This window comes from Chenopodium album, chromosome 21 (genome assembly GCF_948465745.1).
Source record: "Chenopodium album chromosome 21, dcCheAlbu1.1, whole genome shotgun sequence".
Taxonomy (NCBI): Eukaryota; Viridiplantae; Streptophyta; class Magnoliopsida; order Caryophyllales; family Amaranthaceae; genus Chenopodium; species Chenopodium album.
In genome coordinates, this window is record NC_137854.1 from 22,072,105 (window position 1) to 22,144,193 (window position 72,089).

At 35.1% G+C, this 72,089-nt stretch overlaps 1 protein-coding gene across 3 annotated transcripts; it reads left to right on the top strand.

Moving 5' to 3' along the window:
• Positions 1 to 8,998: 8,998 nt before the first annotated feature.
• LOC145600077 (DExH-box ATP-dependent RNA helicase DExH7, chloroplastic-like) lies at positions 8,999 to 49,639 on the top strand. 3 transcript variants are annotated; one of them, XM_081655927.1, is made up of 36 exons: positions 8,999 to 9,292; positions 11,751 to 11,850; positions 11,992 to 12,182; positions 16,031 to 16,084; positions 16,738 to 16,882; positions 16,966 to 17,312; positions 17,812 to 18,030; positions 21,683 to 21,794; positions 21,867 to 22,043; positions 22,518 to 22,597; positions 22,733 to 22,855; positions 23,011 to 23,097; positions 23,937 to 24,037; positions 26,429 to 26,486; positions 27,618 to 27,683; positions 29,376 to 29,458; positions 29,548 to 29,728; positions 31,997 to 32,149; positions 32,240 to 32,341; positions 32,503 to 32,655; positions 33,444 to 33,548; positions 33,662 to 33,802; positions 33,905 to 33,994; positions 34,177 to 34,233; positions 35,382 to 35,465; positions 36,539 to 36,637; positions 36,732 to 36,872; positions 37,301 to 37,371; positions 39,909 to 39,978; positions 40,677 to 40,763; positions 42,500 to 42,577; positions 45,088 to 45,300; positions 45,844 to 45,936; positions 47,105 to 47,227; positions 48,585 to 48,678; positions 49,168 to 49,639. In XM_081655927.1, exons 1-35 carry the CDS (start codon positions 8,999 to 9,001, stop codon positions 48,657 to 48,659), a joined length of 4,353 nt encoding a protein of 1,450 aa, XP_081512053.1. In that variant the 3' UTR covers positions 48,660 to 48,678; positions 49,168 to 49,639. The 3 variants fall into 3 exon arrangements, with proteins under 3 accessions (XP_081512053.1, XP_081512054.1, XP_081512055.1); XM_081655929.1 differs by lacking the exon at positions 8,999 to 9,292 and adding an exon at positions 11,201 to 11,593; XM_081655928.1 differs by lacking the exon at positions 42,500 to 42,577.
• Positions 49,640 to 72,089: the final 22,450 nt, after the last annotated feature.

The window sequence follows — 72,089 nt, forward strand, 5'->3', positions numbered from 1 at the left end:
TTTCTCTCTTTTCTTGTTTCTGATTTATTTTGCAGGTTGGTAAAAGGGTACTCGGTTACGTGTGAGGAGACGTTAGAATAATCACGTAGCTAAGACAACTTAGTTTATTTCCGAATTTAATTATTTCCTCTCAATTATTGGTTTCAAATTAATTGCATTCTTGATGTAATGACTATTTTATTTTGCTACAACTTAGACCACTTAGTTTATTTAAATATTATTTCATTTTGCTTTGCATTTATTTTCTACGGAAAATAAGTGTAGCAGTAACACTCCCAGGGTTCGATGGTTCTGTTTGAAAGTTAAAGGTTACTCTTATTGTTTTTAAAAAGGTTCGAATTTTGGGGGTGTTACACATTGACCCTGGTTAACTTGCCCTTGAGCTTGGTCTTGAACCTGGAACACCATACGTTATGCACTCATCTTCCTTATGGCCAAGCCTACCGCACTTAAAGCACACCAACCTCAATCCCTCATACTGAACCTTCCATACTGTACCATTGAGACGAAACTTAGGTAGCAGGGGCTTTGTCAAATCCACCTCAACACATAGACGCACATATTGGCCTCGTCTTTGGACTCAGTGTTCCTATCAATCTTGATGACCTTGCCAATCTGTGCTCCAATCTTGAACAACAATTGATTATCAAAGTACTCAACTGATAATTGAGGTATGCGAACCCACGCCGAGAGTTTCCGAATTGGTTCCTCATCTAAGACAAAGTTTGGCACCCATTTTCAGATCGTCAAATAACTATCCCCAATCATCCAAAGGACCATTCGTCAACACATAGACATAATCCTTCATGGAATTGAAATGTACTACATAGTACGCGTGTCCAACGTCCATCAGAGCTATATCCCCTTTCAAACTCCATTTCGCCTTTAACCTCTTAACGAGGACCTCGTAACTAAGTCGTTTGTCAAACCACTTAATTATCAACGCAGTTTGCCAAGGTCTTCGAATTCTCAACTTCTCTTCCTTGGTAAGCAAAATGGTTGGACAATTCTCATCATCCGAGTCACAGTCTAGAGCAACATCATCATCAGAAACCTCTTCATCAGTCCTGTAACCCTCCTCAAACAGGGGATTCACGCTATTTCCAAAACCCTTGGTCGCCTGGATATAAGAAACCTTTCCTTGTGGTAGAGCTTGATTCTTTAAAGTGTCCTCCACAGAGGTTCCCATTTCCAGATCTTGATCTCCATCGAGGCCTTGATTCTCTGATTGAGAATCTCTTAATATTGAATCAGAGTTGTGCTTGAATTTTTTATTCGAGCGTTGCAGGATATCACTTTCTTTGCTAGAGAGGGTTTTCTCTCGCTCGTTCATCTCGCTCGCTTTCTTTGATTTTTTCCTGTTTATTAAAGTTTTTTGGTTTAGTATTTTGGTCAAAACTTTTTTGTAAATTTTTTGGTATTTTGATTGTAGGTAAAAAATTTTGGCAACTAAAAACATTATTTTTTTTTTTTTTTTGTTCAAGACAACCAAAGGTCACTTTTCGGCATTGACTTGGTCTTTTCCAACGTTGACCCCCTCATGTGCAGGTAAAAATTTACAACCGACAAGGACCCAAACTTAGTAACGTAACTCTCCAGCAAAACACCTAGATTACCCGTAACAACAGGTTTATTAGTGGAAAAAAAAATTTAAGAATGTATCGATGGAAAAGTCAATACCACAATGATACCAATAAATAAAATTGGTTTATTTAAAATTGTGTGTATAGCGTATAAGTCAAACGGAGATATAATAGAACAACATTAATAATCTAAAAACACACCAATAAAATTCTCTCTCCTCTCTCTCCTCCTTTCTCTCTCCAAAACCCTAGCCTCCATTGTTAAATTTTGAAGGGGCTTCCATCGATTTTAATCGGTGGAAACCCCCAATCCTTGTTTCTCTATTGTTTTTTTAGGTTTATAATAATGCTTCCTCCTTTAGGGAGGAACTTTTCTCCCTCGAAAGAAAGGGTTTCCGATCTCCTTCGAAAGACAAGGGTTTTTCGACCTCCTTCGAAAGACAAGGTTTATCTCCTCTTTTCGAGGGATAAATTTCTTAGGTTTGAATCCGTGGTAGCAGATCTAATGGATTGTCGTGAAATTATTTCGTTGGTGAAAAAGTTATCAAGTTTTCAAATACGGACAGATGAATCAGAAGGAAAACATCCTCACGGCTACAAAGGATCGTTAGATTGTCTCTCCAACAAGGCTGTAATTTTCAGCGATATAAGCGGGAGATGCTCCGCAATGCAAGATCTACTCGAGGATCGTAGTTTTTAGGAAAATTTGTAAATTACCACCCAAAAATAGGTGCATTTTCTAAATAACCACCCACTAAAAATTTTATTTTAAAATACCACCCATTAAATTAATTATTTACTCAGATTACCACCCTTTTTAAATTTCCGGTGGAAAAAAGGGAAGTGGGGCCCACCTAACGGCTATTAACGGCTAGTTGATGGTTCTAAAAAGAAAACCCCCTCGATTTTGTCTTATAAAACATAATCCCAAACCATTTGTTGCGATTTTTGGTCCAAAATCTCCCCAAATTTGACGAATTTCACTGATTGCAGAAGCTTGGCAAGAAATTTCAAAGGATAATTCGCATCAGGTAATGTATTTAAATCTGTAAATATATGGTTTAATTAGGGTTCTTATTGCAATTAAATTGGGGAAAACTGATTGAACTGTTCATTAGGGGTTTAATAATTCGCAAATTAGGGTTATTTTTGTATTTGAATTGGGGGAAATTGGGTCTGTATTTAATTAGGGTTCATGAACTACACTCAATTGTGCTTTTCTGTTTGAATTGGGGGTTCTAATTGTGGCAGAAATGGGGGTTATTTGTTTGTGACATAATGTCATTGACTTGGTGCTAATTTTGTATGTAGTATGTTTGCAATTTGTCATGCTAGTGTTGATTAAAGCATGTGTTAAGCCTTTATGTTTATTTGTTGTTGTAATTATTGTGGCAGAAATGGAAGAGAATAAGAAGGTTCTCAGATTTAAGTATATGAGTATTGTAATTGACCTTGAGTATGAGATTGGGAAAAATAATTTACAAGATACGGCAGTAGCATTCGAAGATCAACTTCGTGTTATGGATGACCCTATAGAAGGATCAATTGAGTATGTGTACCCCATATTCCAATACATATATAAAGGAAAGTATAGGACTTTAGAAGATGATGGAGATTTGTTCAAGATGTTTAGGAGGTTGCCTAATGAGGAATTTTACACCATACATGTTGGAAGCACAAATGACCCTGGCTTCTTGGCTGACTGTATGATTGAGTACAGGATGAAGCAAAATGGCACTTGGCCACCACCTGGTTATCCTGACTATGGTGGTCAACCACCACAATGAATAGGTGTGACTAAGTAGTTGATGTGTACTTGGTTGTTTGTTGTTGTTGTTGTTGTTTTATCTGACTTTTTGCTCATTTCAGGTGTAATCATGTCTTGGAATGACATATCTCCCACAAACCAGAAGAAATGCAACTGTGGCTTGCCTTTTGCAAAGTTGACATCTTGGACTACTAGTAACCCTGGCAGGAAATTCAAGGCTTGCAAGTTCTATGACCCTAACACTGAAACAAGGGGCTGTAAGTGTTTTGAATGGGTGGACAGTGAGGGGACTGATTGGCAGAAAGATGTGATTAACCAATTTTTGCTTGACAAAAAACTGATGAAGGGTGAAGTGAACACTCTCAAAGTTCAGGTTGATGATTTAACTGCCTAGAGAAGATGCTTGCTTAATGAGGTTGATACTCTGAGGATGAAATGCAAGGCTCTGAATGGTGACAGGAAGAAGATGATCAACAGTAATGGTGGTTCTGACAGCAGGCTCCTGGTTGTTGTAGTTGTTATGTGTCTAGTCTTTTTAGTTCTAGGTTGTGTTGTAATTAATAAGCTGGTTTAGTGGGAGATGTAGTGGTTTCCTCTGACATTTGTAGTGGATATTTTATGTAGTAATGAATGAAACTTGTTATTTTGGTTTGCAACTTATTTTGGTTTCAATATTATACTTGCCATGAGTTGTGCTTGGATCATGACTTATATGATATATACAACAAAAAATCATGACTTATTTGAGACATAAAATACTTATTATCTTGCCAATGCATTCCACAAGTATTCATTGAGTATTGCAAAACATTGAAACAAAGGCATTCATCATTGTTGGAGTTCAAAAAAAAAAAAAAAAACTTAACATTGTTCAACTACTTAAAAGAAGTCTTCACATTTTTCAACTAGGTTTCTGTTCAAACATATCTAATCTCTAGTCATCCTAATAACATGCAACTTGCTTCTTGGTGGCTCAAATTCCCTTGAATAGGCTGTGGCAGCAGTTGTAGTTGAAGCCTGGGTCTGCTGAGTTTGCTGCTGACTCTGCTGCTGAGGCTGCTGCTGACTGTGCTGACTGAGCTGCTCACTCTGTTGACTCTGCTGTTGATTCTTCCTTTGCTCTTCCTGGGGAAATTTTTTGCTCCCTATACTATGTGGTCCAGGTGTGCCTCCAAGAGCAGTCTGCAAGACAGGAACAGAAATTAGGGATAGGGTTTGACTCAATGAAAACAAAGCAAAAATTTCAGAAATTTGTGTACTTTACCTTCCTTAAGGCCCTTTCTGCTTTCTTCTTTCTTTGGTCATTGACCCAGTCAGTGTTCAAATTAGGCCTGCCACCTTCTTTCTTGGGGGATGAAACAACAACTGGTGTAACACTTGGGTTCTTGCAAGTCTTGGCATAGTGTCCTAATTGGCCACAATTCTTACATGTTGCCCTTCTCTTCAATGGTTTTTCTTGTTGCTGGCTCTGCCCCACCACTTCTCCCTGTTCTAACTTCCTTTTTTTGCTCTTAGGCCTCCCAGGTTGCACTTTGATGGCTGGTGGTAGTGGCTCCCTTAGCTTGACTTTATCCCAGTGTTTTGGACCAGGCATAGGGGCAACCTCATACCTATATGCTAACATGTATGTGGACACAAAGTAAGCACTGTCCACATACTCTTCTGGGTCTGCCCTTTTGTCCATGATGCATGCATATGCATGGACACAAGGGATGCCTGTTAGCTCCCAATGGTAGCAAGTGCATGTTCCTTGACTGAGGTCCACTTTCACTATGTCAGAATTCAACTCAACTTCATATGTGTCACCTCTCGAAACTTGTACAATGCAATGCCTAGCTGCTGGTTCAATTCTTTTGAATGCCTTTTTCACATATGGAACTACTTTTCCCTCCATTTTCAGATAACTCTCCCATTTGTCATTGTTTCTTTTCATCATATATCTCCTAAGCCATTCCATCTGAGTCAAAATTGGCTTATCTCTGGCTTCTTTGATGACAGCATTAAAAGTCTCACAAACATTGTTGAGCAACATGTTTGACTTTGGGAAAGAACTAAAAGCATGTCTACACCAATGCTCAACAGGGATATCAGTTAAGTATTCAAATGCATCCTCAGACAAGAACCTTATTGACTCCATTGCCACTTCAAAATCAAACTACAAAAAAAAAAGACAGGAACAGGGACAGACAGATTCAGCATCATATTTGAGCAGCAGAGAACAGTGACATGTTCACAGTCACACACACTCACTCACAGCTACATACAGTGACACACACTCACTGATATCAACTCAGACTCAGTCAATGAAAATAAACTCACACACACTGACATACAGTCAGACACAGGCACTTAAATACACTCACACACACTGACATACAGTCACACAAACCCGCTCACATACACTAGCACATACAGTCACACAGTCACAGACTGTCACATACAGTCTTATACATAACAACAGAGTCCCAAATTCAGAATCTGAAACTTATTCACAAAGGAAAAAAAAAATCATTTGTGAGAAAGGAAAGACAAACAAATTCAGCATACCTGTGTTGTAGCTCTTGCTGCTGCCCAGAACAGCTCTTTGAATGTTGCTCCAGAAAATTGCAGCTTGAAGTTGGCCCAAATGTGTATGACACAGTATCTTGTGTCAGCATTTGGGACAACTTGCTTGAAAGCTTCTAACAAACCCTGTTACCAAAGCAAAGTTAATTCATTTGTGAGAAACAAAGAAAAAATAAAATTACTTAGCAAATCTGTCAAGGAAAAAGGAAATGAAAATGAAAATGCAAATGAGAATAATGCTTCACCTTCTGCCTATCTGACATAAAGGTAAGTCCAAGGCCTTCATTTTCATCTTTCAAAGACTTCATCAAGCTATCTAGGAACCACACCCATGTCTCAGTGTTCTCTACTTCACAGGTTGCCCATGCAATTGGAAAAATGTTGTTGTTGCCATCCTTCCCCACTGCAACAAGAATCTGCCCAGGATATGGACCCTTAAGATGGCAACCATCTACCCCTATTAATGGTCTACAGCCAGACAAGAACCCCTTTGCCATAGGAGCTAGGCATACAAACATCCTAAGGAACAGTGGGGGCTCAGGTTGCTCAATCCCATCCACTACAACATTGCATTGTGTCCCAGGATTGTACTTCATGAGAGCCTTGCCATAGTCCCAAACTCTGGCATATTGTTGTGATGCTGAGCCATAAATCAGTAGCTTAGCTCTTGCCCTAGCCATCCAAGCCTTGCTGTAAGTGATCTCTATGCCAAGATCAACTAACACCCTCCTAATGAAACCCTTAAGCTTCCAACCTGGGTCAGTTCTCCAATCCTCAAGATACTTGTCTGCTAGGAACTCAGCAGTTAGGTTGAGGTTGCTTCTAACCCTAACACACCTATGTTTCAGATTTACACTCTTAATTTGCCAGTAATCTTGGTTGACAGATCTCCTTGCAACCACCTTAAAATGACATCTCCTCCCACCAACACAAGTACACTGTGGAAGCCTACACTTCTTAGCATTCCATTTGCACTGACATCTTCTCTTACACTGGATGGTTATCTTTTTGCTGTCATTGTGCAAATACCAATACTCATATCTGTTCTCCACTGCATGGATCCTCAATGCTCTCCTAAGCAGTTTACTGTTGATAAACTTCTGTCCTTTCAGCAAGTGAATAGGTTTCTTGAAGTCTGTTGAGGCATGAAACCATGGATGCTTGTCTTCTTCATCATCAGAACACTTAGGGCTGTCCAACTCCTCAGAATCAGAACTGAACTCCCTCTGCAAATTCACTTCTTTGGTCATCAATTCACTCTCAATGATGTGCTCATTGTTCTGCCCATCATCCTCTCTCTGATCTTGAACTCCCTCCAAATCAGCATTTACTTCATTAATTATGTTCTGGACAGTGTTGTCCAGATCTTCTGCAAGGTCAGCATCCTCATCTAACCCCTTTTCTTCCCCTATATCCCAATCAGGATCAGTGTCATAGCTATCAGAGCTGGATGCTCCAGATCCAACTTCTTCTTCCAACTCAACCTCCCTCCCTGTCTTCTTCTTTCTACCACCCTTTTCTGCACACTTTCCCTTTCCCTTGATTGTGTTTACCCCAGAAATACCTTCCTCTTCCCCTTGCTTTTTCTTCCCTTTGTCACTCTCAGAGAACAATCTCTTCCTTGTTGATTTTTTCCCTTTCACACTCACACTCTGAGATGCACCTCCCTCTTCAGTCTGCCCTACAGCATTATCTGCATTTTCCACATTCAACTTAAACCTAGGGCTTCTTCTGAGTTCAGTGGGCTTATCAGGTTTGGTTTTTCTATTTTGGGTGGGTTGAACACTGCTGGGTACTTGGGCAGTACAGTAAAGTACAACAAACCCACTCCTTGTTTTTGTCTCCAAAAAGCCCTTTACATCATCTACACCAACAATTTCTTTTTTGCCATTTGACCAAGTCTTGCCCTTTTCTTTGTACCAAATTTTCCATGAGTTTGGCACATGCAGATCTAGCTTCACAAACCCCCATACACAAGATTCCCTAAGCAAATCAACTGACATGTCCTTCACTTTGCACTTATACCTCCAATATTCCCAGCCACCCTCATAGCCACACAAACTCTTCCCCCTTATTTTTTTATTCACAAACTGTCCCCCTAACCTAACCTTAACATCAACTAATTGAGCAGCAATCTGTGCATGTAATACCATATTTAAGACAGCTAATCAAAAATGAATTCTTTACAGCAACCAATACACACAGCAGCAATAAACACATTCCCTAATTCACATCTATTCTTAAACAATTACCCAACAATTAAAGAATAATTGATTTCAATTAAAGAATTCAACAAAAAATACAGAACAATTCAACCCTAAATTTCAACAAAATTGCAATTCTACCATCACCAACCAACAACATACAACATTTATGAAAAGGATCTAAATTGCTTACCTCTAATGTCGCCATTGACAGCTACCAATGTCAGGTGATGAACTCAGCACGTGGTCCCCAACAACACGCCCTAAAGATGGCGAATTTCGCAAACAAGCTCCTCGCAAAACCCCAATAAAAATGGTGGGTTTCAAATGAACTAAACTAGATTTAGGGTTTAATCTCTATTTCTCAATCCTAATCTCAATGGTGGGTGAGAATTTATGGAGCTGGGTGATTTTGCAGAAGAAAATTGAATGAGAGAATTGAAAGAGGGAAGTAGCTACTGTAGCATACAATAGTGAAGTCGAGGAAAAAGAAAAAAAATAAGGAGGGAAGTAACGACTGTGGGCCCCACTTCCCTTTTTTCCACCGGAAATTTAAAAAGGGTGGTAATCTGAGTAAATAATTAATTTAATGGGTGGTATTTTAAAATAAAATTTTTAGTGGGTGGTTATTTAGAAAATGCACCTATTTTTGGGTGGTAATTTACAAATTTTCCTAGTTTTTATGAAGGAAAATTATATTTGATTCAATATCTTATGTATTTGTTAACGTCGAATCTCTATTATAGATGTCGTATGACTTTTAATTAATGAAATATTTTTGCTATTCAAAAAAAAAAAAAAAAACGGAGATATAATACTCCGTATATACTAGTAGTATATTATATAGGGAAATGACTAACATAATTGCGAAGGTGAAAATGGCTCCAAAGAAGAAACAACAACAGCAGCAGAAGCAGCAGCAAAAGAATAATCCTTCTTCATCAGCAGGAGGCCCAAAGCTGCAGTTATCGGCAGAGAATGAGCAGAGGTTGCGCCGCTTATTGCTCAACAATAGCAGCGACGCTACCACCGTCTGCCCGACATTCGAAAAATCACAATCATCTTCTCTCTCCAAAGCACAGAAAACCAAGAAGCTCAAATCAATTTATGAGAATCTCTCTTGCGAAGGATTCTCCAATGATCAGATTGAACGTGCTCTCTCTTCGCTGAAGGTACTTTATTAATTTACCTGATTTTTAATCACTATTATTTTAGTTGATCAATTTGATTTAGCATGTCGATTTTTGTTTAGAACTTGAATTAGTGTGATAATTTGGTTTTTATTAATTTTGTATCTATGATTCTATGATGAATTGGATTTTGATGTTAATTGTATTTGATTGTTTGATCATGAGAGGCTGAGATGGAGTACATTCTACATTGTTATTGATTGGTTATTTATACAATGAGAATTTCACTAAAGAATTTGTCAAGCATGCTCTAATTGAAGGGTTTTTTTTTTTTTAAATAATATAATTTCATGGAAGATTGCTTATTATTATTACAAGCAAATGGGTACTAACCAAAACAGCTTTATGAGCGAGGAGAGGAACTGGGTTGGAGTGAAACTCATCAGAGGCGACCAAAACAACGTCAGAGAAGCCAATGGAGGAAGATCGTTTGTGGGAGTCGAGAGGAGAAGAGCCTAAGCGAAGGAAAGCAATTTTAGCCTTGAGATCTTCAATCTCACTTTTGAGCTCTTCTTCCGTTTCGCTGGCTTCTTCGTAGCATTCTTTGCAGGTGCCTGCGTCTGTTGAGCAGTACTCTTCTCTGCACGACAGACAACGCAATGAGAGCTGCTTCCTTGACCCGGGTGCCCTGTTCATTCTCTCGTCCTCCATAGTACAGTCTGTGTGCCGTCTCTCTACAAAGTGTCCTACTATCCCATGATCCTCTTTGTCCGTGTGGAGGACTCGTGAGTTGAGTATGATTGAATAAGGGTATTTTGGAGAAAAAACCCCGTGTGAGCGGACCCTTGAATCCACTTGTGTCGGAGTGTTAGGTTAGATGTTATGGTTAGGTGCTTAGGTCTTCAAGTTATGTCTACAATAAATGGGTCGTGTCTGAAACATTAGGATGACATGACACATTGAGTATTGATGGACTATGGTGATTGCAAGATTTGCAACTATGAAACCTTGGTTGTCATGGCTCATGGCGATGCCGAAGTATATTGGAACTTGGAAGGGGCCAATGTAACAATGTTGGTCCAAGTTTTGGTTGAAATGTCCAACATCTTTATCTTTATCTTTATCCCACACAAGCTACGAGACACACGCTACGTGTGTACAACATAGGAAATTTATTATTTTACTCATATAATTGTTATTGTAGATTTTTTTCGAAAATCAATACTACATAGAACTTTCAATTAAAGGTTTGAATGAAAAATATTAACAAAAAAAAGGTAAATGTGGTTTGTACATGGGTAAAAAAAAGAAAAATGAAAAGTAGATCATTTCAGTTTCTTTTTTTTGGTGACAATAATTTTGGTTCATGGGTAGTTAGTTGGTTTTTTTTTTTTTTTTTTTTTTTTTTGTTTTTTTTTTTTTGAATATATATGAAGAAATAGATAATTTAAACTCTTTTTTTTTTTTTTTTTTTTTTGGTGTGAGTAGTTACAAACTTTTTTTTACAAAAAAAAAAAAAAATTGAATAAGTAATTTTACAAATTGAGAAGGGCATTTTGGGGAAAGGCAAAATTCTCACCCAAAAGGCCCTTTCTCTTTATATAGTACTATAGATTATTATTATTATTATTATTATTATTATTATTATTATTATTATTATTATTATTATTATTATCATTATCATTATCATTATCATTGTTATTGTTATTGTTATTGTTATTGTTATTGTTATTGTTATTGTTATTGTTATTGTTATTGTTATTGTTATTATTATTATTATTACTACTACTACTACTACCACTATTACTAGTATTATTATTATTTTTTTTGGATTCGTGTTTTAATGATTAATATTTGCATGATATTGTTTGAAAAAAATTCATTGTGAGGTGGAGAAACTGAGCTAAATATGGAGGATAATGAATCATTTTTCTGAAATTTGTTTTCCTTTAAACAAATGAAGCCTCAGTGAACTTCATTTGGCTAAAAGCCATTTTATTCAGTAGTTAACATAATTTCTTGACAAATTACTGCAATCAATAAACAATCAATATTTTTGGCTAAAAGCCATTTTATCCAATGCCTTACTTTTTCAGTAGTTAACATTTTATTCAGTATCATAAAATTACTGCAATCATTTTTTTTTCTATGTGAGGCAAGACCAAATCTGTCACCTTGCTGTCAATAAATTTTAAGTCTTTAGACCTCAATGTTACCAATGAGTTTTATGCTGCCTTGCTTTCTCTGTTAATATCACCCCTTGCTACGTGTACGTCATAAGCGTGGAATATGATGAATATGACCTTATCCAAGTGTGCACTACGTGTGGACAATATGAAGAATGTATAGGAGGCGTTATATTATGTTTGATGTAGTTGTTTAAAGCTTGCACATGCTAGTGCTAACATTGCTTATACTTCCCTTTCAAATGCTGTATTAATAAGTGTTCTTTTTAAAGTTGCTAATTAAGTTTGTTTTGCTTTGATTTTGACCTTTGTAGGATGGTGCAACTTTTGAAGTTGCGTTGGACTGGTTATGCTTAAATTTATCCCGGACTGAACTACCTGTTAAGTTCCGTGATGGATTATCCATGCATGCAGGTGGCTATCTTAAACAACATTCACGTCATGATGTTTACAGAATACCATTCTAAATACCGTATGACATGTTTGTAGTGTGGAAACCCTGAGTTGGTGTTTAAATTTGAAATATATATAATGTCTTTGTCTACCTTGTTTTAGGAGGGTCGATTGGTGTGGTGTCTACTGCACAAGAAAATTGGAATCCCCCAGCTGATGCAACAACAAGGTCTGACGATGAAGTGCATAAATTTTCTATCATAACTAGAGGCCGTCACGATGACGACTCCTTAGCTTTACATGAGCCATCTCAAGCTGATTGGATTCGTCAATACATGGAAAAGGAGGAAGAGGTAGACTGTTGCCATCTTTTTTGTATATTTTTCATCTTAAGATCTGGGAGTATAAAGAAATATAGTGAAAAGACCACACTGCCCCTATTTTAACTCTTTATTAAATATGATAAGTTCCACTTGGCTTGAAACGTAATAGGCTTTCTAAAATGGCATCAAAAACAGGAAATTTTTATATGTTTTGATTTAAAAATTATTATTGTGCTTGTGAATTCATTGGAGCTTATACAATTGTTAACATTCTCTCTCTCTGAACCAATTGTACCTGTATATTTTTCACATAATCACAACAGTAATGATCTCCTAATTTCGCTTGATTGAGGAAGTCAAGTATATGTAACCTAGTTTTCCAATGCCTTACTTTTTCTTCTTTACAAATTGAAGTTTCTTTACTAAAAGAGCAATTTTAGTTTGATTTTTCTGTATTTTGTAACTTCTTTTCCCATTTTTGCTCTCTTAAAACATGTATTTGCTAGGCTAAGGTTTTGAAGTGGGTAAAAGCTTTTGTCTTGGTCACTAGTTTAGGGAATCTCAATACATAAGGTCGATCATACTAGGCTATTCCCTTAGGAATGCACTTTATGTTTTTCCAGTGAGCACACGTTATCATTTGTTTGCATTGTCATGTGACAATTTTTTTATGAAAGTTATTTTTATATGGCGTGTCTGGTTGGAGCGAAATGGCTGTATTTTTAAAAATGTTGACATCTCACATGATCTATTGTATGATAAAGTAACATTGTTTGTTTCATAATGTGCTAAGGCACCAAGGGCTCAAATAACACCATTCCTAAATTACTTTGTAATTAGGTTAGGTCCCGTCCCATGCACGGTAATTTTCAATAACTGTTTTTAAAATTAACATTATTTAAATTTTATTTTATTTATTTATTTATTTTTTTTTTGCTTTCATATGTTATATTCACATCAAATTCTAATCATAAATTATTTAAAGAAATGACAACAATATCATTTGTTGATTAGATACTTGTATTTCATTATTTAAGCTTATAGCTTCTATTACATAATTAAAAAAATAAATCAAGAAAATAATATATATAATCTTGTTGTATAAAACGTATGTAGTACTAATATGTCTTTCCTAAAAAAGAAGGGTACATTTCTCACAAATTATGTGAAGGATATTATTTTTATTTTTTTGGCTTAAGTTTATAGTTGTCAATATGTATTTTTTTTTTTGGAAAGCTACATCAAATATTCTATCATACTTTATATGTAATTATTACTCATATGTAGAAAGATTTAATTTGTTTCTTAAATAGATTGTTTCCAAAAAAAAAAAAAAAAAAGTAAAGACACACCAGGAGATGACACGTGTTATTACTGATGTGTCTTTTAGTATATAGTTATTGATTCTATTTATTTGTCTCTTGGTGGGGGACTCTTTGTCCTCTTGTACTTTGTGGTTAGTCTATTTGTGGTTAAAGTATAGTGTTTTTCCGGGAGAAATTGCAATAAACCTTCTTTTATAACACCTTTTTTGTGAGAAAACACCTTATAAAAATTTTCTTGCGAAAACACACCTAAAACCACTTTTTTTATTGCGAAGTAACACCTTAACCCGGTTTTCGGTGTTTGACTTGGTTTTCTGATGTTGACTTTGTACGTGTGGGTCACGTGATCTTCTTCCTTTAAATTTTTTTTTCTCTTTTCCCTCACTAACACCACCTCACTGCCACCACCACCAACACCATCTCACCGCCACCACTAATTCACTTCCACTCTCACCAACACAATCTCACCCATTAAATCTGCTCCCATGAAAAATTCCACCCCCTGTTCAATTAGCCCCATCCACCCAAAAACCCCACTCCTCCTCTCATCCCCTTCCTCCATTGAAGCCCATTAAGCAAGCACATACAAAATAAAAAACAAAAAAAAATTGAATAAAGACCACATTGGTGTACAATGGCCTCTCGAAATTACTCCTAATTTATCATTAACGAAGAACCCTAATTTTCAATTACAAACCCTAATTTGTGAAAATTTGAAAACCCTACATAATTTATAAGAAATTTTAGTAATTACAACAACTTACCCTACTCGAAATTAGGTTAATTGCAACAATTCATGCTTAAAAATGGAGTTTTCTTCATCAATGATGAGTAATTGGGACTTTGTTGGAGAAGAAAGAAGGAGAGAGAAAGTTGAATTGGAGAAATGGAGGGTAAATTGGGGGAAAAAAAAGAAAAGGGGGAACTCACCGGAACACGTGCTTCTCACGTGCAAGTCTGAAAACCAAGTCAAAGGACAGAAACCAGGGTAAGGTGTTAATTCGCAAAATAAAAGTGGTATTAGGTGTGCTTTTACAAAAAAAAAAAATTTATAAGGTGTTTGTTTACAAAAAGTTGTATAAAAGGTGGTGGTTTTTTGCAATATATGTTTGTTTTGATTTAGTTTATTTAGTTTGGTTGGTATACATTTAATGAACCCTTCTATATTTGAGGTCATTACTATATATATCGGTTAGAAAGGTGAAAGGTTTCCATTGAAGACAATGGTAAAAATGTCCATGGTTGAGAGTTTTCTTCAGCTACTTTGTCAAAGCGAGTAGTGTATTTAGCTTCTTTCATGCTAATGGAGTATTTAGTTTTATGTCTGACCTGACAATTGGTTGGTAAGTTGAGTTAGGGTCAAGTTATCTCAGGTTACAGGTTATTTTGGGTCGGGTTATGTGTTGAAACATAAAAGACCCTAACCCAAAGTTTGGCTCGAGTTAACCCATTGGGTTTATAAGTATTTATATTATTTAATTTTTTGGCCTAATATTATAAAATTTAGACATTTCAAACTTTGTTTGCGCCTTATTATTTCAACTGTTAAGCAACAAAGGCTGTCAGTTTCCAACTTTTAAGCAACTTTTCTTGGATTAACGCCGGTTGTGCAACTCTTCATTTTGGAGTCATTTCTGTCAACCGGGAAGTCCAGTTAGTGATGAGTAAGAATGAAAGAAATGGGAGGCGATTAACTTCAATAGTATAGAATAGAATTTGCAGTTTCCTGTTTAAGTTACTACCTACTTGATTTTATGAAAAAAAGCCTTGTAACCTGGCCCCAACTCGTTTTGATTTGCTTAAGCGCGGGTTAAATGTGTTCAGGTTAAAATGGGTTTCAGCTTGATAAGATGTGTTCAAAACCCTAAAAGTGGTTCGGTTTTTTGGGTTGGGTCAATCTTTGACATATTAAGTTCCATCCCTCTATTTTCTTTAGTTTTGGTCTTCTGGTCGATTGTTTGCTTCATATTTCTTGTGATTGGTACTTTTTCTTGCCTAAGGTAAAACTTTCTGTTATTCTTGTAAATAACAGAAAGTTTACATATATTATATTTTTTGTATGTGGACATTTATGAGCATTATATATGAGCATTATATTGATCGGGGTTCAAAGTTGGAGGGAATAATTGTTGACTAGATGAGAAATGGTGATAAAGATGACAGATTAGGGAGTGCTTAGAGAGTGAATTTCGAGGAAGATGGGAGGATGTTGGTGGTATTGGGAGCACAAACTATTTTGTTTTACCATTTCTTAATGAAATGTCAGGAAAGCACTTCCTTTTTAACTCCCTTTTGTAGTGGGGCTATTGGTAGATACCTTAATATTTGGAGGATTCAAGCTTTGGTAGGCACCCCTCGTTGTTAGTCGATGAATGTAAGGTAATTTTATGAATATCATGTGGTAGTCTATGTCGAGGATGGGCCAGTAAAACGTAAATGGCCTCATGTTGCAGGTCTAGCTGGGCAAACAACTTTTAATATATTAGTAATGAGCTAAGAATTTATAGTTATCCATATTTTTTTCTTGCATCTGAATGTTTATTGCTTTTGCAGATAGAAACCGAAAGCTGGGAAGATATGCTGTCAGATGAAGATTCTTGCAAAAAGGTATTAACATTGTATTGCCATCATCTAAAGTTCTATACCTTCGTAGTTTAGGCTGATAAGGAGAGCTTCATTATCTCTTATATTGCATTTGTTCCTCTAGTATCGTAACAAGGGGAAGTGCATAAGAATTTAGGTAGTGGGAAAAAAGGAAGAAAGATAAAGGCAACTTACTAACTTGTCAATGTGATTGCAAGCATTAACTAAAGTAACAACAAACAAGGGTGACCTGGGTGTTCAGTGCAAAAATAGATACTCGTTTTCCTAAATTGGGTATGTTGCAATTTTGTGAAACTTTGTATAGAGGTAAATGTTGCAATATTATAAGAACAGAGGAAATGTCTAGGATTGTTGTTATGTCATTGTTGTTGTGTTATTTATTTTTATTTTTATTTTTATTTTAAATACAGAAATTAAACATCCCATGCAATGGAAGAGAATTATAACTCTTTTTGTTTAGATATCTAGTTGTGAATTGTGATGCATTTGAATGTGTTTAAAATTTATTTCTGACTAGCATTAGCAGTAGTTCTAGTGCTTTGAAAAATGATGACAACATTGCCATAGTTACTAACTTACTAATGCTTTAAAAAATGATGACAACAATTTCGTACTTACTAATGCTTTCAAAAATGATGTAACAATGTCTGTTACAGGAACCTAGGTCATATGATACAATTATCGAGGAGTACCAATCTGCACGTTTGGAAGCTTTTGTTGCCAAGGATAAAAAGGACAAAAAAAGCCAAGAAGCAGCTAGCAATAAAATCCGCCTGCTGAAGCAGGAGATTTCTGATTTAGGTTGATCTTGAGTATATGAAATTTCTGTCAGGGTTTTTAGATAAGTATGATTCAATCTAAGAAGACTTGTATTTTTGAACCAGGGGAATTGAACATGTTTATGTCTGATATTGCTAAAATGGAGGCATCTTGTTCTGTATACAGCAAGGAGGGCAATTCTAATATAGAAGCAAGGGCTGATTTATTAATTGATAAAGTGGGGATGGAGCATTGCTCCAGGGATGAGGCAACAGTACAAAATGTTCCTTCTAACGAGGTGGAACCTCTACTAGAGGAATCAGAAGATATTGAGCTTTGCAACATTTTCATGGAAGATGACTCAAGTAATGCGGTCTTAACTTCTGAAGTCGTGATGAAACAAAACAAAGCAAGAACAAGAGGTTTACCAACTAGTAAAGACTTGGAAAAATTGGAAGGCATCTGGAAAAAGGTACTTTGTGATTGACAACAGATATTGTTCTTTAGGCTTCAGCTCATCATGCTCATGGTAATTTTCCTGGTTTGTTACTTTTGATGTAATGCTTTTTTTCTTCTTCAAGCATGGCTTTGCTGGACTGCAATTCCTTTTGTATCCGCCTTTCTTCTGGTTGTAAATGTTCTTTTGTCTAGCTTTAATAATGTAACAGAGGTTATCACAGTATTAATTTAATCTACTTCCTGACTTAAGAACGTGAAGAGGAAAATCAAGTAAGTACAGATTAATACAGTGCTGAATTTTCTGCTAAGTATATTGTACAGCAAGATATAGGAGAAAGAAAGAGTAGGAAACATTTACTTGTAGTCTTGATCTTTTGATTCACGTATACATTTCAATGCATAATAAAATATTAATCTTCGTAATATTTCAGTGCGTCCTCTAAATTTTGTGTTTTTCATTACAGCTGTAACGCCTGTATGATTGTTATATGACTATAATTTACATATTACAGGGTGATCCACCTAGGATTCCTAAAGCTGTTCTTCATCAATTGTGCCAAAGATCAGGTTGGGACCCTCCAAAATTTGACAAATTGGGTAAAAAAGGAAGTGGTTTTAATTATAGTGTTAGTGTTTTGCGTAAATCTACTGGGAGGGGTAAGAGCCGTAAAGCTGGTGGTTTAATCACACTGCAGCTCCCTAGACAGGATGAAACTTTTGAATCTGCTGAGGTACTGACTTTAGTCCTTTTTTCAAGTCTGTGACTGCATAACATATTTGACGTTCACAATGAAGAACAAGATCCTTATTATTGTATGATATGTGTTTTACAGACCATCATCTTTATTCTGTTTTCTTCAATACATTTTTGAGTGTGGACCTCCTTGTTAGGATCATATACTTGCTACCTTCCTTGGCATTGAGAATTTGATAAAGTAGGATGTTTTGGACTTTGCATTTTTCTTATCCTTAAGGAAAGAAAAGTAGTTTGGGTGTTTTCTTCCATATTGGTGTATCTCTAGATTAACTTATGTTGGCCATAGGAAATAAAGGGGAGGAAGACTCTTAAAAGTGGCTTGATGACTCTTTTGGGCCAATTGACCACATTGGTATAAAAGTTAGCACTTTAGCGACACATTGATGTAAAAATGATTTCCGACCACAAATTGGTATAAAAATTAACTAGTTGCGAAAAATTGGTAAAAAAGTTATCATGTTGCGATAAATTGGTATTAAAATTAACATTTAAACCATTTTTTACCACCTGCCGTTAAGAAAACAGTTAAATCTAACGGTGTTAAAAAAAATTCTTCAATTTTCATGCTCACAACATGTTTTTAAAGGTTTTGGGGGGCATTTTGGCCCTTTGGGTCCAATTTGAGGTCAAAATTGACAAAAAATGATCGAAAATGCCTCGTTTTGCGTGTTTCACGCAATTCGAGCTATTTTTAAGCACACAAAATGAGGCATTCTAATTATTTTTTATCAATTCTGACCACAAATTGGATCCATAGGGACAAAATGCCCCTCTAAACCTATGAAGCACATGTTTTGCGCACGAAAATCAAAGAATTTTAAAAATTCCGTTAGATTTTTGACGACAGGTGGTAAAAAAACAATTTTTAATTTTTTATTTGGTGGTAAAATATAACTTTTAAAATACATGGTGGTAGAAAACAATTTCATGAATTTTTTTGGTGTGGTAATAGTCAAAATTCCTAACTTTTATACCAATCTGTCGCTTGACGATAACTAATAACACTAGGCAATATGATTAATTAATTGCTTGACTCTTGTGGATTATGTGGCTGGCAGGAATCATAAAGTTCCAATATAGGACTTTTGTCGTTTGCATCTTTAGGCTTTGTGTGGTGTAGGTTCAATGCCTTTGCCTTTAAATGTTATGTGGCATTCATTTTATATATATTTTTTTTCTTTTATATTGTTCCCTATTGTTCCTTAGTTCTTATTAAAGCTATTTTATAACCAAAGGAAGCTACATAATGTCGTAATCTACTGCCGATTTTCTTATGCTAACGATTGTAGAATTTTTAATGTCACCTATTAGCAAATTAAGCTTCGTGTAATTAATTATTGTTAGATTATCACCCTCGATAAAAAAAGGAAAAGTTGAAATGAATAGTCTCACCTTTGACAGTTCTGCTTACAATAATCCCACCTTTTACACCCATATTCTCAATTTTTTTTTTCCTTTAATACCTCTTGTCCCACCCTAGCACCCTCTTCCATGACAACATACCCCTCCTTAATCACAACCTTGATGACCATCACATCACCACCCCATGATCCTAACCCCACGGCTACATCCCGAACTCCCAGAAGCAAACTGACCCCACCCTTGAACCAAACTTACCTCCACTCCGAAACCCTTAATTCCACCCAATCCCCACCCCCGAGAAACCCACCCCCACCACTAAACCAAAGCCCCACCCCAAAACCATCACTCATGCAGAAACCACCTCCTGTGAAAAATTCACACCACCTCTTAACTCAACCAATTTATCACTCCTCATCCGTCACTCCTTGGCCCAACCCCAACCCACCCTGAAACCCACCTCCACCATAGAATTTGTGGGAAAGAGAAGGTTGGGTGTTGTTGTTTGGCGGAGAGTGGAGGTTGTTTGGCGGGGAAGGGGGGCTGCTCCGGAAGGGAAGAGGGGTGTGCTGCTTGGCGAGGATCGGGGAAGGGGAATGTTAATTTTTTTTTTGTTTTTTTTTTTTTCAATTTTAATAAAAGACCAATTAGAATGTGACACATGGCAAGTCACCTTTTTCAACCACATACCAGCTTAATAAACCGGTCAAGGGACAATTTTCAGCAGATAGGGCGTAAAGGTGGGATTGTTTTGAGCAGAACTGCTAAAGGTGGGATTAGTCTTTTCAATTTTTCTAAAAAGAATTGGAATATTACAAGAATGGGCTTACGGAAGACCGTGATGAAGTGTGATGATCTTTTCAGGAAAAAGCTAAAAGCTCCATTGGCTATGTGATTCCCCAAATGATCCCTAATAACTATTCTTAGAGCATTATGAACAAAAAAAATCGTCAAAATTAAGTTTACAATAACAAGTAGGAGGGGGAGACTAGCTGACAAAATTTGAATTTATAGCCTTGGGGGGGGGGGGGGTGGGACAAAAACCGTAGGGTACACTAGTTTACATTAATTGTACTTTACATCGGTCAGTTTAGGGTAACTTATAATAGGTAATATGGTTATTCTAATGCATTAGGAATAATTTTCATTGTGCAAATTTCTTGTAAAAAGAGTAATATTTTATGTAAAAGACAGGAACTTTTTATTTTTATATCATGGTTACTGTTGAGTATATTAGGGTAATTGTACCTTTGGTGTACAATATTTATTGTACACCTAATTTTTTAAGAGTTTGTGTGGGGGAAATAGGAGTCAAAGTAGATCTATTATCCATAGAATTGAGAAGGGACTTACCGACATTGATTGCCATTCCTTACATGCAGAAAAATTTCTGATGCGTCTATTAATTAAATTGATGTTACTATTTTTAAATATGATATTAATATTAATTTCCATGTACTCCATAAAAAGAGTACTATATTAGAAACACTGCAAACTGAATTAATTTTCAGAGTGCAAAAAAACTCCGTTAAAGAGTGATGGAGGTTATTGAAACCTAACCAATCAGTAGCATAAGTAGAGTTCCAGAGATCAGAGCAGAACGGCAACTGAGAAACAAGTGCTATTGTGTTTCAACATGGGATTTACAGAAAGGACAGATGTTGGAAATGTCAAGCTGACGATAAGATACAACTTGCCCTTTTTTTTCTTAACGACATGACTTTGCATTACTATTGCTTGGTCTGTTTAAATATGAATCAGTCTTCAATGGATATATAAGAATAGTGAGTTGATCAAACAAACTTATGCTAAGTGTTTTGTGAAGAGTGAGGATATGTTCATCTACAAGTAATTTGCTACAGATTTGGATGACAATAATCTTATTAAAAGTGCAGAGTATCTTTTTTAATTGTTATTACCCGTAAAGCAATATTTCATCATAAACGGTTTATAGTTTTGGAAAAGATATTTTACATTGCACACCTTGAGCTTTTTGAAAAAGTCTCATGTATGTACTTGTATATGTTCACACTTGCATTCTTGACATTAGATTTATATTGTGTTTTATGGCACACCTTGAGCTTCTTGAAAAAGTCTCCTATATGTACTTGTATATGTTCACACTTGCATTCTTGACATTAGATTTATATTGTGTTTTATTCCTAATCTTTGTAGTAAAGTAGTAAACAAGATTTGGATTCAATCATCAGAGAACTCAACTAGTGTATGAGTTGAGCAGTCTCTCTTTTATTGTTTTATTGTTCCAGGAAGCGCAGAATAGAGTAGCTGCTTTATCCCTTTGCCGCTTGTTTCCTGATATACCTGTTCGGTTTCTGATTACAGAGCCATATGCTTCGCTGGTTGTAAAATGGGAGGAAGGTAAGTGTTGTGAACTTCGGAATTACTGATGATAGTTCTATGCTTCATTATATCTAATACTTGTGCTATCAGGGGATTTGTCGGGCGTGATTGAAGACTCTATGGAAGATCGAAGGGCTGGTTTTGTGAAATCATTGTTAAATGCGGATTCTTCAGTAGGGATTAATTCAGCCAATGTTTGTGATAATTCCAGTCAGAACAAGGTTTCTGATATGTTTGACGAACAATTTGCTGCTGCAAGTCTTCAGAGTATGTGAACTTTATGTGTGATTGGTAGCCACTCTGATTAAATTGCATTATTGTTGATGCTCATTACAAGATTAAAAATAGCTTCAGATGATGTATTTAAAATTTAAAGCAGCAGAACCAAAGCCATCCTCAAAACTATACAAACGCAAGCCATGAGAAAGAAAATGTATAGTGTAGGTCTGTAGAAGCTGTAGGGAGTCTACTGGAAGCAGTATCTTGTATGTCCCACGGTACAAGTCAATATTACAAATCATCTTGAGTTGATGTAATACAAGAAGTTATGTTTAAAAGGTGCTTTGACAAAACATAAACAACTAAATTCACAATCAACTTATATTGGGTAAAGGTTCTTGGACTGAATTCTACCTATATGCTTGTGTGGTGGACTATAAAAATGTTATGTTATCTCTAAGGACTATAAGCAGTCTGCAAAGATTTCTATTTATTTTTTGGGTTGGTTAATGCATTTTGCAGGCAATAACACTTTGAAAGAAAAGGAAAGTTTCTTCTTAAAACAAGAACTAGAAAACAAACAGAAGTCACCAAGATACAAGGTTTGTGTCTTATAATTGACTACTATATATATAATAGTAAAAATTTCAACTTATGACTAATGTAATTATGTGCTATATGAGCTTGTAATTATATTGCGTCCTAGTAAGATAAGGTTCTTTGTTCTTTTCTTGCAGAGCATGTTGGAAGCCAGAACAGCACTTCCTATAGCTAAAACAAAAGATGAGATATTGCGATCGTTGAAGCAAAATAATGTCGTCGTTGTTTGTGGAGAAACAGGATCTGGGAAGACTACTCAGGTAACTGAAGCTGATACATCTGGCATATTGTTTTAGAATTTTTAGTGAATCCTCATATCCTTCTCTCATAAGCTGACACATCTTGATGTATAAATCTGTTGGTTATTTTATATCTTATCAGCATGATAATTTTAACCTATCTGGTATAATTGTAGGTTCCACAATATATACTGGATGACATGATTGTGGCTGGTCGTGGTGGGCATTGCAACATTGTATGTACACAGCCACGGAGAATAGCAGTAAGTGCTTGTCTCCTATAATGAGTGTCTTGTATTGTGGTGCTGAGGAGAATCTAAGCCATATTTTCTTGCATTTTTGGTTGGTACCCTTTTCATGGGAAGTTCTTTACCATGACGGGAAACAATTGGGTGTGTTTTTATAGCACCCCCCAAGTGCCTCCTTTAATACAATCTATGTTCCCTAAGAAAAAAATTCTTGGATCAGACAATCTGACCAAACAGCATTGGACTTTTGAATAAATTTTAATTTTGGTCACCCACTCACCCTTCTTATAATTAATAATCCATTGCGGATAACTGGTAACTTTTAACGTATAAACTAAATTTATAATGTTATGAAATGTAAGTAGGGCCTAAATTTGTGGTTGGGTTGATATATAGTGGTGTTAGTTGTTGGGAGACTTCTCTTGTGGGTGTTTATGGAAATTTGATGGCTAAGGTGGTGTTTCTTGATGGCTAGAGGCACTCGGCAGTTAGGAGTGGTGGTTGGTGTTCAAGTTCCGGAGGGGAGGTGGGAATGAAGAATTATATAGTCTGGGGAAATCCAATGATTAAATGAGTGTAACGGAAAATGGAGAAAACACTGACCAAACACACACTTATGGAATTAATGGTTAATTTACCTTTCTCTTTCCGAATTACTTCCAACCAAACCGCCCTATCAAGAGCACAGATTTTCTCTAGCCTGGTTTAACTCAAAAATCTTGATTTTGATTAGGATACTAAAGTTTGTTTAGGATTAGATTTATTACTTTATTATAACCTTTTTTAACTAGTGTGGGGTAACGTATGATGCATCATTACTGTTTATAAGATTTGTTGTTTGTGTTTTATTTCAGGCTATTTCTGTTGCTGAAAGGGTTGCCGATGAGAGATGTGAACCTGCACCTGGTGTAAATGGATCATTAGTTGGTTACCAAGTTCGGCTAGATAGTGCAAGGTTCCTGTTTCCCTATCTTTCGCATAGATTTCTCAGCACTAATGCCTATTATTGTTTCTTTCGTTTTTTCAAAATTATAAATACTACGTAGTTTATAATCATTTTTCTATCGTGAATGTTTTAACATAGGAAAATGTAGATACATGTCCAAGTGTTCTGCTAATTTTTGATTAATTGAGTACATTTGGTACAAAATAAATTGTTGAGTTCCTAAACCGATGTTTGATTGACTCTGGTAGAAGTGCTATGAAGTGTACAAATAACGTAGACCCATCTTATAACTTATGACGTGAACTATATGGCCGTGAACTAAGCTTATAAATAATGGCTATGTTCAAATTGAAGTATTCAATTACAATTAAATACAATAAAGGTTGAATCATGTTATTAGTTGCCATCTAAGGATAATTGCTTGGAGGTTGTATGGGCAGCAGAGTAATCTTTTCCCATTATCCTCATCTAATCTTGCTATATGTACAAACTCTTAAATGGACCTGATATTAGAGAAACCATGGTTATTGTGAACCACTTATATTAAAGACAATGGTAATTTTATTAATAAAAAAAAAAGGTCACTATATTAAAATAAAGGTTATAATGTTAAATTATAAGTAGTGTGATATTATAAAGGCTATGAGAAATTATTTTATTTTTTTTTAATGAAATTTTTTATATACCGGTCAATATAAATAATAAAGGTTACTATGTTAAAATCAGGATCAGTATGTTTAACATAACGTCTTACTTGAGGTCCACAATAATATTGAATGTAACACAAGTTTTAATAAATGATATTATGTTTAAAATAAGGTTACTACGTTAAAATTAGAGTCACTATGTTCCATATAAAGTCGGTTACGTGCGTATAGACCTCGGGTTCACAATAATAGGACTTTTGATTGGCCAGTTGGCCCTTCATTGTTTTGGAGCTACCGTGATGTTTGTAGGGCCAAGTAAGAGTTTGCCACAAGGCTTTTATGGAAAATTGTGGTGGATTCAATTAGAACTAGATTAGTAAGCTCTTTTCAGTCCACTTCAGAGTATGTTTAATCCTCTTATGACTAGGGTAGGTGAGTTTCTAGGAGTTACTTGACTTTGTAGTTATTAAGAAAACCTTTAATTTTTTTTTTTTTTTTTTTTGGATTCAGGACAACTTTGTCCATGTGATGTGTTTCCAGTAGGAGTATGTTAAAAATTCAGAAATCATTGATTTCTTTTGCACCTCAACTCTTTTGCAAATGTGAAAGTGTTTCAAAAATGTTTCTGGGTTTTGTAGTCTAAAATTAACAGTCAATTATACCTACTTACATTAAAGTGTTGAGGATCTTACACTGTTTCTTAAGGTCACATGTAGAGGATGTATGAAACTTTGATAAAGGTTTTCTTTCACAGCAAATGGTCTTTTGTGTTGTAAAATAGAGTTGATTTGTGGACTTTTGCTAAGAATACTTTGTTTGGATAAAAGAAGATGGAAGGAAAAGAAGGGAAATTAAAGGGAGGGGACAAACTCTCTTGTTTGGGTAAAGGATTGGGGGAAGGAAGGGGAAGGAGAGGAAGGATCCATTTTCCCTCTTTCTTTAATAAGCATAATCCCTCCATAATTGGAGAGAGGGAGGGACAATGGAGCTCACCTCCCCACCCCTTTCTTTTCCCCCTTCCCTTCCTCCTCTTTCCCTCCCCTTCCTTTCCTTTCTTTTTTGCTAAGTACAGAAGTAAAAGAAATTAATTGTCATAAGGCGGCAGTTCTTTTAATCTGAATGCTGTTCAAAAGTTTCTTTTTAGGGAACAATTTTTAGTAATGTCATTCACTTCAGAGTTAGTATGTTCGTCATGTAAAGATGTAACAATATACCAGTTTGTGCATCTGTGCTTCTGTTCCTGGTAGATATAAAAAATTGTATAGGTGTATTCTATCTTCTTGAGTCCTCCAACTTTCATTTTCTTGTTTATATTTATAAATTTCCCATGTTTAAAATATTGCAACATTGAGGGAAAGGAGAGGTGTGGGGGGGGGGGGGGGGGGGGGGGATGCACAAGAATAACAAAGTGAGATAAGGGTGAAAGAGAGGACCACATTAATCACGTGAATTACATAGAAAACCCAAGCGAGATTAAAACTTGGGAACATTAGTAAGGGTATACTGGGTATTTACTGCATGATTTTTCTTCAAATGGTATGTTGCAATATATTTGAAAATTCTTAAAAAGGTCAACACTGCAGTTTTTTTTGAATGGATGAAATATCTATCATCCCCTACTTTTATTGGACAACACAATTGCAGTAATTTGTGTTCTAATTTATTGGTTATAATTGTTGTAATTTTTTTGTTTTTCCACATATTGTCGATCCTATTTTATTTATTTATTTATTGTTCATTTCATTTCTTGCAGGAATGATCAAACCAAACTCCTTTTCTGTACAACTGGTATTCTTTTACGGCAAATTGCGGTATGGGGGTTAGAAATATACATGTTATCTGCATAAAACTTATAATTGTATAGCGTGACCTTATGTTGAATACTTGAATTTAAACATATTTTTGTTTGTCTCATTTTTTTAGTTGATTCCTCTATTTCATATTATGACTGAGTATTAAGTGCTTTGAGAACTTACCATTAGCGCCAAGACAAAATTATTTCCATCTCATTTTCACATATCCAGGGTGAGACAAACTGCCTATGGCAAGGCAAACAAGTGAGATAAACACCTTTTTGCATGTCTGATTTTAGCATTACGGTCTAAATGTCTAATATAATGGCTCAATGTGATGAGCAAGTCTCATGTGTGCTGGAAATGCAAACTGTCTTCTCCCTCCACAAGTGATTAGTGTAGGAGTAAGCAGTAGTATACACAAACTGTCTATTAAGTCTCTTTACTTTATCATTGTCATCTGGTCTTTTCTACTTGCCTAATATCAGGGTAAGCTACCTAGAAACTTTGCACATTTCACAGCAGCACCTTAGAGTTGAAGGAGCCAAAAAGTTTTGCAACTGAACCTCTGAAGCTGTTTAAAATAAATCGCCATTACAAGCAATAGTTATGCCAAAGCTAACCATGATTCTTGGTTAAAAGTCTTTGCTTGAAAATCAATTAGGCTGTTATGAGTAAATGTGTTCTTGCAGTTATTCAGCCAAAAAAGAGTTGCTAACCATGATCCTTGGTAAAAAGTCTTTGCTTGAAAGTCAAAAAGGTTGGTTTGAGTGAAATGTGTTCTTGTAGTTATTCCACAGTACATATTATTTGCCTTGGGGTTTGGTTTCTTGTCTTAAACAGAACTGCATTATCATTCAATGACAAAGCTTGCTCTCTCTTTAATATATTTTGATCTCTTGAGTGTTACATCATATTCATCTAAATCCATGTATTATTTGTTGTATTTTTGTTTTTATCTTTCCTTTTTCATCTCTTCAACTTCTATGAAGTGTCAAACTGATACTAAAATTGGAAGTTTCTGTACTGTGTAGCTGATACTTGGCATTGCTTCTTGAATGTTTTAGACATTTATCTGTACAAGCTTGTGGATATGATTACTTACTTGTTTATTATTATATAATATATACATGTTTATTTCTTTTATAGGGGAACAAGAGCTTTCATGGTGTTACTCATGTTATAGTTGATGAGGTGCATGAGCGCTCATTATTGGTGAGTCATCAATTTTCATAATTATGATTCATGGAGAGTTTGGCTCAGTTAACAAAGCAGTTTCCAATGATATTGTTTATTTTCTATTATTTATACGGAATATTTATATTTACCCTATCTGCGTTTTATCAGCTTCCTAATACAAGAGTTCTATGTATTCTTTTCTCTGTTGTATGTTGCAAAACCTATTCCTTTTACACATCATTATTTTAAAGATCGTCACAATCTACTTAAGAGTTTTGGTTGAACCTTTTGGAATGTATTGCAATGGAGCAGAACGTATTGCAACGTTTAGCTGGTATTTTTTATTTTATTATATTATTATTATTTTTTTTCCACAGAACCTCAGACCAGCGATATCTAAATCCATTCCGATTTCCAACTCTCTACAATATCATACAAATCTCCCCCTCAAGATTCTAAACCCATTCAAACTTATATACAAACCCTGACTAAGTGCTAGTCCATTCCAGGATCAGACCAAAATAATTTAGCAAGTTATGGGTTTCCCAATCCATACCACCAGTATGGGCTCCCAATCCATTTTCTACCAGTTTTTTAAATGAAATGACCCCTTCGTATAGGCAAATTCTCCAATTTTCTAAAAACTAGAACACATGCAGTTATTTCGTGAATTAGGAGCATCATCGTGACAATTTCAGTATGTAGTCACAAAATAAGTGACATTGTCCTGGAACAAATCAGGAGAATATGAAACATGTTAGAAGACCCGGGAGTTACGCTCCAAGCCTCCAACCACACCACATAAAATCACCATGAAAGCACTGCTCCATCACCTTTTCTCACAACTTTACCAAATCCCCTATTTTAAATCTGCAACCAATCCATAATCTTTAAACAAAAAACCCAAGATTCCTCATGCTTGTTCAACAACCTCCTCCATAGGCTTCTAGCCATTTCAAAGTGAATACTTGTGGACAATGCTTCCTATTAGCATAGCAAAGCAGGTAGTTATCCATTGAGAAATTAAACCTAGCCCATGCATTTGGAGCATTTCATTAGTATTGATCATCCCCAATGCCAAAGTCCACACAAAAGTCCTCACCTTGAGAGGAACCCTTTCCAAATGGATTTTTCTACTAGAAACTGAGGGGTTAAATCAAGCAACTTAGATAGATTACAAGAAACCAATCCTGAAGCAACAGAAACTTCAGTACTTCTAGTAAAGAAGTGAGCTCATTTACAATTGCCTGTCATATGGTGGCAGAGGTGATGTTTAAAACTGTAATTCCCAAACATTATCACATTTAGAACAAGTGATCATGGACATTGATCACCTGATCAAGAGAATTGAGCACAGAAAAACTGCTCCACCTTTCAAACATTCTCGCAGAAAAAGAATACTTGGGCCGTCTTCTACCTTATACCTCAATAGGTAGCACCTGTGAAACAAACTTTTTGACACCACCATGTCTTCCTTAGGTCCCTCAACAACAATAACAACAAAGTCTTAGTCCTAAGATGATTTGGGGTCAGCTAACATGAATTGTCACAAGGAGCTGTCTCCCTTGGGTCCCTCAAGTCATTTAAATAATACTGCATTTGCAAAGCTTGATGAATTTGTTGATTTGTATCTCTACTTCTTAGCTTTTGGCTGTCTGCACTCTGCAATAATTGAAGTAATTTTAGGTCATGCTGATCATTTATCATTGTGACTTGTGACATAAACAGGGTGATTTCCTAATTATTGTCTTGAAAAACTTACTGGAAAAGCAAGCTGCATGTGGCACCCAAACATTTAAAGTTATACTCATGTAAGGGATCATTCTGAACATGTTTTGGACTCATGGACTCTTCCTTTTCTATTACTTTTTCTGTCTAATTTACAAGTGCACAACATCAGGTCTGCAACAGTTGATTCAAGTTTGTTTTCAAGATATTTTGGTGACTGCCCAGTGATTACTGCTGAAGGTCGAACTTATCCTGTGTCAACTTTTTTTCTCGAAGACGTATATGAAAAAACCGACTACCATCTTCCGTCGGATTCCCCAGCCTGTTTAGGTTTTAAGACATCTGGCCATGAGGTAATTTTTAGTAATAATCGTATCTGTTTCGGGTTCCTGTTGGTTGATCTTTTACTTAAATGCTATCATTCGTTTTTTCCTTTTGTTGTTCTTGTAACTTTGCTATTTTATTTTTTTATTTTTTTAGGCTAAAATGCCAAGTAAAGAATCATCTTTGAGCAAGTAAAAAGCTCAAATATCAAATAAATATATTATTGAGAAAAATAAGTACTGACTAGACATCCTCAGAATATTGCATGAAGGAATGCATGTAATACATTTATCATCACTTTTTTGTGGATTATCTATTGAGCAGGATGGAGATTCATTGATTTGGGTAAACTTGAAATTGATTAGTTTATGTGCTGGTTGGATGACAGGAACGCTTCCTTTATGTTTATGTTTAATGGATTTAGCTGGCTTGCTTTATTGGAATCTTTGTCTCATTTTTCTTTCTAATTGATTGTAGCCAATACAATTAGAATTCATTTAGTCTATAGTCTTGTGCACTTGAATCTAACTCGTATATGCCCATTTTTTTTTTACATCTACTGTATATATCCCCCGTTATTATTTAGGTGTAGCACAAACTTTATCACACAATTATGAAAACCACTGTTAACTAGTCCCCACATGACTAAGTCATTGGTTAATTTTCTAATCACCCAACCACTCTCATAAACTTATCTCTTTTAATTAATAAATCCACTCCATCAACTTCCAAAACCATATCCTCCACTAATATAGAATCCACTGCCATGGCCACATCCACCATTGCCTCCACCATCAGCTTCAAATTAACTAAACAAAAAATCCTTTCCTCCTTCACAACCGTTGCACTGATCTAGCTAGACAGGAGCGTAAATTCAAAAATGAGAGAAGAAAAAAAAATTAAATAAAAATCAAGAGTCCACCATTAACACCAATAAGAGGAGACAGAATTAACTAAGAAAAGTTCAACCCGCTTTGAAGTAGGTGGTTGAATTTAGATCTAGCTTAGTAGTTGAATTTTTGTCTTTGAAGTTTTAGAACTGAAGCATCAGGTCGAATTTGACAACCGTAGGTTGAGTTTAGCCCTTTCAGTCAATTTACTGGAAATTAGTGGTGGTAGACCGCTGGGGCTTATAGAGCTGTACAATTGGTCTAAATTGTAGAAGATCTCTGTTAGTGAAACAAAATCACAATGAAATATAATAAGATCCCAACAAAAGGAAAGAAAATCAAGCCTTTCATATCCCGGACTCTAATAAGGTTTTGAGCAATTAGGGAAACTAAAAAAAGATCTTTAAATGGGTTTCATTTTGTTCTTGGTTAAACCTTCAAAATTCTGTTGGGCTATTGCATCTATGGATTTTGGTTGAACTTAAAGAAGCAAAGATTTGTTTGTAGCTTGATAGATAGAAGAATTATTTTGCTGGTGGTGAGGGATGTGGTCAAATATTCTTATGTTTGCTAATAAGTTACAAACTCCTATTCTGATTTAAGTTGTAACTCTTTCTCTTTTGGTAATAAAATCGCTTATTTACCAAAAAAAATAAATATAATGGCTGTTTATTGTATTGAGAAAAGCACCATGGTCTGAGTTGTCTTATTATAGTTTAGGTAGTGCTGTCTTAGGATAAGGACATTGATCATCCCTCCATCCCTAGTTGTTCACTCCACCATTTTTGAAGTTAGAGCTTATCAACTTTGACCATGAATCCCCATTGATGTATAAGAAAAAATCATAGTTAGGTCTATTTTTTAACATCTTGAGTCATGTAATATGAGTTTTGTTTGAATTAAAGAGATGTTGTACTATTGGGGATTGGTTTTAGTCATTTAAAGTGTTGCAGTTAGAAAGAATGATTATTATTTTATATTTCCAGAATACAGTTAGTGTGTCAGGTGGATATGTGGATAGAGTTGTGTAACTTATGTCCCTTTAATGCACCCTATGGGGATATTTTCTAGGTTGCTTCTTAGTTACGCATAGCATGATGCGCAATTATATTATCTAATAATTTTCATGGAGGTCTCCCACATCCTACAAGATTCAATGTCTATTTGTGATATATGAATATTTATTCTTTTTGTTAGATCAGGAAAATGTTTTAATGACTTTTTTTAACTGAAAACTCAACTGTCAACTTTTCAAATTTGACAATTTACCTGAGTTAGTCTGGATTTTTTTTGTTTTTTTGTTTTATGTGATAAGGTGCTGAACTGTTAAAAAAAAAGTTTACAATTCCAAAATACTGAATCTTTTTGAAGTGTAATTCATAACATAATTTTTTTTTGCTTCTTTAGATTGTTGGAGGTTCTATTGACAATCGTAGAGGCATGAAAAGTCTTGTCTTATCATCGATGGGTGACGAAACTCTTCTATCAGAAGAATGCATGAACCCACACTATGACCCCAGTGCATATCAATCATACAGTGAGCAAACAAGAATGAATTTGGTATAATATTTGATCCTGTTGTCAGGGGTGTCAATTACATGCTTGTCATGCTTGTTTGTTCTTATTTCAATCAACTATGTTTCTGTGCAGAAAAAATTGAATGAAGATATAATTGATTATGATCTTCTTGAAGATTTGGTGTGTCATATTGATGAAAACTGTGGTGATGGCGCAATTCTTGTTTTCTTGCCTGTAAGTTTTTTTATTTTTCTTTTTCTTCTTTTTCTGTCAATTACATGTTTGTCTTTTTTTTTTTTTTTTTTTTTCCTTCTTTCTTTTCAGGCATCCAAAGATTATTGTGTATTATGCTAGTTAGTTGTTACTGATTGAAAGTTTGGTTGGAGTTATTGTAGGGTATTTCAGAAATTTACAGGTTACATGATAAGCTCGCTGCTTCTTATCGCTTTGGTGGAGAATCATCTGAATGGCTTTTGCCTTTGCATTCATCTGTTGCTGCAGCAGACCAAAAAAAGGTGTTTCGGAAGCCACCCAATAACATGCGCAAGGTATGCTAGCATTTTAAACGATGATTTCTTTTTAGGATCAGATGTCAGTTTTGTACGTTTTTCCTTTTGGTGTATAAGGTCCATGGCTGTACAATAGGAACAACAAAGAATTTAAGCATTTGTTTATAGAATTCTACCACTGCAGACGAATAATTATGATTTGAGATGTGTATGGTAAGGAAGGGTAACTTCTTAAGAGATATGGATGTGACATCCCTAATTAATATGAAAATTATGGCATGGTCTTTATGGTTAACATGAAAATTACGAGAAGATCTAATTAAGAAATTGGATGTAATTTTATCTCTTGAACCATTGTATTTTAAAAGTGATGTGCAGAGGTCATATCATATGAATTAAGTATAGCTGCTTTCCTTTTCCTTCTTTGCAAGACTTGTTATGCTTCGTTAATGTTCCTTCAAAATTGTACCTAAGGCATTGATGCACTAGGCAGTTAGTGTAGAGTGCTTTTTGCTAGGCAAGGTACATTCAAAAAGGCGCTTTTGAAGCCTCAAAATTTTTAATGATTATGCAGTGTGCCAAAGTTCAAAGTGGTGCACCTAGGTGCAGCAGAATCCCTCCCGCTCTAGGAAGCCATGAGCTTTTTTATATATTGCAAGAAAATAATGAAACTGACTCATTAGTGTAGACTTCAGTTACTGCTTGATGACATCCAAGTTGAGAAACAGCACCCCCACCCCAGCCTTTTAGAAGATGAACTATTTGATTGTTTTTGGATACGGATTAAATTGATATCATCTGCACTATTTATTTTGTTATACATGCAGATTATAATGGCAACCAATATTGCAGAGACAAGCTTGACAATAGATGACGTGGTGTATGTGGTTGATTCTGGTAAACACAAGGAGTACCGTTATGACCCACGAAAGGTTTCTATCATTCTTCTTAGCTTTATGAAATGTGATGGCTGTTTGATTTATTGTTTAAGTTATTGTTACTTGTCAATGGTATTATTGTCTAAGTTGCTCATGGTTACTTCTAGAAACTCTCGATGATGGTTGAAGACTGGATATCCCAAGCAAATGCAAAACAACGACGAGGAAGAGCTGGACGAGTAAAACCTGGTACTTGCTTTTGCTTGTATACACGCCATAGATTTGAAAAAATGATGCGATCCTTCCAGGTATACCATAATGCCAGAACTAATCTTTGTAGTCCATGTCCATTTTGTATGCCATACTTTGATAAGTCATCTAATATGTCCCTAACTTGCTTGATTTTGAAGGTTCCTGAGATGCTTAGAATGCCACTGGTAGAATTGTGTCTGCAGATTAAGCTGCTTTCCCTTGGTGAGATAAAACTCTTTTTGTCCAAGGTATGACCTCGAAGATTATCAGAATTAAATTTGAAGCATAATACGTATGTACTGTAGTTCTTTTTACTATATATGTGACCAATAGACTGCACTCTGGGACACTTGACCATTGAGATGTAGGGTAGTGTTTATTTCTGGCATATTTATATGATTTTAAGATTTTTGGTTTTGGTTACTTTCAGGCTATTGAAATGCCGAAGGATGAAGCTATAGATTCAGCAGTCTCATCATTAAAAGAGGTAGTGTTGCTTGGCTTCCAATATTCAGGTTTTGTAGTATTTTCTGCTCTGATTTTGAAAGAGCCCCTAGATATTGTAGAACATAAATCTGTGTATGAGAATCAAATTTATGGCATCCTCCATTTCTACTAGATTAGCTTAAGATTTTCCCTCTTAGCATCCTCGTCCTGAAGACCAAGGCGGCAGCAGAAAATTTTATCATGCTTCTAAGATTACAAGATTGTAGCTTGAACATAAAATATATTTGCCATTCGCCTGTAACAGAACACCTGAAATAACTGCCAAGGCTGCAAGTTGCAAGGCTATGCTTCTTGTGCTTTGAGCTATTAAATTCTACTGAATTTTGTCCTCCTTACCTTCCAGCTGAGCAAAAATTTCAGTACTTTTTTTTAAAAAATATCTCTAATCATTCTTCTGCAATGAAATTGTTAGATGTGTCATATATCCAATAATTCAAATATGAAAAGTCTTGTTAGTGTGAATAAGCTGTCTAATTGTCTATCCACAATAATTTAGCAGGTGCTTTTTTGTTTACTCTTAGACTGTTAGACACAGTGGCCAGTGCTGAGGTTCACTATTTAAGATAGGCCCAGCATACATTTTTAACTTTTGAATAAAAAGAAGGCATCATGAAAAAGGAATTAGTTACAACACAATTGAGAACAAGTCTTCTAAGAAGTGATAGTAAGTGCATAGCTTGCCAGTCATGCTTCCCAAGTTCCCATATTTCTGTCATCAAGGCACTGAAATAATCAATTTAAGTTTCTCAGCATTATCTATCTCATCACCTAAAAGGCAGTTTCCAGTAAAGGAAGCTAGACTGAAACTCTATTATAGATACTGTCAGTGGTAAATCTGGTAATACTTCGATGTCCCATGTCATTTCTTTATAACCATCCTAAGAATCTCCAAGCCAACTGAATTTACAAACTACTATCTAATGTTTATTTCTCTTAAAGATGATAGACTTGTAAATGCAATATGGTTACGAATTAAGGCCCACAAATGCCTTTGACACCCATTATTGTTAATAACCTTATTTTCAACATCCTAAAATCCTGCCTTAAATGCAAATTTTACTGCTGTCTCTTTCTCTCCCTTTCAATTTCATTTCATATTCCGATGATAAAATGTTTTCTATTCTTCAGGTTGGTGCTGTCGATGAAAATGAAGAGTTAACTCCCCTTGGGCATCATTTGGCCAAACTGCCAGTTGATTTACTTCTTGGCAAGGTTTAAACACCATACCTCTTTTTTTTGGTTGTTATTGTTGCCATTTTCCCCCTCTCCATATGGTGTGTCAAGAAATCATAATTGAATGTCAACTGTGTTATGAAAAGTACCTTGCTAGTGCGTCTAACAGACACACACATACACACATCATATATATCACCATTTGCACTTTTGACACTATTCACACACTCCTTTTTTAACCACATATTTTGATTTTTTTTTTTTATGTATGGAGAATATAGTCATGTAAGGTCTTATTTTTTTTTGTCTCCACATATAGTCTTTGTTAATATGATCCTTTCATTATTTTCTCTTTTATATTAAGGCATAAGGTTAATAATGTGCAATGTGATGCGTAAATCCCTTTTGGGGTAATATTTGGTGTGTGTGTGTGTGTGGAGTGTGAACACATGTGTTACGTAGATCTTGATTCATCAAACCGCTTAGAGCAAATTGGTGAGGTATGGCATTTTAACTCTTACAACCCCCCACTCTTAGTTTTTTGCTCCTTTTCCCTAATTATTTCCTTAAAGCTAATTGAATCTCAACCTATTAAGGGTGAGTCCAATAGGTGAGAATTCAATGGTTTTCTATCCTATAGAAAACCCATTATCTATACATAAAAATACTCATTTTCTCTTCTCATTTACACTCCATTGAAGAATTCAAGTTCTAAGTAAGTTAATTAATTTTAAACTTTCAACAACTCAAATTATATATGTAGTGAATTATTTATTCATTTATTATTATTTTTTTTTTTTTGTGTTTGTGTGTGTGTGTGTGTGTGCACGCGTTTACGAAGTCCTATATTCTTACCTTAATCATATTCATGCTCTCTCCTTATAAAAATTCCTTCTAAGGCTCTGTTGTCTCATAAAATTTCCTTCTAACGAATTTGTATAAGTTTAACTCAGTAAGTAATAATTTCATTTCAATTTAAATAATTTAGGTTCAGCAAATCTTGATCGTTAGTTCTATGCTAATCCAATGATCGTTAAGGCCGAGGGCTGTAATAGTGCCAGTAGCCACATGAAGTTGCTTTTGAATACCATTGTATTATTTTCCTTTTGCAGATGATGCTATATGGTGCAATATTCGGATGTTTATCGCCTATCCTGTCAATTTCTGCATTTTTGAGTCACAAATCACCGTTTGTTCACCTGAAAGATCAGGTTTCTTGTATTTGTAATACTTGATACTCAAGCATAACCTTTATGATTTGAAAAACCTAATTCAGTGGTGAGTTTCTTTCTGTTTGTCTTTCAGAGAGAATTTGTTGAACGATCAAAACTGGCAATTTTGTCGGATAAGACTGATGGATCTAGCAATTCATACGATGATGCTAGTCAATCTGATCACATCATAATGATGATTGCCTATGAGAAGTGGGAGAAGATTCTCCGAGACGTAAGACTTGGCATTTTTACAACAATACATGTCCTTCAATCTAGTACTTCCTCCGTTTCTTATTTGTTGCACCATCTCCCTAAAATGCAAATGTCATAGTAGTTGCAACATTTTCTTATTAAGTATGATTTTTTAGCTAGACTGGCGTATGTACCCTTACTTTTCACACAGGGAATTTTTTCCACTTGCCTAAATACATGTAATTTCCTTACAATACCCTTCATATGCCCCTACCTTTTTCCCTAAACTTGTATTCTTGAAACAGTTTGTGTTTATAATGTGAAATTATAAGCAATGCAGTCTTCCACATCAATAATGCTCTTGGATTTTAATTAAATTTTAGAATGCATGTCACATTCATGAGTTTAGTATGTTATCTTGGGATCTGAATTATGTCTTTCTTGATTTCACTTTTTTTTAATTCCCAGAAAGGGGTTAAGGCTGCTCAAAATTATTGTAAAAAACACTCTCTCAGCAGCTCAGTTATGCACACGATACGGTACTTATTCATCTTAAGCTTTTCCCCTGCTTTCTATTTATTGTTCTATTCGTGCATTTTTTTTGGTCAAACTGTTGAGTATGTTGTGGCATGTAAATTGGTTATTTTGGTGAGAACTATATGGCATTAAATGCTCCCTTTGTTCCTATATGAATCCATCACTTGGGATTGCGATGAATTTTATGAGAGTTTATTTGTATTATTTTTAAATTGGGCAAGCGGGTTAAGTGAGTGATTATATTAAAAAAAAAATGGGGATCATGAAAGAGAGAGGATGAGAGAGGGAGTAAGTTTTGTTTTGTTTTGTTTTTGTTTTTTTTTTAATTATTTAAATGGGGACTGTGTAAGAGAGAAATAATAAAATAAAATATTTTGAATGGGAACTGTGTAAGAGAGAAATAATAAGTTATTACAAATAGATGTCATGCATTAAGTTTGTAACAGTCAAATAAGGAAAGTGATTTATATAGGAACAGAGTGAATAGATTAGAAGTAATGTGAGTGAACCATTTTGGAGTGTAGTGTGTTTCCAATGAATGCTTCTGGTAGAGAACCTTTGGAGAACTAAATCAATTATACAAATTCTCTATCTCTGAATCTCAATTAAAATGAAACATAGAAAAGGAAAGCTATGCACTAAGTTTATTCCATATTAAATATTACTCTCTCTGTCCCTTTTTGATGTGTCTGTTACTTTTGGTGTCCCAAAATGATGTGCCTGTTTCTAAAAGTAGCACGTAATCATTACTTCCCTTATTTATTTATTTTTTTTATGTCTTTCTCATTCAAAATACACATGTCCAAAAGATCATTACTTTTTATCTTTCCAGTACATTATTCCTCTATTCCATCCATTCTCCTTAATAACGTGTTTTTGAGAAATAGGCACATCAAAAAGGGATGGAGGGAGTATATGTATAAAAAAACTGGTGAGGTCTTTTGTGGAAGATTCTTGTTGCTGAATGCCTTTTTGGTTTATATCGAATGAGCATTTCATATAAATATAATATAGACTTTAAAGTTTGAATTTAAACTAGAAGCATGAATGTAAAACTATCTCTATTGTGATGGGACAGATATTTACCTCAAATATTATTAAAATAGGGGGTTTCTTGATTCTCCTCCTGCTTTTGTTGTTTTGTCACTTGTGAATAAGCTTTTATATCGACTTTAAGCAGGTGGAGCACCTAGGTACCTTTGCCTTAGAAGATCATAACTGAAACACATGACTCTTTACATGATTTGTGTTCTGATTTTATTTGGTTTATTTGATTTTCCTTGGTTTATTTGCTTTATACAGTCATGTATACTGTTAACAACTTAACATTGCCTTTGGATGCTATTTAAAATTAGGAAATTTTGTCATAAAAAACCATTTATAACAACTATTTTGTTGGGAAAAACCTTATAAAAAATTTTTGGCAAGGAGAAATCAGATTGTAAAATATTTTTGTTGAAGACAACTAGATATCTCTAATCACTCAATTAATCACTAATTTACCCTTAATTATTCTAATTAGTCATAACTTTCACTAATTATTTAATAATTAGATTGATTTATAAATTAAAAAAAAAAAACCAAAAACCACCCTTACCACCAACAGTCAACCACCCTCTCCTTCTCCCCCTCCCGACCTCCCCCATCCCAAGCCACTGCCTGGAACCCCTCACCCCCTCTGAACCGACCCCCTCCCTTTCCCCTTCACCCTCGCCGACCACACCCTCCTCTAGAACCCAATTCCCCATTTTTCTAATTACTCTTTCTCTTTATGTGTCTCCTCTTCTTCCCCAATTCACCATTTTCTCTCTCCTCTTCTTCCCCAATTCAACATTGTTCAATTGTTGAAGCTATTGTCACGATTATGTTCATCTCATTTTCTCCCTCCTTCACTTCTTCTTATATTCCTTCCATTATCGCATTCGGCTGCGCTTTTCCGGCATATTTTCTCTCTCCTCGGGTTGGAGTTGGGATGGTTTCTGGGTTGTGGTTATGGAAGAGGGTGGTATTGGTGGGTGGTTTTTCGGATGAGGGTGGTCGGCGAGGGTAAAGGGTAAAGGGGAGAGGGAGGGGTTGCTGCCATAGGAGGGGAGAAGGAGGGGGTGGTTGAGTGGTGGTGGTGAGGGTGGTTTTTGATTTAATTTATAAATCAATTTAATTATTAAATAGTTAGTGAAAATTATGACTAATTAGAATAATTGAGGGTAAATTAATGATTAATTACGTGATTAGAAATCTCAGGTTGTCTTCAACAAAAATTTTTTACAATGTGGTTTCTCCTTGCCAAAAATATTTTAAAAGGTTTTTTCCAACAAAATAGTTATAAATGGTTTTTTCTGGCAAAATTTCCTTAAAATTTTGGAGCTTTATTTTAGAAAGTTTTCTATTTGGAATATATCATATATGTATTACTGATTTAAAGTTTCAGAATGTTTGATAGAAGATATAATGTCAGTCTTAGCTTTCACTGAGCTGACATTGCAAGTGTTTTTTTTTTTTTTAATAATTATTTTTTTTTTAAATAAATTTTTTTGTGTAGAGATATGCGAGTGCAACTTGGAACACTATTGGCAGATATTGGTCTCATCCATCTCCCTGACGATTATCAGGTTGGCTTTTCCAAATAGTTTGCATTTTTGTTGGTGCTTGTGCATTATTTACAATTGGGGAAAGAAAAAAAGGGATTAACTTTGCAATTTTTAATCATATCATCATGAATAAAGGAGATACCTTGTTCATTTGAAGACTAGTTAATATACCAACTGAGGTGTTTAGGCGTCAGACAAAGGAAGTTGAAGCTTGATTACAATCATGAATGAATTTAATTTGGATTTGTATATTTCATATGCCTTTACATGCACATATAAGGAGATGCAGATTACAAACTAAATGCAGTAATGAAGCTGTTTATATGAAATTGAGATGTTATTTGATTGACATAAGAAAAATGAGTATGTTTTATTTCATAGAAAATAGAAATTCAATTAGCTGTTTGATAACAATGTGGGAAATGTAATTCTTAGGAGTTTTTTTGCCACAAATTGAGAATTTTCTGATTGATAACTTATGTATACAATGCTGAACTTTCTGTTTCCAATAAAGCAGTTTAGGATCAATAGAAATTTCATTTTCTGCAAAGTAAACCTTTTTGGGAATCACAATTTTGTTCTAACCAAATCTAGTCTGTATCTCTCTTTTAGCTAAGCTTGCTAGATTGGTGTATATTTACATCTTTAGTAATAATTAACTTCTCTTTCCTCGTGATTATTTGTTTGCTTGCTTCTTGTGTGTGTTGGATTGGATTCAGGGTAAGAGAAAAGGAAATCTGGATGGCTGGTTTTCTAATGCATCACAACCTTTTAACAAGCATGCTAATCATTGTGCAGTGGTGAAGGTAATTATATGTCATCTCTGTGCTGAATTATTTTTTTGAAGTAAAATTCATTAGTATTAATGCTGTTGATTTCCTGCATCAGCTCTTTGAAATTGTTTTAAAAAAACTTTTAAAAGAAAAATTTTATTGGTTAAGAAAGACAAACAGAAAATTTGAAAGGAGCCTCTTAAAGAAAAAGTGGTTGTAAATATTTATTATTTAATGTCAAGGCTCATGATCAAGATTTCTGTTCTGGAAGATCTTGTAATCCGGCTTATCCCTCCATAACCAAAAACTCAAATAACAATCAAATATGAGGATTTTTTTTTTCAAAAAAGCAATTCTACGTTCTTTCTCACAACTCTTACATAAACTTGTAGATCCAACAGACCAGTAGACAAGAAAATTATTCAATTGCCAATATGAAATGGTCTACTCTAGCAGGGCCAATTGACTAAGTTGGTAAATAATAAAGACCCCTAGAGACAATTTGGTAAAAAAAAAAAATTTAATAAGTCCGACAACAATATGGTAAAAAAAAGTTAACTCTAAGCGACAATTTGGTAAAAAAAATTCTTAGGCCACATTAAGACCAAAATACCTAATTTATTTCCGACAAAGTGTTCAAATTTCATAATTCAATTCATTATTATATTTTTAAAAATTATTTTTGTCATTTTAAAATTTAATTAATATGTCATTTCCTTTTATTTTGTTATATCCCGATCAAATTTACTTTCAACCTCATTTTTTAAGAAAATTGAAAATATAGGGTAGGAAAATTACGTGAAAATTAATATTTAAACAGTATATTTTCATGAAATTGTTAATTCCGAAAAAAGGGTTGGAGATTTAGGTAAGAAAACCACAAAAAACGAACTAAATTAAACATTTACGAGTAGATTGTCGGAATTTTTTGTTTATTTTGGGTTAATTGTCGCATGAGATGATTTTTTTACCAAATTGTCGCTAGGGGTCTTTTTTATTTACCAATTTGGTCAATTGGCCATTCTAGCTAGCTTAAAACATGACAAAATCACACATTAGAAAATGAATTGATGATGTTGCCTCATCTTCTAAGTCCTAACTATTATTAATGGGGTGCTTGGCTGTGTGGGATTAATAGAAAAGGAAAGGTATCCATTTCCTTGCTTTTTCCCTTTGTTGAAGTTTGGTTCAATTTTTTTATTTAAAATTTTCTCTACACATTTTTTCTGTGTAAAATCATCATGTAAGGGGGTAGTGTTGTTTTTCACCTCCTCCTTAGATTTTGATTTTGTAAATCCCCCATTGCCCTTTGCACTACCTAGTCTCATGTATCATTTACAACCATTCATCACCTCTTCCCTCCACCGCTACTACCTCAACTTACCCCCTTTGTTACCCAACACTCCTTCAATAAAAAACATCCTGCCTCTATCCTCAGCACAATTCCACAACTGCTCAAGCCTAAAATCCATAGCCTTTGTCTGGCACACAACTATATCATTCTCTCCTCTCCTCCCTCTTCATCTGTGATCTCACTTCACCAATATCTCCACCATTATCTTATCTACATCAAGGCTTGCCATCAAAAAGGGGAGATAATGGCCATTTGTTCACCTGAATCTCATTTGTTCAAAGCTGCACTTTGTTTCCCACAATGGCCAGCCTAGATCTTCAGCATTGTGGCTGACATCCTTATTTTATGGGCTGATTTAACTACAAAAGGACTAGTTTAAGACATGTAAATGATGAAACCTGTTCAACTAAATTAGGAAACAAAGAACGTTGGTGGTGGCAACTGCAAAGGAAAGAGTGTTGGTGGCGGGGCATGGTGCTGGAAATATATTAAGGTTTCTGGGAGGATAGAGAGAGAATGACTGAAAGATAATTAAGGTATTTCTTAGGAAAATCAAGATCTGCATTAATGACCCAACTAAACAGAATTGGCAATGGGAGGGTTTTGATTAATTTTAATTTCTTTACTGATTTCTTTCCTCTCATTTCAACTACCACTAGGACCTGTTTTTTCCAATTTAAAAAGGTATATATAAAGTGGGTATGAAACATTAAAATAGTTTAAAAGTGTAAAAATCGGTTTGATTCAGTAAATTTAAGTTTATTCAGTAAAAAGTAGTTCGGATTAGCGAAACTTGTAACACTTATGCAACAAAAACAGTAGTGAATTAGTTAAAATCAGTTTCAATTAGTAAAAATGATTTTCACTTCAATGAGTAAATAATTTCAATCCAGGAAAATGCAAGTGAGGTGAATAAGACCTTATTACTGACTCTTTTCAATCACAATCAATCCAAAGTCACATGACCAAAGGAAAATAACAAACTCTACAGAAACTCCATGGAGAGTTGGAGCTTATTCTACATGTTTTAAGTGAACCGCCTAACAAGAGAAAAGGAAATTTTAGCAATGCGGTAAACTTGCCTGAAAAGAACAATCCTGGCCTCCCAAAAGTGAAATCTGCTGAATTTAATAATTACTATAATGAAAAACTTCTGAATGCATATAAATGAAAATATTTAATAGTTGTGAATGATAATATTAAGGAAATGCAATTTTGATATTAGAATCCAAACAAAATTGATGAAAAATCTGAAAATATGACAATATGTGAATACGGAGTATGCTCCATTTCAAATGCACAGCCTTAAACCCTCTTATGTATATTAGATAACAAGCTAATTTCAGACTTATATGAGAATTGATCTAAAATTTAGAACATGTGAATAAAAATTTAGAACATAGGAGTTAAAATTTAGAACATATGAGTAATAATTTAAAACATCTGTGTGAGTAATAATTTAGAACATCTGATTCAAAAATTAGAACATGTTAGTAAAAATTTAGAAAATCTGCTATATGAAATGCAGAACCTATGAGTAAAATTTAGAACATTTGATTCAAGATTTCGAACATGTGAATAAAAATTTAAAACACTCGATATAAAATATAGAAAATGCAAGTAAAATTTTAGAACATACGAGAAAAAATTAGAACATACGCTTTAAAATCTGGAACATACAATAAAAAAATTTTAGAACACGTTTTAAAATTTAAAACATATAAGTTAAAATTTTGGAACAAGTTATTTAAAATTTATAACATTAAGCTTAACTATGGTTTAGAGCATGTGAGTACTAATTTAGAACCCCTAAGTACTAATTGAGTAAAAATTTAGAACATTATAAGACTCTTGATGTTCTAAATTTTTACTAGATAGTTTTAAATATTAGATCAGACTTTCTAAATTTTTGCTCACATGGTTTATATATTAAATGAGTTAAATAAGATGTTCTATATTATTACTCACATCATCTAATTTTAAATTATTTGTTCTACATTTACTTATATGTTCTAAATTTTAAATCGTATGTTTCTAAGATTTATAATCATATGTTTTGGATTTTACATCATATTCTCTAATTTATTACTTGTATGATCCAAATTGTTACTCACATGTTCTAAATTTCAAATCGTATTCCCTAAGATTATTAATCATATGATTTCGACGTTAAATCATATATTTTAAAAATTATTACTCGTACTTTCCAAACTTTTACTCACATGCTCTAAATTTTACTCATACATTCTAAATTTTAAATTAGGTCTCCTTAATATTTACTTTGCATGTTCTGAATTTAGAACATCTATGTGAATAATAATTTAAAACATCTTATTCCAAATTTAGAATGCGTGAGTGAAATATTTAAAACGCGATTTGAAGTATAGAACATGTGAATAAAATTTAGAACATGTGAATAAAATTTCGAACATTTGATTTGAGATTTAGAACATGCGAGTAAAAATTAAGAACACCTAATTTATAATTTAGAACACGTGAGTAAACGTTTGGAACATACAAGTAATAATTTAGAACATATGATTTACAATCTTAAATATATGGTTAAAAATCTTAAAACACACAATTTAAAATGTAGAACATATAAGCTAAAATTTAAAACAATTAATTTAAGATTTTGCACATGGGACTAATAATTTAGATCATCATATTTAACTCATTTAAGATTTAGAACATGTGAGTAAATATTTAGAACGGTTATTTAATATTTAGAACATATAAATAAAATTTAGAACATAGAGAATGTTCTCACAAGGAAAGAGTTCTCACATAAACGTGGGGTTCTCATGAGTGTTTTCCCTATATTTTCGCCTTGAACGCTATGTAAATCATTCTAGTAAATGGTGTTGTAATTCTATTTATGATTTCATTTTCACCAAGATGTGTCATTAAATTGATTCAAAAGTATCTTATCCTCCTAATTAAATTAAATGCTTTATCAAGATCTTATAGTTATTGGCAAGTAAGGCAAATATTTGCTTGCAGGCAATATTATCTGCAGGTCTTTATCCCAATGTGGCTGCAACAGTGGAGGGTATTCATGCTCCAGCTCTTGGATATCTAAGGCAATCACTTAAATCTATATCTAAGGGCAAACCTGCCTGGTATGATGGAAAAAGAGAAACTCATATACACCCTTCTTCTGTCAATGGTGATTCAAAGATCTTCCAACATCCCTTCCTTGTGTTCCTTGAAAAGGTCAGTATGATTGAGATTTTGTTTCCTCTATATAGTCAATTCTTGTTTTGTCATTGTCATTTTGCAATAATTGGTGGGAAATATTTCTTTATGCATGTGACAAAATGGTTGGAATCTGTTGAATTTGATTTTTTATTCGGTTAAACCTGTAAACTTTAAATTATGTACACTCCATCTATTCAAATTGCATTCTTGTCTGTGTGTGCATATATCTGAATCATTTCATCATATCAAGCTCACTAAATCTGGTGATATGATTACTTTTCTTTAAAAAAAAAAAAAAAAAAACTGGTGATATGATTACTAGTCAAGTATCCCGGTTATATAATGCAGCATGGGCAGTACTCACTGCTGGTCTGGTAATTTTCATTGATGCATATCATGAAAATGAAAGGTGTAATGACCTTCGATCAGCACAATTACCTTGACCTGGTGCCCTAAGCTTTTGTTCCTCTCAATATGAATCCCATATGAGATTAATTCTAGATTGTTTAAAATTAAATCTATGAGAGTGATGACTAGTTCTATACTCCACCTGTCTAGGTTGAAACCCACAAGGTTTTTCTACGAGACACTACAATCATCTCTCCATATTCGCTTTTACTTTTTGGTGGTTCCATACAAGTTCAGCATCAGGTGAGTTACTTTGCCAGATACCAATTATAAATAAATATCAACTTTAATAAATGACTATCCTTTTTACTTGTAATTATTTGGCCGTTATTGGACATATATGTGCTTAATTTGCTTTAAAACTTGTGTTATCGATAGGGTCTAGCATGAAATTGTTTTATTTGGAATTAACCTTATTCCTGTAGGTGATATTCTTATTGCATGGTGCAATCTTTCCAAACTGTGCATTAAGTTTGGGTGATTTGATTTGAATACCAATGTAATTTCCATGTTGAAGTTCTTGCTATACTGTTCAGTATTCACTTAATATCTTGAAGTATAAATATTATTTTGTTGCTGTGTCAAAAAAAAAAAAAAAAAAAAGATATTACCTCCGTTACATATTATTTGCAACGATTAGACCTTTTCCCTCTCTACTTTATGTCAAATCGTTGCAAATAATATGTAACGGAGGTAGTATTTGTTGCTCGCTTCATACATGTGGAACCTTTCCCATCATCTGGGAGAGAGCTAAGTCGCATATAGAGTTGAGCGTAGGGCAGGACATGGGTCTGATATTGAGAAAGCTGCATGGGTTTGGCATCCTCACCCCCTCCCCTCCCCCGTGCTCTTTTCAACTGGTGATTTGATGTTTCAAACTTCTAGAAAATAAATTTTAAGACATTTACAATTTCTCAGAAAGTCCTGCTTTCTTGTTTAGTTGCTAGGTTAGGTTTTTCACACTTGCCCATGCACATTTCTTGCTCTTAATATGTCTAATTATACACTCGTAAAAGTTATATAAAGTTAAAATGTTGAAAGTATATATCGAGGCAAATTTAACAAGACCCCACATGACTATATATTTATTAACGTGTGTCACAAAAGGTCAAAGCAGTTTTTAAGGATAGTGTAACGTTTTACAACGTTGCAATTAAAAAAGAACGGAAGAAGTATATTTTGCAATAATGGCATGTTCTTTGGCTCACTTTCATGCATCTCTCTTGGTAGGGAGTGTTGACCACCATGACTGGTGGTCTTCTTATTCTCATGAAGTGGAATGAGCTATGGACAAAATAGTTAGTTGATTCATTTTTATGTTGTCACTTTTTCTCCCATAATCCCTACTAAGATAAACTAGAAAATTTTCTTTGAGAAGTACAATTGTTAAAACACTGTTATTAAATTGCAGTTGGGACTTGTAACGGTAGATGGTTGGTTAAAGGTAGCTGCACCAGCACAAACCGCTGTGCTATTCAAGGAACTTCGATCAACTCTACAGTCTGTTCTTGATGAATTGATCCGTAATCCACAGGTAATCCCCTTGATCATGTCACCAAAAAAAAAAAAAAAAAAAAAAAAAAAAAGGAAATAGATGTTCCTGAACTGACATTTTTATTGTTGTTGTGATTACTTAAGCATGGTTAAGAACAGAGGACAAAGAGGTATGAACAGCCATATCTCTGGAAAAAAAGAGCTAATTAGAAGAATAAAAATTGAAGCATTTGTCTATTACTAGTTATGTGAGACCTTATAATTTTTGAAGAGGTTCAAAGCTTTTGTTAAGATAAGCTAATGTCTTTTGGCAAATTGGTCCGGAGGATGTATTAGAAGTTTCTGTTATTAGTGACCAATGGAAGCATGAAAAAGATTAATACTACCTTCGTCCACCAAAAAAAAAAAAAATTGTACAGTCTTAATGTATGTCTACAATAATAGTCATGTTACTTTGTATGGAAATATCACTCTCAGTTTTAGGCTCAACTTAATATATATTGACTTATCTGAATCTTTATTTATTTTTTTATTTTTTTTGAATGAAACTTATCTGTATCTGAATATATCTGAACTTATTTTGTTTCAATTGCCTCATATGTGCATGAAACTTTCTAGGAAAAATATAGAATAAATTTTGTCTGAAAAAAGAAAAAAAAAAAAAAACCTCTGATTTGTAAGAAATTATTAATTTGTCAGAACTTATCATACTTTTTCCAAAATTATCTGAATTTATTTTTCCTTGGCAAGTGGTTTGGGTTTTATGTTAATTATACGTCGTCTTCTATACAGCTAGTCTCGTCCTCAATCATGCTATTGGATTTGTTTGGAGGATATGAAATTTATATAAAAGCTAGTCTCGACCTCAATCATGCTTGTGTTGTTCAGTCATTTGGCAAATACAAATGCTCAAAGGGCTTTTCTCTTTTGGTTTTGTAATTTTTTAAATACAACACTTATTATTTTAGACATCAAGTACGGACGTACATTGATAATTCTTGCACCCAAAAAAAGTCAGCTCATATATAAGCTCACCTTTGATTTCTTTATTTTTCTTTTTTTTTTTGGTTGGGGGGGGGGGGGGGGGGTGGTTTGATAATTGCATTTCTTCCATTCCAAACTAATACCAAATGTTGAAAGATCTTGAAAAAGCATAAATTAGATGTTGATGAAGAGGAACATAGTGTAATGTTTGGTGCTGAGTAAGTTAATTGGTTATCCACTTTTATGACTAATATTAAAGAATTAAACATATTCTCTCATCGTAATTCAGGCAAAAGTCCTGATTAAGTTTGATGTTTTATTGTTTTTTTTTTTTTTTATTTTTCTTGATAAACTAGAATGTAATTTCTCAGACTTCTTTTTCTTTTATTTGTTTTTATTTTATAAATTTGCAGAGAGCAACAGTTGAGAATGAAGTTGTGCAATCTATTGTTCACTTCTTGGTGGAGGAAACTAAACCTCAGGCTTAACATATAATCAGCAATACAGGTTAGCACATTATGATACTCTTTGTGTATTTCACTTACTCTAGTCTTCTTTGGCCTATATATGGAAAACAAACCCCCCTTGTGATAGGCAATATTTTGTACTACCTCCATTTCTTTTTAGTTCACACGTATTCCTTTTTAAGAAGTTTCTTTTTAGTTGACACGTTTCCTTTTTGGGTAAATTTTTTACCTTGCATTTATAAGGTGCCCCACTTGCTTTTTCATTCTCTATCACTCTCTCTCCTCTCCTTAATATATGTGCCTCAATCAAACGCGTCAACTAAATAGAAACGGAGGAAGTATAAAGCATTAGGTTTTTTTATTTGTGAGAGAACTACCCTTGAAAATAGTGACCTATATGTAAACATGCATAGAGATAAATTAAATAAATTGGATCTTACAATGGCAAAAAATTTACTCCTAATGATAGAAAGCCACCGGTCACTATGTGATAGGAACCCTACTTACATGTTCTTCTCTTATTTTCTAGAGCAATCTCTTGGATGCATTTTCTTATAGAGAAGGCGCCTTATCAGAGTGGAGTCTCTCACAAGTCAAACCGGCTCGAGTATACAGGCGAGACCCTTTGGGAATTACAGGGGGAGGGTATGGGAATTCACCAGGTGGGGATTGTGAGATAGGATTCCTTTCCACTAGACCAAGTACTATTTGGTAGTCTCCTAGATACATGATAGTAGGATAGATGGTGTTATGTGCAATATTTGTTAAGGCGTTACTGCGCTAGCATAAGAATTCAAACCAAATTGCTTTATGGGAAGGCAAAATAATTTATTACTTTTCTACTCATTGCATTTTTATAATTGTATATTTGTATTGGTCTGTATCTCAAGCTCCACCTTATTGTGCTTCGTGATGATTTGTCATGAATTCAATAAATCCCATTTGAATTCAATAAATGTGGAGGTCATGACATGTGTCACCCATAATGCCTTCTTGGGCTACGTTGAGTATTGGTGGTCAAGCCATGGGCTTCACCATCCCTAAGTCTTTAATTATTCCTTTTAAATTATTTAATAAAATAAAGCATCGGATTTGGTATTAGACAATGAAAAGTAGTGAGTGCATTAATGCTTGAACATGTAATACTCTCAATCCAAGTAATGATTAGAGAAGGTTTTAGTTGAACGGTTGAGGATTCTTCTCTCATTCAAGGAGTCAAGAGATATATAATTAAACCTTTGAATTTTGATGATCACCTCAATATTTATTTAAGGAAAAATTGGCCGCAACAACACTAACTATGATAAAGGTGCGTGTATCAGCACAACCTTTTAAGAGTGCGGTCTACAACACAAATTATGTAATTGGGTGCACATATTAGCATAAATGATACTAATGAACTAAGGTTCCATGGAAAAAAGTAAAATCTTTATTATTTTATATAATTGTTTAAACATTATTTAAACTTATACGATTTTCCATCATGCGTGACTAAATTAGCCTTACCTTCTATATATTTTTTTCAATTAAGCATGTTTTAACCTCTATCATTTTATTAACTAAGCGGACTCCTTTAAAAAAATTGTGCTATTATTTTCCTTTGTTCGCTTCTCCAATTACTTTTTCTATTATCGATCTCACATGGTAGACTTAGTTTCTTGCCCCTTTCCCCTTAGTTAAATACTAATAAATCTAATATATATAAATAAAGTAGGCATTTTTGGAGAGCATTCGGCGCGCAACATAAACAAAGGTATATTTTTGACCAATTAAAAAATAGATATCTATTTTATTTTAAAATTAAAAAATTCACTTGCCACCTAGGTAAAACTGACGAATGAGATTAAAGAATCTTCCCACGAAATTATATATAAAAAAAAAACTAAAATTATCTTTTTACGAAGAGCGATTTATAAGGATTTAATTTATTTTAAAAACTAAAAATTATCTTTTTTTTTAAAAAAAAAAAATCATCTATAGATATAAAATTTATATAACTAAGATAATCTTGACAGTGTTTATGATAAGAAATAAAAAATCTTCCTTAATAATAATTAAATTAATATTTTTTTTTATGCCGACCACTATAAATTGACACATCCTACAACACCAATAAAATTTCATATCAATACAAAACCAAATCAAAGAGAGTTTTGTGTCAGTTTTAGGTCATCTATGGATGCGTAATTCTTAGTTTAATTCTTATTTTTATTTTTGATTATTGCTTACATTGTGTTTATTTGGAATACTTAATGATTATATGTTTATGTTTTATTTACTGAATTTTGTTTTTACATGCAGATCTAATTTAATCAAAGAATTAAATTTGGGCAAAAATGATTGAAAAATTCAAGTACGAGGAGGTATTATATTTGTATAAATCGTTTACATTTGTTAATTTTTTTATATACCTTTTTAGTCTTTATTAATTAATTTTATGGTTAAAACAATTTTTTGTGATTTAGGTAGCTTATATCAAATTAACTTAATTTTTAGCGGCGATTGGGAACTAATAAAAAATTTCAATTCATAGCTTTGATTTTGTACAATTACAATTTTTAGATCAATTTCACAAAAAAAAATCACTCATGATAAATATATTAATTTATTTTATAAGACTATAAATTTAATTTATATAAATTTTATTTTGTTAACGTATGTTTTATTTATCCAGTTTTATTAGATGGAAAAGATATGGGTGTGAATGAAGAAATAGAAATAAATTGTATACATATTTTTATTACTTTTTAATATTTCTATTTTTAAACCAACCAATAATGATTTATGATGAAAATATGTAAACAAAGAAAATATCTTTTCACATTAAAAATTTTATCATGTAACTAATAAATTATCATATTTACATTTTTTTTAAAATATCATATTCATATTTTTAAATTCAACATATAACTAACAAACACAAATAAAATACAAAACAACAATAAATAAAGTCGCATTATAAATTACATATACAAAAATAAAAAATTATACTTTTGTAATATGTAATAACACTCTAATTAAATTATTATGTGTTTTTTTTTGTCTGAAATTATTATATAGTAAAATAATCAAATACAAAAATATCTTTTCTTGAGATTTATATATGAAAAACCGTGCATCGCACGGGCTTTCATCTAGTTGATAAATAAATGAAAAATCATTTGAATACCTTTATTCTACAAGATTTCAAAATACATAGGTAACTTTCTAATAGCAAACCCCACAAAATGATTTTAAATACTTAATTCAAAAAATAATTTTTTGGATTTTAGGATATGCCAAATTAATTTTCTTGTTTTTGATGTACAACAATTAAATTATGGAGGTTGAGAGAGAATAATTTAAAGAGAAAAAATTAATAATAATGGAAGTGGAAACTAAGTCAATCATCACATGAGTTATAAAAAAAAGTAGTTGAAGAAACAAACAATAGAATATAATGGCGAAAACCTTTTGAAATAATTCAATTAATCGTTACTTAATTACATGAGATGGAAAGTTAAGTATAATGGAATTAATCAAAAATATATTTAAACAAAAAAAGCATTAAAAATATTTAAGATTTCACTTTCAAAAGAAATCTAAATTTTGCCAATGTCATTTATGTTGTTATATGCACCCAAGTGCATAGTTTGTGATGTTGAATGCACCCTCGAAAGGTGGTGCTGCCACACGCACCTTTATCATAGTTGGTGTTGTTGCAGCCAATTATTCCTTGATGTTAAGGTTTAAGTTAATGATAAAATTATTAGGTTAATTTAAGATGTTTTTTTAAAAAAAGTAAGGGTATATTTGTAAAATCACACTAAAAAACTTACTATAAAAGGGAAAAAAAAGATTTGTTGCGAGTATTATGTAACGGTCATTTTTAGTAATTGTTGCGAATAAAAAGAAACGAAGGGAGTATTTGTGAAAAAGCTAGTTTAGAAAGTAAGAGGGAGAAAGAAAGCTATATTGCTCAAGAGAAAAGAGAGTTAGAGAATTAGGTGATTGTTGATGAGAATTGATTGTTGATGATTGAAAATGTAGGTCCAAGGACCCTATTTACAGGAAAATAGTCCGAAAACCGATAGAAAAGAGATTGAGATTTAAATGGAGTAAAACACTTCCCGTCGCCAGGCGACAGGCTCCGTCGCCAGGCGCTGTTCCGGGAAATAACATGTTTTCCACGCGGAATACACTTCTTAATATAACTAAGTCGTAAAATCCGTGTCTAAGGTTAAAATCGTATTTTCATAAAAACACTTATTTTATTCTAAGTAAAACTCTTAAAACATAATTATCAATCCTAATTCCATTAGGATTTAAGAGAACCTTCTAAATAATTCTAGAAGACTATAATCAATCCTATTTGCTATAGGATTGATAATTAACAATAGGTCCTCCTCTAGATTATTGGGCCGCATTTAAGAACCAAATCGGGCCCAGTTTAGTATTTTGGCCAGATTTTCCTCATTATTCATCGAAATTGGGCTTATGATATATCGTTCGAAACCCCTTTTCAAGCTCAATCCAACTACACTATTATTGGACCCTTATCATGGACCAAACTAAATTGGATTGGCTATTTTCATAAATAGGGCAAGTTTTCGAAAACAGAAAGAAGGATTTTTAATGAAAACTACCGCAACACTAGACTTTTCACACTTTCACTTCATTCTATTATCATTCGACGCGAAAGATATTCATCACTAGGTTTGGTTTTGGAAAGACACAATTGGGTGTCTACAGAAATGCTAGCGGTTGTGTTTGCCTTTGATAAGTTTAGGTCCTATCCTATTAGCTCTAAGGTCATTGTGTACACGGATCATATTGCGGTGCGATATCTCATGACCAAGAAGGAAGCAAAACCTCGCCTTATCCGTTGGGTTCTCTCTCTTCAAGATTTTCACATGGAAATGAGGGACCAGAAAGGAGCGTAGAAATATGTTACAGATCATTTGTCTAGGCTACCTTTTGAGAACAAAGATGATGAATCAATCAATCTCTATTGTGGTGGCCGACGATGCATAAGGAAGCCCACTAGTATGTTTCACAATGTGATTGGTGTCAAAGAAGTGGTGTCATAACCAAGAGAGATGAAATTCCTCAACAAAATATTTTGGAAGTTGAGCCTTTTGATGTGTGGGGTGTCGACTTTATGGGGCCTTTTATTTCTTCTCGTGGGAATTTGTATATCTTGGTAGTGGTTGATTATGTGACTAAGTGGATTGAAGCCATACCTTCTCCTACCAATGATCATAAGGTTATGTTAAAGCTTCTAAAGAAGATCAGTTTTCCTCCATTTGGGGTTCCAAGGATGTTAATTAGTGATGGAGGCACCCATTTCGCCAAAAAGCAATTTGAAGCTTTTCTCAAGAGATATGGAGTTCATCACAAAGTTGGTCTTCCCTACCATCCTCAAACTCAAGGGCAAGTGGAGGTGTCGAATCGTGAAATTAAGAATCTTCTTGGAAGGATGGTGAACAAATCAAGGAAAGATTGGTCACTCAAACTTGATGACACGTTATGGGATCTAAGGACGGCATACAAGACTCCAATCGGCACGACCCCCTATGGGTTGGTGTATGGGAAGGCTTGTCACTTGCCGGTTGAATTGGAATACAAGACTTGGTAGGCTATCAAGGAGCTCAATATGGATTTATCTTTGGCCGGTGACAAGAGATTGTTGAGCTCAATGAACTTGAGGAGCTTAGATATGACGCATATGAAAACTTAAGGCTTTATAAGGAGAAGACAAAAAAGTGGCATGACCAACATATAAGAAACAAGAGCTTTAAGGTTGGAGATAAGGTGTTGCTTTTCAACTCAAGGCTTCGTTTGTTTCTAGGAAAACTCAAGTCCAAATGGTAGGGGCCTTTTGTGGTATCAAAGACTACTCCTTACGGTTCTTTTGAGTTAGATGCGGATGGTAACAAGTTTATGGTTAATGGTCATCGCTTGAAGCACTATTTTTGCAAGGAAGAAGTTGGTCTCATTGAATGTTTAAGGCTTGATACTTTGGATCCCAAGTCTCCCCCTTGATGAATTTTTCTCATAGTCAAGCTATTGACCTCATAAAGAAGCACTTCTCGGGAGGCAACCCGAGTTTCTAATCCCCTTTCTACTCTTCTCTTTTCTTGATGCCTTAATTATTCTATCTACAATTTTGGATTGATGGATATGATTGTGTGGTGCTTTAGTGTGTTTTGAGGAGAAGTTTTTGTGCACATTTGAAGCATTCTTTATTTTGGGGAAGTCCGACCGAACACCATTAAGGTTCGGCCGCTCTTCTTCTGGAAATAGAATTGTGTTGCAAACTACCAATTTTGAAATAAATGGGTGGTTCGACCGAACTCCATGAAGGTTCGGTCGAACCTTGGAAAAAGTGTAATCAAACCATCCGGAGTTCGGCCGCTGCTGTTCTGCAATTGAAATTAGCAAACATTCAGCCAGAACTGTTGAATTTGATGATTTAGAGTCGACCAAACCTTGGTGAGGTTCGCCCGAACCTTGGAAAAGTTCGACCGAACCTACCCAAGGTTTGACCGAACCTTTGTTGAGCTATATTATAAAAAAAAATACTTATGCAGCAGCTCCGCAACCTCCATCCCTCTTTCTTTCGGCACTTTCTCTCTCTTCTCTCCTCCTTTTGACTCTAAAACTCCATTGTCACACCTCCTCCAACCTCAAATCTCCATTAAAATCACTCCAATCTCCTCTATTTTTCACTTATTTTCCATCTTCTACTCAATTTCTACAATCTCCACCTAAAATTCCTCATAAAAACCCATCTTTTTAATTTTTCCCCAATTTCCAGGGTTTGAGTGACTTGGTATTTTTTTGGGTTTCTACTTGCTTCCAATCAATTGTGGTATGGTTTTTCAAGCTTTTGCAAGTTCATTTCTTCAATTTCTCTTAGTTTTACCATATTTTACATGTTAAAGTATGAATTGTGGTATTATTAAAATTGTTAGTACTGGCTTGTTTGATTTATGTGGTTCCTGGAATTTCCTTGTTGCAATTGATTGATTGTTGATAGTAGAACTTGTTTTATGATGAATATGCATGTATACCTTGATTTTCCATAATTTTAATATATTTGCTTAGATATGTTGATCTTTCACTTGGTTGTTCATGATACTTCTTGATTGAGATATTCATGAGTTGGTTGTAATTTCGTGATTGTTACTCTTATTCTTGGTTTGATTTTGATGGGTTGTGAGTGATTATCATGAATTTTAAGGGACTTCATGCTCAATTCACCTAGACTTTCTTAGGATTTGTATTAGATTGTCATAGGAATTTCACTCATGCCTTGGTTCATAAGTGTTCATTAATGCCTTGAGTTGTATTGTTGTTATCCTCTACATCTATTTCACAACTCATGGCTATTAATTTCATGCATACACGTTTTATCTTGGCAAGGTTCTAGTGTCACCTCTTGGCTTGAATCTTCCTAATAATAGTTCTAGGTAATTCTGTAGAGTCAAAATGTTTGTCAAAGGCAAGTCCAAGAGAGAGAGGACGGGTGAATATTCAACACCCACTTTTCCTCCTCCATCGGGCATCAACGATCATAGTATCATAACTCCGAACAAGCACTGTTGGGATGACACCCAGAACAAGCACTGTTACGATCATAGTATCATAAGTCTCTAACAGCTCATCCTATACGATCTACAAGGTTCTTTTGTGGCACAACTTTAAGGAGAATTGGCATAAATGATGAAGTTGTCCGGCTCGCACAAAACTTTGGTTGGGGCGAATTTATTGATCTTCACGCTCACACCCATGAGCGAGTGATGGGTGTCATAAATGACACCCATTTGATGAGCATTTAGGTTGTTTTCATCCTCTTTTCATAGCTTTCTTGCTCAATAAATGCTTAGTTTTATGCTTTGTTGCTTAGTTTTACCTTTCCTCTCTTTTTTTGTAGCTTTTGTGTATTTCGTTGGTTTTCTAGCCTTCTCTCCTTTGTTTTCTCTATTTTCGTGGTTGTAGGTATTGTACGAGGTTTGGGTCTTGATATTGGTGATCTACTAAGGTGGAGGAAGCCTTTGGAGCAAGCTCATGGCATTTGGAAAGCTCAAGATGTAAGGAAGTGGAGATTCCAAGTCTTGGCTCTTGCGCTCGCATGTCGTGCTACCATTAAGAAGTGGTGTACCCACTAATCTAAAGCTTTAGCTACTGCCACTCCTAGTGTTCATCATCATCATAGTCGTGCGGCCCTAGCGAACGCACGAAGCCGCGAGAAAATTGGTGAAACCCAGCTAAGTGCGGGCGCGCAGCAAGGAGGCGCGAGCGCACCTAGAGGTGGCGCGGCTGCGGGCGTACCCCTTGCATGCGCGGGCGAACCTCCCTTGCTGCCCGGGCACGCCTTCGTCGGTATTTTGTGCTTGGTTTTTGGTGTTTTTGTGCCTATATATATATATCTATGTAAACCCGATTTTTGGGGCAAGTTTGAGAATAAGATTTCATTCATAATTTTAGCTTAGATGAGAGCTTCTCTCTCTAGTTTTAGGGTTAGTTTTAGGAGTTAATTTTAGAGAGAGAAAGTGAGGAATTTCAATGGTGATTGAGAGATTGAAGATTCAATGGTGAGAATTGTATTGGAGATCTTCTCTATTTTCAATGAGCATTTCTAAACTTTATCTCATTTATTGTTTTGTTTAATATTCATGTTTGTTTGGTTTGTTATTAATATTTGATATTTGCTTAGTGTAATTGTTCTTCATATTTTGTTGATTCTTGATTTCTTTAGTTGTTTGTTGATTTAATGATGTTGTTAGAGTAGTTGTTTGGCTAGGGGTAGGGTGAAACTTATATGATGTGATGTAAATTGGGGATAATTGATGGAGTTGATGATGTGATTAAATTGGTATGTGCATGTGTGTGTTTGATTTAGGCTTGATCACCCTAATTATTCACACTATATTGCATTGTAGGTTCACATTGATACGGAACATTGATTTGTGGCTTGCATTTTACACGATTGAGGTGTCTTGGGATGTTTCCTAGCTAGAGTTTATTGTAGTTGACGCTAATTAGACCTCTAGGACAATAGCTTGATATGGTCTTTCGGTTGCATAATTGGTTTTCCCTCGCATTACTTGACTTAGTCAACTTCCTATCCCAATTTGCTATGTTCATTGCTATTATATGTGAAACCTAATCCCTAGCACTTTATTTGTTTGGTTTTTTTAGTTTAAGTAGTTGTTAGTGTCACCTTTTATCCTTAGACTTCGACCTAGCTTAGGCACATAATTAAAAGCACTTAGACATTACCGTTCTTTTGGGTTCGACCCTTAACTTACCTCTATACTTGTATTTAGGTTAGTTAAGTGCTTATAAATTTTGTTTGGCTTAGGGAGGATTAGTCCAACGATCTAGTTCACCCCACGTCAAAATGGCGCCGTTGCCAGGGAACGGTGTCTATGTTTGAGTGTTTTTGATTGCTTAAGTCTAGGTCATTGTTTATACTTTTTTTTTTTTTTTTTTTTTTTTTTTTTTTTTTTTGTTTGCTTTGTTAAAATGGCACATTTTTCTTTTCCTCAACATGATGGTGAGTCTTTTTATGCCTATTTCCATAGACTTATAAGGTTTGTGAAATACAATCGTTGTAATCTTTTGGAGGCTTGTAAGGTTTGCTACTTTGGTTTGAATGAACAAACTAGGAATGAAGTTGAATTCATGCATAATGGTAGATTTAGAGCATTGTCAATTAATGATGCTAGGTATTTCTATGCTTGGTTTGCTAGGGATGTTTATAATACGGGTAGTCGTGCTTCCACTTTTAATGTGCAATGTGTTAATTCTCCTAATGCTAGCATGATTTCCCATGATGTGTCACATGAACCGATTGGTGAACCTAGAACAAATCCTTTCAATTCTATTTCCTCTTTTGTTCATAATAATGAGGTGCATGCTCAAGTTAACAAATCTCATGTGTTTGATTGTGCCCCCACATCCCAATGTGATGTATATGCTCATGATCTTAATGTCGATTCTTCCAATCTTGGTTGTACTTCTTCTTCTCTTGTCGAGCCTCAATCTCCTACACCTTTTGAATCTCTTATTGCTACTTTGGAAACTCAAATAAGGCATGTTGAGCTTAGTGACGATCTTGGGCCTAAAAAGGAGTCGATTCTTAATTGTTTGAGAACTCAATTGGAGATGATGAAAAAGAGTGAGGAGCGTCTTGAGGAGGGAAGAAAGAGAAATGAAGAGCTAGAAAGCCAATTGTCATCTTTGACGCTTGTGTGGGAAAATTTCAAATCCAATGTGTGTGTTGAGGGTGATAATGATAATTTCGAGCAACCAAGAGTGTGTGAGGTTCCTATTGTTTAGCATAGGAGTGAAGGATAGAGAGTCGAGAGTGATGATGATTTTGATGATATTTTAAGTCTATACATCTCTTCCTTTGTTGATTGTGATGAGTCTCAAGTGTATGAATGTGACTTTTCTATCCATGAGTGTTTGGACTCGTTTGAGGTTATGTCAAATGTGTTTATTGAGTGCATAAGGAATAATCATAGCCTTTTAAGCAAGTTCGTTGAGGATGCTTCATGGGAGATAGATGATTTTGAGTTATATTTGCATCCACTCATGCATGGTTTTGAGACTCTAGGCTTTAAGGAAGTTGAGGGAGTAGTTGTTCATGAAGGGAGTGGAGGAGATTATGTGGTTCCTCTTTGGAGTTGGATATTTGAGGGAGATGGTGATCATGAATGTTCCTCTTTTGAGGACTCTATGATTGATTTTCATGCCTTCATTGGCGATATGGGACCTTGTGTTGAGGGAGTAGCTACCCCTTTGCCTATTTCTCATACCCCTTTCTCTCAAAAGTATGACCACATCCCCTATTGCCCTATTTTTCTCCCTTCCTTTGTTGGTAAGCCTATTGAGGACCCTTTTTTCTATGAGGATTTATATGTGGCTCATTTGTCTCCAATTGAGGAAAAGGGTGATGTTGCCACCCAAAAATATTTTGAGGAGAGTTTGCCATTTTTTTTCTTCTTTTTCTTCTTTTTCTTCTTCTTCTTATTTTGTTGAGTTTTCTTTTGATTCTTCTTCCTTCTCTTGGTATCTCTCTCCTCATAGGTGTGCACTATGCATATGCTTGTTGCATGCCTTATTTTTGTCTTGTGCCTACTTGTTATCATATGAAATGTGTAGTAGTTCATTTGACAAGCTCTTGCAATCGTTGCAATATTATTTTACTAGAGCGGTCAAGCTTGGACCTTAAGCAAGCCTTTCTCGGGAAGTAACCCGTGTTTTATTTCTTTCATTTTCTTTTCTTTTTACAATAGATTTTTCTCTCATGGAAATGTTTGTGTGGAATTTGCTAGGTACATGACTTGATATACTTTGGTGCATTGGTTTGGATCAAGAATCAAGGAAGATTGACACCACAATTGCTAGCATATGGAAGGCAAGATTTAATATTAGAGGTTGTTAGCTTTGAAAGGTTTAATTGGGTCATTTGCAGGGATTTACACCCACCTAATATCCGCTAATATCCTTCCTTGCTCTTTCTCTAATAGATGATGACTTGTTGGACATATGTTGGTTTGTTGGATTGATCTCCTTGCTTTCCCCTCCCATGGATTATTTGATTTTTGTTTGAGTGTAATGTCTCATTCAAGCTTGGGGGAGGGTATTCTATCATGTTTGGTGGGATTTTGATTCATATATGCTACGCACATTTGTATATGATCTTCCATGTTTCTTATATTTTGAAAAACTCCAAAAAGATTTTGTTTCTATCAAGGCAAATTTGCAATGTGTTTTTTTTTTTTTTTTTTTTTTTTTTGCTTTGGACATAATAACATTTGGACTTGTATAATTGAATGGTATTCTTCTTAAGTGGTAACGGTGTGCACGTTTTGAGAGTATGCTTGGTTGATTCTAGGATAAAGCATGCTAAGGTAGTTGGTCAGAACTAGTGGGATCATGAAGCCAGATTCTACTTGTTTGTGGCATGTTAGTAGTTTCTCCCTATAGTTGATTTGGCACCACTAGTGAGTTTTTGCTACATCCATGTGAGGTTCATTGTTTTTCAAGCCTTCAACCTATTTTGTTTGAGCGGCGTGGATCCTTGACTATTGCAAACCTAATCTATAAAGCTTGATTTATGATTCTTAAACCCGAGACTGAGCTATCTAGGGAGGACAAGGCATCTATTCGGGGTGGTATTTTTCATTTTTAGGATAGTTTGTTTCTTCTTTATTTTTGGGTTTACATTTGCCTTATTGCAACCATTTAAGTCTTATACCTTCTTTTCAAGCCACATCTTTAGATCTTTAGCCTTTTGTTTCATCTTCTTTCTTTTCTTGGTTTTTGTAAAGCAATTGATCATACTTGATGGAGTTTGTGGTGGAGAAGTTGGAATGTTTGGTTCTTATGAAAGCAAGATTGTGTTATGTTTTCTTTGTGAATAATGGCAAGTGTGTTTGAGTAAAAGCCGTCCTAAGTAAGAAAAGGCAAGGACAAATAAGTGCAAAATTGAAAAAGCCGTCCGAAGTTACAAGAGGCAAGGACAAAGCACTATTAATCAAGTGAAAATACAAAAAAATTGAAAAAATAAAAAAATTAAAAATATTTTGATGTGAGTATTCTCCCTTTTTGAGCATTGAGGACAATGCTCCATTTCAGCTTGGGGGGAAGCGTTCTCACGCTTTTTGTGTATATGTTTGTGATTTATAGCTTTGAATAAGCTTGAGGGTGTTATTGTTTTTGTTTGGTGCCTACTTGATTGTGATTCAAAGAAAGACGCCTTCTTTGCTTCACTATTAGGGAAACCACCAAATTTTTAAATTTTAGCCTACCTTCACCCTTTATGCCCTTACATTACAAGTTTTGGGAAAGCTCTTTTGACCTAGAAGTTGAGTCATTATTGGGGGGACGGAATCATGGGTCATTGCCTAAGGCGAGGGGATGCATAGTCAAGATGTCGTGTAGCCTAAAAATAATCTCTTTTTCCGGTTCCTTTAAGGAATCACTGGGATGCTCACTAGAGGTTGACATGAGACTAGTAGGAAGAACGTGGTAAGATCGTTTGGGATGAAAGTGGATTGTGAAAGCTAGCTCCTATGCTTAGCATATTTATGTTTCAATCAACCTTGGGTATCTTGGAGCGTGCACTCCCATACTTGTTTAGTAAGATTTTCATTCACTTGTGCTTGTACATTTGGAAAAGTCCTTTCATGAACATGTGTTTGTTTGCTTTTCTCTTGATTTCTTTTCATGCTTTGCCTTGTTTGTATTATTACGAGAGTTATGGGTTAAACTCTTAGGATACCCTTATGAGAGCATTACTCGTCCTCTAGGGCGATCTAGGGGTTTAAATTGCTTGTCTTTAGTTGCTAAAATTGACCGTGATTCCTACGAAAGTGAGTTAGTATATATTCTCATCTCGTTTCTCCTTTAGTTTGCTTGAATAAGCTCGTCATTTTCACTCCCTTGGTTATGTTTTGCTCGAGGACGAGCAAAAGATAAGCTTAGGGCATTTTATGGGTGTCATAAATGGCACCCATTTGATGAGCATTTAGGTTGTTTTCATCCTCTTTTCATAGCTTTCTTGCTCAATAAATGGTTAGTTTTATGCTTTGTTGCTTAGTTTTACCTTTCCTCTCTTATTTTGTAGCTTTTGTGTATTTCGTTGGTTTTCTAGCCTTTTCTCGTTTATTTGCTCTATTTTCGTGGTTGTAGGTATTGTACGAGGTTCGGGTCTTGATATTAGTGATCTACTAAGGTGGAGAAAGCCTTTGGAGCAAGCTTATGTCATTTGGAAAGCTCAAGATGCAAGGAAGTGGAGATACCAAGTCTTGGCTCTTGCGCTCGCATGCCGTGCTACCATTAAGAAACGGTGTACCCACTAATCTAAAGCTTTAGCTACTGCCACTCCTAGTGTTCATCATCATCATAGTCGTGCAGCGCTAGCGAACGCACGAAGTCGCGAGAAAATTAGTGAAACCCAGCTAGGTGCGGGCGCATGATAGGTGACATTTATGTCACTCCTAGGGGTAGTGTTTAGGTTATTTTCGTGTTTATTTTCCCTTATTTTACTTTTTATTCTCTTGTTTTCTCTTTAATAAAGCTTCTAGTTATTTTGGTAATTTTGGAGTGTTTTAGTTTATTTTCTTTATTTTATTAGTTTTAGTCTATTTTCCTATTTTATTTTATTTTACTTTATTTATTTCTATTTTATTTGTCTTGGTTTTATTTTATTTCGTCCTTTTTCTATTTTCATTTTTATTTATTCCTATTTTATTTATTTTATTTTATGTCCCGATCCTCTCCTCGGTTTTCTTTGGGTGTGTAGGTTTGCGTTCGGATTGAGGTTCGAGTGTCAAGTTATTCTTGTCCGAGGTTTGAATTCAAAGTCCGGGGTTCGAGGCACAAGAATTTGAGCCAACCTTCTTGCTGCCCTCTTATCCATCACCCCACCTTTCCCTTATCCTCCACCACACACACAACCTGCCAAACCCCACAACCCCAACAGCAACTGTAACCACAACAAGCACAACTCCCTTGCTCCTCACGCAATCACACACACTAACTGCCTCACACCAACAACACTAGCAGTTACAACCTCCCACAAACCACCACACATACCTCTGTTCGCAACCCACAGAAACAACCACCATCAATCTCCACCACGCACATCAACAGCAACAATAAACACAACACCACCGCAACCAAAACGCACCTCCCCTGCTGCTCCCTGCTTCCCTCACCTCACAATACCACACCAGCCATCACAACCACCAATTCGCCACTCCCCTGCTTCACCCAGCAGCCACCCCGCAACCATCAACATCACCACTCAACAACACCACCAAGACCGCCACTAACAACCCACAATCAACCACCAATTACCACCAGCCACGAAAACCCACAGCACCACTGCTCTCACCAACACGCAACCCCACAACCACCAACAACAGCAACAGCAACGAACACAACACCAACAATAAACACCTCACGCAACCACCAGCTCTACCAATTTACAGCAGCTCCAACATCTCCGCGCCACAATTGCAGGACCAGAACCACCGTCAGCCACCTCCAATCAGAGCAGCCCGCATCTGCAATTCACCCCTCAATTTCGACTCAATTCGCAATACCCTTCAGAGCGGACGCTCACTCAACCGAAGCGGCCGCTCCATTTCACTCAATTTCACCAATTCGAGGCAGAAGTGGGTATGAGCGACCGCTCCATCTTTATCGAGCTTAATTGTACGGATTAATGAGCCTCAACGGTCATGATTGCTTCGATTAATCCAAAGGCCACGATTGAAGGTGATCGATGGTGATGATTTGGAGGTTCATGCGTGAATGGTGAGGATGAGAATTCATGAGCAGCTAAAGAATACGAAGAAGAAGAGGGTCTGCTGTTTTTTTGGGGGATTTGGGTTTCTTTTCTTTTTATTTTATTTCCTTTTTCCTTTCTCTTTTCTTATTTCTTTTTATTTTCTTTATTTATTTTTCTTATTTTCTTAGCTTAGTATTTATACCCATTTTTGGGGTAATTAGAAGGAACTTTTCAATCATCCATCATTTTTATTCTACTCTCTAATTAGTTTTTAGGAGAGCTTCTCTCTCTAGGTTTAGCTTAGGGTTAGGGTAGTTTAGAGAGAGAAAGTGAGGGTTTCACCATTGTTGAACTTGGATTTTGAAGAAGAAATTGATCATCTTTTCTATTGATTTACATCTTCAATCAATGAGAATCTCTAACTCTCTCTCCTCTATTTTTATTATTGTTTTAGTTGTTGGTATTACTTGTTAATCATGTTGATTCTTGGTTATTTGTTAATTAATCTTGTTATTATCATGATTAGTGAGTAATTTCCCCATTAAGGGGATGGTTGTGGTGTAGTTGGATCTTGAGCATGTTCTAGGTTTAGAGTTGATTTATTTGTGATTAAAGTCTTTATATGCTTGATATTATTTAATCTTCTTGCAAGTGCACATTGTTGGTTGATTAAAGGTGAATCTTTGCTAACAAGGAACGGAAGTTGACTTAGTTAAGGTTCATTATTATCGATTGTTATTTAATAGTACCTCCTAGTATATGGTTCTAATGTGGAAACATAGAGGCTATGTTAGGAGAAGCCAAATGACCCCGGAAGGCGGCTAGATTGGACCCTTTATTTCGATATTTGAGCATGTTTAGTTCATAATTAATTCAATTTCTATGCCTTTGTTTATGTTCAAGTGAATGCTATACCTAAACCATTTCCCTTAATGTTTTATTTCTTGTTTTAGCATATTTAGACTTTAGTTTATTTTTCTCCTACTCCGGACTAGCTTAATTGTCGATAACATTTGGTGGTGTTTATCCGTTCTCTGTGGTTCGACCCCTATGCTTGCCTTATACTCGTATTAGGTATGTTTAGGTTGTATAAATTGTATTTGATATAGGGATAGACAATTGACGACGCGTTTATTCCCGTGTCAAATTGGCGCCGTTGCCGGGGAACGGCTTCCATTACCATTGTGTTATCTTATTGAGACTAGTCCATTGTATATATTTTTCCTTTGATTTATTTTTGTTCTCTTTGTTTTGTTTTTGTTGTTGAAAAATGGCACGTTTTTCTTTTCCTCAATATGATAGTGAGCCTTTTTATGTCTATTTCCATAGACTTGTAGAGTTTTTGAACTATAATGGTTGTAATCCTTGTGAAGCTTGTGAGATTTGTTATTGTGGCATGAATGAACAAACGAGATATGAAGTTGAAAGTAGGTTTAATGGTGAATTTCAAGCATTAACGGTTCATAGTGCTTGGAGCTTTTTTGTACGGTTCGCTAAAGATGTACGCAATAGGGCATGTAATGTTGCTAATTTTGATTCTCAATGTGATAATAGTTTTATTGGTGGCATGAATCCCCATGATTTGTCTTGTGATCCTATATGTGAACCTAGTACAAGTGATTTCAACTCTTTTTCTCCTATTGTTGATGATGAATCTCATTTGCTTGATTATGCCCCCTTTCCCCAATATGATGATGCTCATGTATATAATGTGAATGATCCTCCCTCCTCATCTTCTTGTTCTTACATGGCTCCAAATGATTTCCCTTATGCTCCTAATGAATCCTTCTATGAGGGTAATTCTATGGAAAATTTGAAGGAAGAGAAGATAATGAAGATAATGGAGATGATGGAGAGGTATAACGAGATGAGGGAAGTTGAGAATAGGGAGGTGGAAGCTAGAATGAAGATGCTTGAGAGCCAAATTCTCCAATTAGCCAACTCTCAAGAAAATGCCTTTCCTTCTTATTCTCTTCCCCATATGAGTGAGGATCCCATTAGAGAGCATTCGAGTGATGGTGAAGGAGTAGAGAATGAAGAGAGTGTTGATTTTGAAAATCCTAATCCTCTTTCCCATCTTGATGAGTCTCAAGTGTATGTTTGTGACCCTTCAATCTACGAGTATATAGACTCTTTTGAGGTAATGTCCCACTTATTTTTTGAGAGTCATATGAGGACTTATAGATTTTTGGATGATTTCATTGAGAACGCTTCTTGGGACTTAGATGAGTTTGAGATGAATCTACCTCCATTCATGCACGATTTGGGACCTTGGGTTTTGAGATAGTTGAAGGAAAAGTTGTCTATTGTGGTGAAAAGGAGGATAAGGTTGATTCCCTTGGAGTTTTTGAGCTTGAGGGAGGTGTAGATCGTGAGCGCCCTTTGTTTGAGGACTCTATGATTGATTTTCATGCCCTCATTGGCGATGTGAGGCCTTGTGGTGAGGGAGTAGTTACCCCTTTTCCCGTTTCTCATACCCCTTTTTCTCTAAGGTTTGACCACATCCTTCCTTACCCTATTTCTCTCCCTTCCTATCTCAAAGAGCCTATTGGGGAGCCGCCCTCTATGGATGATTTTCATGTCCCTCCTTCCATCATTGTTGAGGATAAGAGGAATTTTGCCAACAAAAAAATTTGTGATGAGGATTTGCCTTTTTCCTTTTCTTTCCATTCTTCTTTTCCTTCTTTTACTTCTTACTTTCTTGAGTTTCCTTTCGATCCTTCTTCTTCTTTCTTTTGGCATCTCCCTCTTAACTTACGTGCAATAATTTTATTGCACGTTCTTATTCCGACATTTGCCTATTTACACCCCCATGAAATGTGTAGTAGTGCATTTGACAAGCTCTTGCGTGCGTTGAATTATTATTTCCTAGAGCGGTCTTGCTTGGACGTTAAACAAGCCTTTGCGGGAAGTAACCCGTGTTTTATTGCTTTCATTTTCTTTTGTTTTTAGATTAGATTTTCTCTCATGGACGTGTTTGTGTTCCTTGCTAGGTACACAACTTGATATACTCTCGCGCATTGGTGATGATCAAGAATCAAGGAAATGTGCCTCAACTTACCTATCATGTGGAATTCAAGCCTTATTTGTAGAGAGTGTGGCTCATATGAGGTTATTTCGGTTTTTTTGTGTGATTTTGCATTTATCCCATATCCGGTAATATCCTTCTTTTCCCTCTCTCTCTTACTTATTGTGACTTGAAGATCATGTGTTGGTAATGTTGGATTAATTTTTCCTTGTTTTCACCTCCTTGGTTTCATCGTTTATGATTTGAGAGCTTAGTTTCATTCAAGCTTGGGGGAGGGTATTCTATCATGTTTGGTGGGATGTTGATTCATACATGTCATGCACTTGAGTATATGCATTTCCATGTTTTTCATGCTTTTGGAAAATCCAAAAATATTTTTGTTTACTTCAAGGCAAGTTTAGCAAAATGTGTTTTGTTTGTACTTATTTTAGACATTATATCTTTTGGATTTGTTTACTCTTGAATGTCTTTCTTCCTAAGTGGTTAATGTGTGCACGGTTTGAGAGTGTCATTGGTTGACTCTAGGATATTACATGCTAAGGTAGCTGGGTTAAGAACTTTTAGGGCACCATGAAGCCTTAGTTCACGGGTATGTGGTAAGATGGTGTTGCTCTCTATAGTGGATTTGGCACCCTTGGTTGGTATTTGCTTAGTTATAATCCCGTGTGAGGTAACATTGTTCTAGCCTTCATCACTTTGTTGTGTGGCGCATTTGGATCCCTAGCTATGCATGTCTTGATCCTTGTTTTGACTTATAGCTTCCAAGATCGTGACCGAAGCACTCTAGGGGAGGAAAAGGGAACTTCTTTCTCATTTTTCTTTATCTTCTTTTTATTTTGTTACAAATTTGATTTTCTATTTTGCATAAACCTACTTGCTAACCAATTTGAGCCTTATGTTTCCCACTCTTGTTTAAACCGCATTACAAACCTAGTGGCCTATGTTAACCAACCCTTATAGTTAGTGAAGCATTGGCATGTGAGGTTTGAGTTTTGAGAATGTTGATCATAAACAAGAAGCACTTTGAGATTCGGTTAGAGTTGAGCTTGTGATGAATGATGCAATTCATGAAAATCAAATGAAGTTTCAAGAAAAATCCGTCCATAATTTGAAAAAGGCAAGGACAATGAATTAAGTAAAAAAAAAATTGAAAAAATTGAATTAACAAAAAAAAAAAAAAAAAAAAAAAAACAACAACAACAAAAATATTTTAGTTGGTTTCATTTTCTTCCTTAGTTTAAGCATTGAGGACAATGCTTTGTTCAAGCTTGGGGGGAATATTGTGTGTTTCTGTTGAATAAGCTTGGGGGAACGGCATTAGTGGTATTTTTGCTTGTATTTAGTGAATTCTTGAGTTATTTTTGAGTGTCGGCCGCACTTTTTGCTTCACTTAGGAAATTTCACCAAATTTTAAAATTTTACCCCGCCTTAACCCTTAGCCTTACGTTACAACCAATAAAAAGACCCTTAGACTCCAGTGGGTTAGGTCAAAAGAACGGTGGAGGGAGATAGACTTCAAACCTATGGAAAGAGTATGCATAGTTGAGACGTCGGGATTACCTTCTCAAAGTTTTTCATTTATTTATCTTTTTCCGGTTCCTTCGCGGAATCTTGAGAAGCTAGCTTAAGGGTTGATTTGAAGCTAGTGGAGAGAACGTGGCCCGTTTGGTTGGGGCTAGGGTGGATTGAGTCCTAAGTAGTTCTCTATGCTTAGCATGTGTTATGTTTCAATCAACCATTGACATCTTGGAACGTGCATACATTTGTCCATTTAGAAAGGTTTGCTTTCATTAGTACTTGTCCTTATCTCTTGTCCATATATGAGCTTGTGTTTTTCTTTTTCTCTTTGTGTTTCTTTTCCTTTTGTTGCCTTGCTTTGGTTTTTGTCGAGAGTTGTGGGGTAAGCTCTTAGGAAACCCTCACGAGACCTCACTCGTCCTCGTAGGCGACTTTGAGGTTTTAAGGGCTTGTTGTAGCTAAAAACAACCGTGATTCCTACGACAGTGAGTTAGTGTACATTCTTTCTCCTTGTTTCTATTTTGTTTCTTTTGGTTTAAATAATTCCATCTTGTTCTCTTTTTCCTTAGCTTTGCTCGAGGACGAGCAAAGGTTTAGCTTGGGGGAATTTGATAGGTGACATTTATGTCACTCCTAGGGGTAGTGTTTAGGTTATTTTCGTGTTTATTTTCCCTTATTTTACCTTTTATTCTCTTGTTTTCTCTTTAATAAAGCTTCTAGTTATTTTGGTAATTTTGGAGTGTTTTAGTTTATTTTCTTTATTTTATTAGTTTTAGTCTATTTTCCTATTTTATTTTATTTTACTTTATTTATTTCTATTTTATTTGTCTTGGTTTTATTTTATTTCGTTCTTTTTCTATTTTCATTTTTATTTATTTCTATTTTATTTATTTTATTTTATGTCCCGATCCTCTCCTCGGTTTTCTTTGGGTGTGTAGGTTTGCGTTCGGATTGAGGTTCGAGTGTCAAGTTATTCTTGTCCGAGGTTTGAATTCAAAGTCCGGGGTTCGAGGCACAAGAATTTGAGCCAACCTTCTTGCTGCCCTCTTATCCATCACCCCACCTTTCCCTTATCCTCCACCACACACACAACCTGCCAAACCCCACAACCCCAACAGCAACTGCAACCACAACAAGCACAACTCCCCTGCTCCTCACGCAATCACACACACTAACTGCCTCACACCAACAACACCAGCAGTTACAACCTCCCACAAACCACCACACATACCTCTGTTCGCAACCCACAGAAACAACCACCATCAATCTCCACCACGCACATCAACAGCAACAATAAACACAACACCACCGCAACCAAAACGCACCTCCCCTGCTGCTCCCTACTTCCCTCACCTCACAATACCACACTAGCCATCACAACCACCAATTCGCCACTCCCCTGCTTCACCCAACAGCCACCCCGCAACCATCAACATCACCACTCAGCAACACCACCAAGACCGCCACTAACAACCCACAATCAACCACCAATTACCACCAGCCACGAAAACCCACAGCACCACTGCTCTCACCAACACGCAACCCCACAACCACCAACAACAGCAACAGCAACGAACACAACACCAACAATAAACACCTCACGCAACCACCAGCTCTACCAATTTACAGCAGCTCCAACATCTCCGCGCCACAATTGCAGGACCAGAACCACCGTCAGCCACCTCCAATCAGAGCAGCCCGCATCTGCAATTCACCCCTCAATTTCGACTCAATTCGCAATACCCTTCAGAGCGGACGCTCACTCAACCGAAGCGGCCGCTCCATTTCACTCAATTTCACCAATTCGAGGCAGAAGTGGGTATGAGCGACCGCTCCATCTTTATCGAGCTTAATTGTACGGATTAATGAGCCTCAACGGTCATGAGATTAATCCAAAGGCCACGATTGAAGGTGATCGATGGTGATGATTTGGAGGTTCATGCGTGAATGGTGAGGATGAGAATTCATGAGCAGCTAAAGAATACGAAGAAGAAGAGGGTCTGCTGTTTTTTTGGGGGATTTGGGTTTCTTTTCTTTTTATTTTATTTCCTTTTTCCTTTCTCTTTTCTTATTTCTTTTTATTTTCTTTATTTATTTTTCTTATTTTCTTAGCTTAGTATTTATACCCATTTTTGGGGTAATTAGAAGGAACTTTTCAATCATCCATCATTTTTATTCTACTCTCTAATTAGTTTTTAGGAGAGCTTCTCTCTCTAGGTTTAGCTTAGGGTTAGGGTAGTTTAGAGAGAGAAAGTGAGGGTTTCACCATTGTTGAACTTGGATTTTGAAGAAGAAATTGATCATCTTTTCTATTGATTTACATCTTCAATCAATGAGAATCTCTAACTCTCTCTCCTCTATTTTTATTATTGTTTTAGTTGTTGGTATTACTTGTTAATCATGTTGATTCTTGGTTATTTGTTAATTAATCTTGTTATTATCATGATTAGTGAGTAATTTCCCCATTAAGGGGATGGTTGTGGTGTAGTTGGATCTTGAGCATGTTCTAGGTTTAGAGTTGATTTATTTGTGATTAAAGTCTTTATATGCTTGATATTCTTTAATCTTCTTGCAAGTGCACATTGTTGGTTGATTAAAGGTGAATCTTTGCTAACAAGGAACGGAAGTTGACTTAGTTAAGGTTCATTATTATCGATTGTTATTTAATAGTACCTCCTAGTATATGGTTCTAATGTGGAAACATAGAGGCTATGTTAGGAGAAGCCAAATGACCCCGGAAGGCGGCTAGATTGGACCCTTTATTTCGATATTTGAGCATGTTTAGTTCATAATTAATTCAATTTCTATGCCTTTGTTTATGTTCAAGTGAATGCTATACCTAAACCATTTCCCTTAATGTTTTATTTCTTGTTTTAGCATATTTAGACTTTAGTTTATTTTTCTCCTACTCCGGACTAGCTTAATTGTCGATAACATTTGATGGTGTTTATCCGTTCTCTGTGGTTCGACCCCTATGCTTGCCTTATACTCGTATTAGGTATGTTTAGGTTGTATAAATTGTATTTGATATAGGGATAGACAATTGACGACGCGTTTATTCCCGTGTCAGCGCACAGCAAGGAGGCGCGGGCGCACATCCCCTGCTCCCAGGGCGCGCCTTCGTGGGTATTTTGTGCTTAGTTTTTGGTGTTTTCGCGCCTCTATATATATATCTATGTAAACCCGATTTTTGGGGCAAGTTTGAGAATAAGATTTCATTAATAAATATAGCTTAGTTGAGAGTTTCTCTCTCTAGTTTTAGGGTTAGTTTTACGAGTAGATTTTAGAGAGAGAAAGTGAGGAATTTCAATGGTGATTGAGAGATTGAAGATTCAATGGTGAAAATTGTGTTGGAGATCTTCTCTATTATCAATGAGCATTTCTAAACTCTATTTCATTTATTGTTTTGTTTAATTTTCATGTTTGTTTGGTTTGTTATTGATATTTGATCTTTGATTAGTGTAATTGTTCTTCATATTTAGTTGATTCTTGATTTCTTTAGTTGTTTGTTGATTTGATGATGTTGTTAGAGTAGTTGTTTGGCTAGGGGTAGGGTGAAACTTATATGATGTGATGGATCGATGTAAATTGGGGATAATTGATGGAG

Coding starts and splice junctions, on each gene's coding strand:
- LOC145600077 (XM_081655927.1), top strand. CDS start 8,999: ATGGCTCCAAAGAAGAAACAACAACAGCAGCAGAAGCAGCAGCAAAAG. Junction 16,883..16,965: donor GCAGGAGATTTCTGATTTAG/GTTGATCTTGAG, acceptor TTTTTGAACCAG/GGGAATTGAACATGTTTATG. Junction 33,549..33,661: donor ACCGTTATGACCCACGAAAG/GTTTCTATCATT, acceptor GGTTACTTCTAG/AAACTCTCGATGATGGTTGA.